We start from the raw sequence: 57,077 nt of genomic DNA, 5'->3' as shown, positions 1-57,077 counted from the left end.
TCTGCCAATCAAAAACATCCCTTACCTGCATCCACTTGCCTGGCTTTGCACCGCTCCAACCTCTCTTCCAGCTTTCTCCCCCCCACCCCTTGCCCTCACTACAATCAGTCTGCAGAAGGGCCCCAATCGGAAACATCCCCCATCCTTGGTCTCCAGAGATGCTGCCTTACCCACGGAGTTACTCCATCCAGCATTTTGCGTCGTCTACTTTTATTTTAATGTTTTTAATCAGAAATGTAATGTGTTTCTCAATGTTTTTATATGTCAAAGACTGTGGATGTAGTGCAGAGACCCACAGCCTCTCAAATCCTGCATTCCTTCAGTGTATGCCTGTCCCAGGCATGCGGAGTCTGCACGCTCACTTTCTAGACTGGGAAGAAGGAAGTTGCAGGTGTTTGGGTGACCTCAGGCAACAGTAGGATGTTCACTGCGTATAGATCTGCCTCCGTCCCAGATTGAAATCACATTTGTGGTTTGTAAAGTTGCTTCAAATTATGCTATTACTAAGTAGAAGGTGCTTGGGAAGCTGAAAGGTCAAAAGCTGATACATCACCTGGACCACACCCTAGGGTTCTGAAAGAGGTGGCTTTAGAGATTGTGGAGGCATTAATAGTGATCTTTCAAGAATCACTAGAGTCAGAAGTGGTTCCAGAGGATTGGAAAATTGCAAATGTTACTCTGCTGCTCAAGAAGGGAGCAAAGCAAAAGAGAGGAAACTATAGGCCAGTTAGCCTGACTTCAGTGGTTGGTAATATTTTGGAGTTCATTATAAAGGATAAGGTTTCCGAGATATTATAAGCACACAAGTAGGCCTGAAGTCAGCATGGTTTTGTGAAGGTTTGATCTTGCCTAACAAATCTGTTGGAATTGTTTGAGGAACTAAGTAGCAGGATAGACAAACGAGTCAGTGGACATTGTTTGCCTGGAATTTCAGAAGGCCTTTGATAAGGGCCTGGTTAACTTCATCAACTTCACCGCCAATTTCTATCCTGCACTCAAATTCACTTGTTCCAAGTCCGATACCTCCCTCCCCTTTCTTAATCTCACCGTCTCCATCACAGGAGATAGCCTATTGACTGACGTCTATTGTAAACCTACTGACTCCCACTACAAACTGGACTACACTTCTTCCCACCCTGCCTCCTGCAAAGACTCTATCCCCTACTCCCAATTCCTCCACCTACACCGCATCTGCACTCAAGATGAGGTGTTCCATACCAGTGAAAGAGTTAATCACTATTATATAATTTGCAGCCATATTTAACCATTTTCTGTAATGAAAGAGTTAATTGCTATTGCATTGCTTGCTGGCTTTGACTTTGGGAGAAGAATGGAGAGCAGGGGAGAGACAAGACTTTGCCTTCCATCATAGTGAGGAGGAGATTCACTGTGATGGATGTTTGTGTAAATTGTGTTGGTGTGTGTCTTGGTTCTTTTCTTTTATGACTGCAGAAACCAAATTTCGTTTGAACTTCATGTGAGGTTCAAATGACAAATAAATGGTATTGTATTGGGATACTTGACCAGATCTGGTGGATTTGTATTTCTTCTCTCAAGCAGGCTTTCTCTAGTGGAAAAGTACTAGCAGGTAAAAGGGGCCAGTTAGAGACGCCAGTACTGATAAAGGGACAGACAAACTGGCACAGAAAAACAACTCCATGTTAGGACTGGACTGTTGCATCTTGGGACTATGACCAATGTCTTCGGAATGCTTGGTTTTGAGTAAAAGGTGAAAACCAACTCCATATTAGGACTTGGCTGAACCTTCTTGGGACATTACTTAATGCCATTGGTATTCTGCGTACGTGACTTTTGCTGTATAAAAGACCCCGGGATACTTTGTTAAGGTGAGTGGTATCTTGGGATAACCAGAAGTATTACTGAATTACAGAAGTATTACTGAATACTTCTGGACTGTAATATCTCCGGCCACTCCTGTCTTGACATAAAAGTAAAGCTTGTTTACCTTAACCCATTGTATTTTGTCTGTTTTTAAGATGCAAACTTTAACACCAGAACATCCGAGATGTCCGTACAGTTAACTGAACCACACATCATCCCACCTTGTCTCTTCCAAAGATGCTATCCCTAACTCTCATTTTCCTCAGTCTCTGCCCCAAGGATGAGGCTTTCCATTTGAGAACATCCGAGATGTCCTTTTTTTAAAGCAAACTGAGTTGTCCCCTTGCTGTCGTAGATGGATCCTTCAATCATGTCTCTCCTAAGTCCTGAAGTTCTACTTTCATCCCCCACCACCCATGGCAGAGCATGGATAGAGTTCCCTGGTCTTTACCGTTCATGCCACTACATTCCACATCCAGAGCATCATTCAGACATTTCTGCCACCTTCAACATGATCCCACTATCAGTCACATCTTCTCATCCCTATCCCATCCTGCTTTTTACACAGACCATTCCCTCTGGTACTCCTTGGTTCACTCATCCTTTCCCACCCAAACCACACCCTCTCCAAGTACTGTCCCCTGTAACCACAGGAGGTGTAATATTTGTCCCTGTACCTTCATTCAGGGGACCCAGCTGTCCTTCCAGGTGAGATAGAGGTTGACGTTCACCTCCGTTAACCTCATCTACGGCATCTGGTGCTCCCGATGTGGCCGTCCTTACATCAGTGTGACCAAGCATAGACCAGGCAACTGTTTCACCAAACACTTGCATCGGTCTGCTAAGGCCCGCTAGATCTCCTGGTTACTACCCATTTTAACTTCCCAACCCATTCGCAAACAGACCTTTTTGTCCTGGTCCTCCTCCATTGCCAGACTGAGGCAACGTACCAGCTGGATAGCCTATAACTCAACACCACCAATATTGAATTCCTCTCCCCCTACCAACCCTCACGGTCCCTCAGATCCACATCAGCCGGTCTCCTCTCCATCCACGTCCAACCTCCGCAGTTTTGGGGACAGAGCCTTCTCCAGGGCAGCTCCCAGGCTCTGGAACTCCCTCCCCCAACTGATCCGCAATTCCGTGTCCCTCACCATCTTCCAGTCCCGCCTCAAGACCCATCTCTTCACCTCTGCCTATTCTTAGCCCCACGTCCCCCTCCCTTTTCATCTGTGCATTAATTGCCTCATATTGTGTTTTGAATTGTATTCTGTCTTTACTTTGTGTACTAGTCATGTCTCTACTATTTATTTCATTCCCCTTACATGTTTTTCCTCTACCTGCTAAATTTTTGTACGGTGTCCTTGAGACTCTTGAAAGGCGCCCATAAATAAAATTTATTATTATTATTATTATTATTCAATTGTAGCTAACCAGCCTACAACCAACCTCCCCCTTTTTCTCCCCTTTCTTCCATGTGCCCCACCTGGATGTGCAACCATTTCTCCATTTCCCCTTCCCTTGTCCCCTTCCACTTTCATTCCTTCCTCTGGCTCACATTTCACACCTCTTCTATTCTTATTTCACACTTTTTGTCTTTACATCTCTGTCTTCATCCAACCAACTGCCAATGAACTCAACCCCCCACCCTAACCTGTATTCATCTATGTCTTGCCAGAGATAGACACAAAATGCTGGAGTAACTGGGGTCAGGCAGCATCTCTGGAGAAAAGGAGTAGGTGAAGTTTCGGGTCAAAAGCGTTCCTCAGACTGAAAGTCAGGGGAGAGGGAAACGAGAGATATAGAAGGTACATAGACCAAGTGAATGAAAGATATGCACAAAGCAATGATGATCAAGGAAAGATGGAGTCCACAATGGTCCATTGTTGGCTGTGGGGAAGGCCAGGCTTGGTCCCACCCCCACCTCTCTTCCAGTTTGCTCCACTCCCTACTCCCCCACCACAATTAGTCTGAAGATTCCAAAGACGTGCGGGTTTATAGGTGAATTGGTCTCTGTAAATTGTCCCTGGTGTAGAGGATAGAACTAGTGTGCTGGTGATTGCTGGTTGGCGTGCATCTGTTGGACTGAAGGGCCCGTTACCAAACTGTATCTCTAACTAGGGACTCTATTCCCTGGACCACAGGAGGATGAGGGATGATTATTTCCAGGTGTATAAAATCATGAGAGGAATAGATCGGGTAGATGCACACTCTTTTGCCCAGAGTAGTGGAATCAAGAACCAGACGACATAGGTTTAAGGTGAAGGGGAAAAGATTTTATAGGAATTTGAGGAGGTAACTTTTTCATATAAATGGTGGTGGGTGTATGGAACGACCTGCTGGAAGTAGTTGAGGCAGGGGCTATCTCAATGTTTAAGAAGCAATTAGGCAGGTACATGGATAAGATATGGGCCATATGCAGGCAAGGATATGGGCCATATGCAGGCAAGTGCGACAGGTGTAAATGTCGGTGTGGACAAGTTGGGCCGAAGGGCCTGTTTCCACTCTGTAAGGGTCCTGATCTAAATTGTCGACTATCCATGTTTTTCAGACATGCTCCAGTGGTGACGTTTCCAGTAGGGACCCTTCTTCACAATCCTTTCATCTTCTGCAGACATGCAGCCAGTGGCATTTGGTCACTCCAGCGCTTTGTGTTTTAACTTCTGATCTGCACTCAGTGTTGCTGTCAGAGTGTGTAGGAAGGAACCGCAGATGCTGGTTTAAACCGAAGATAGACACACAAAAAGCTGTAGTAACTCAGTGGGTCAGGCAGCATCTCTGGAGAGAAGAAGGGTGAGGTTTGGGGTCGAGACCCTTCTTCAGACTGAGAGTCAGGCGAGGCTGAGACTAGAGGCATCTTTCCTGGAGACACTGTCAGGGTGTTGTGGCAGTAACCGGCTGTAGAGGGCGCGCTGGAGTCTCTTCCTCCGCTACCCCCCCCCCCCCCATCCAAGCGCGCTCCCGCCCCGTGCGCGCGTTACCCAGAATGCGGGGCGTGTGTGCGTGCGCGGGGGCGCGCGGAGTTATTTACAGCGCGGCCGGCCCAAGATGGCGGAGCATGAGGAGCAGGTCTCGGAGGAGGAGAAGGTGAGGGCAGCTCAGCCCAGCGTCCCCACCCCCCACCCCCGCTCCCTCCTTCTCCACCACCGACACCCATGGGCCGGGCTGGGCCGGTCCACCCGCCTGCCCGCCCGGGCCGCTGTCCTCTCCGCTCGGCTCCTCTCTCTACCCGCCCGACCGCGGCCCGGGAAGGTTTTTGGGCCGGCGCCGCTTTTATTTTTAGCTCGGCGCAGCGGCCCGCAGTCCTTGTAGGGTCGGCGACCCAAATAAAGCCGCGAGTGAGTGGGGGCAGGGCGCTGGCCGGGGGCTGGGGCTGGTCTAGGCCGGGGTTGGGGGCGCTGGCCGGGGTCTGGGCGTGTGGACGTGGGTGGGGACGGGGCTGGTCTAGGCCGGGGTTGGGGGCGCTGGCTGGGTGTGTGGACGGAGACTGGGACGAGCACCGGGACTAGGACCAGGACTGGGGCGGGGCCAAGCTGGGGTGGGGTCCCCTCCCCTCCCCTCTCTCTCCCATTGCTCCGGGCCGGGCTGCCTTCCCGCTTCGGCCTCAGCCCCACAATCTGTCACTGACCCCACGGCGCTGTCCAGAGTCCGGGCCGGGACGTGGGGCTGAGTAATGGCCCGTGTCCGCCCTCCCGGTCCCGCCGTTGCCCTTCCCGATGCGGCAGCGACCAGCTGTAATCTTGGCAGAGACTGTATGTTCAAACACCTCCCCCAATCTCTCGGCCAGCCACCTAAAACACCTTCATGCTAGTTGAAGCGAATATCCAGCCTTCCAATCGTATGTTTTAAAGCATTTCCTGCTGGCATAAAGATTGCAAAGTTATGATTAGGTCCGACACACTATGTGTTCCACGTCTTTTGTTCCTAGTTGCTAGAAATAAGCTGCTTAAAATTGTTTCCCAGTACGCAGCCTGCAGTCTGAATCATGATGGCTTTTTAAGGAATGCTGTGTTAATTAACCTGTAATCACACAATTTATTCTTCCTTGAAAATAACTTTGTAATTTTGTTTGGACTTGACATAAATTAACATGTTCTTACAAGTTTTAAAGTGACTAGGAGTACAAGGCAATTCTTGCAGATTTTTCCTGTTTACTGGGTTATAGCCATACTGTGTGGAAACGGGCCCTTCAGTCCAACTTGCCCATGCTGATCGAGATGCCCCATTTGTGCAAGTCCCACCTCCATGCGTCTGACACATCCCTCTAAACCTTTCCTATCTATGTACCTGTACAACTGTCTTTTATATGTTATAATAACTGCCTCTGGCAGCTTGTTCAGTATGCCCACCCTCTTTGTGGACAAATAAATAAGGTGAGAAGGGAAACATTTTATGCCCAGAGTGAGGGTGGGTATGTGGAATGAGCTGTCAAAGCTTTCCCATATCATCTTTCTCCTCTCAGTTAGCCAGTTTACATGATTTGATACATTTTAAATAGTTTGAGATTTCTTTGCTGGATTTTAACATTACCAGACACTTCATTTTTCTTTCCATCAAAAATTGACTTCAGCATTGACCACAGCAGTAACATTTTCTTGCAATTTGTTGCCTTTTATTTAAGGCCTCCAAAAATATTACCAATGCAGCTAATACAGTTTTTCTGAACAACTGTTCTTGTCACTTACAATTTTCATCAGTCTTGTACACTTGTTCCTCGTGCATGATGTAAAGAGAATGATGATTTGCACAGCTGTCAAAACTTCCATTTTGTTCAAAGTATACTGAAGTTATTTTGCTTTACATTTAGTTTGGTGAGGCAAATGTACTGCAAAATGTACATTTTTCATTACAAGTTACATGCAAAGCAGAGTGGTAGAAAATCTAATTGACAGTTTTCCATGATAGTTTGGGAGGGGAAAAGAACAAAACATGGATCAAGAAGTTTAAAAGGACGTGATGAAATGGTTGACTGAGACTGATATTTGATTACTTTCTATATATTTTTTTTAAATCTGAATTATTCAAACATTGATTAGTTGTGTTACTTTGTTAGATAAACGGGGACACTAAATTAACAGGCAGGTACAGTGAGTGATTTGGATGGCTATTATTGGAGTGCAAGAGTAAGGAAGTTGTTGCAATTAACTTTGAAAATACATCAGGAATGCTGTTTTAATTTTCATTCTGTGTACTCTTAAGAAATATTCATGCTTTAGAGGCAGTATAACAAAGATTTAAATGGTTTCTGCAATGGTTTGACCTATGGACAGAGATTGAATAGGATGGATTATGTTTGGTTTAAACTGCATTGAATTTAAAGTGATCTTATTGAAATATGAATACATTTGAGGGCTTGAAAAAGTAAATGTTGAAAGTCTGTTGTCTCGAGCTGTTCATAGTCTGGAATTAGTTGGGTAAAAGGGTGAGCTATTTATAGAGTAGAAGTTTGAGTTCTAAAGTTTTTAGTTTTCCTCCCTAGCGAACCACGGCTATCCTGCCATTGAGTGTATTCGAAGTTGGGAGGGATTGATTTTTAAGAAAATAAATTGGATATGGTGTCATGAAACAACATTCTGGAAATACCCAGCAAGTTAGGCAACATCTTTGGAAGGAGGACCGTCAAAGTCATAGCAGTTACACAGAATGCAATTGAGATGTGAGGAGGCATGTTAGCCACGATCAACACTAGAACAGCATCAAGGAACCATAGCAAATTCTTTCTTTTGTTCTTATTAGATGACTGTTTATAACTAAATTGAAGATTTTGCTCATAACACCTGAAAATTTGTGACTGTGCAGTAACTTCACTCCAAAGATCTAAAGAATGTTTGTTTTAATAAACGTATTCATTAAGTTTACAGTATTTGTTTTGTGGTAGGAAAGAAAGGTTGTGAAATGTTCTAATAAAGTTATAATCTATGGGTATAATTAGCACTCACGTGACTATTTAGATTGAATTTTGGATAGAGTGGGATGTCCTGGAATTTGATGAACTTTGTTTGCTGCTTGGCACATTGCATTGATGCCACATGTTTTCTTTCTTGTTTTAGTTTGAAATATACTTGTGCACTCAAAGTGACTTTATTTGCATTCTTTAGCTATAAACATATTTTAGTCGTCAGTTACTACTTTGTGTTGCTGAGTGAAACTGGTAATTCCTCTTCTGAATTTTCAAGAAAATCACTCTACACCCTTAATATACTATTTTTTTATTTTATTTGTCTGAGCATTATACTTTTATAGTATACTAAAACCATGTTTAATGTACAAAATGATCTACGCAGTCTTAATGAGGTATTTGGTGATGTGCTGGTTTGAAGGTTTATGGAGTCTCCAAGTGTTGTTTCAAAATGTAGGTCTTTGGGTTTAAAATTATAACCTGAATGAATTGTAATCAAATCTGATGTTGGAATTGAATGCTGCCAAAGGTTATAGACTTCATTTATGAACTATTGCTTGCCATTTTCTCAAGAATAAAAATAGTTTTGATAAATTACGTTTTCTTTTTCTTATCACATAGAACAATCATAGGTTTAAGGTGAAGGGGAAAATATAGGAATCTGAAGGATAACTTTTTCACACAAAGCGTGGTGGGGGTATGGAACACACTGCCAGAGGAGGTAGTTGAGGCAGGGACTATCCCAACATTTAAGAAACTGTTAGACAGGTACATGGATAGGACAGGTTTGGAGGGATATGGACCAAACGTGAGCAGGTGGGACTAGTGTCGCTGGGACATATTGGGCAGTGTGCGCAAGTTGGACCGAAGGGCCTATTTCCACACTCTTAGCACTCAGACTATAACAATCATATTGAGAGGCCTGTTGGATTTATGCTGCTTTGTTTCCTTGTATGTCTTCCTCCTAACTTATTTCCGGGTAACCCATTGATCCTCGTGCCCTTCAACTCTCCTGATATTTCCCAATGTTTGCCAGCCTACCCCCCCCTCCCCACACCCAAAGGATATTTACTATTCCCAATGAATCTGCCAACGCATCTGTGGGATATGGGAGGAAACCGGAGCACCCAAAGAAAATCTATGTGGTTGTACGGAGAATGTGCAAACTCTATGAAGATTACATCCAAGGTCACTAGCTGTGGAGAACTGCTTTTGGTTGCCACAAATAATACTTCCCTTTTACATTCATATCAGCTTAATGCTATCGGCCAAAATGGTTTGTCAGAGATGCTCTTTTTACAGTTGTAGGCAAAGTACATTGAAAGAGACTTTATAATTCTATTTAGCCCCAGGCACAAAATGCCAAAGGAACCCAAGATGCATTGAAATGAACGGATTAAGAAAAATCATCGAGGGTTACCCCTTCCTTGGCGTCATGGTGTGTTTTTGGCTCATTTTTCCCTTTCATCTCATTCCTACCCATATTTTCAAAAGCAAGATGTTTTTGTCTCTGAGCATTTGGGGGGGGGGGGGGGGGGAGAGAAGGTTGGGCAATTTTGCAGTGCTTCTCCCCCCCCCCCCCCCCCCCAACCGCTGTTTTCAATGGGATCATTTTTTGTTTTACACGAGGTCTGAAGAAGGGTCTCGCCCAAAACCATCACCCACTTCTTTTCTCCAGAGATGCTGACTGTCCCACTGGGTTAATCCAACATTTGGATTATAGACTAAATACATCTTGACTAGATTGAAGTTGGCTTACTCCACCATAATGAGCAAGTGGGGTCATCTTTCATCCCTCTGAATTTAGGTAGTTGGTTACACTACAAATATATCCCTTCACTTCTTAAACTGAAATAGAAGGTAAATGGAATATTTGTTTTTTACTCAAACTGTTTTGTACTTTTAATGTATATTAATTAAAACTACCAACTGTAATTAATTTGAAGATTGCTATCAGATTTGCAGTAATGGAGCTGTATTTTCAGTCTGGAATGTGTCATGTGACATTTATAGTCCTGAGCATAGTTGACCCAGTTCCTGGGAAAAACATGCTTTTTATTGTGAGTACTAGGTGGCATATTTTATTATGGATATTTTTTATAATGCGTATGTTTATAAATTTATATTCAAATTTTCTTTTTCATATTATTTAAAATGACACAAAAAAATAAGCATGAGGATAAAAGATTAGCAATGGGTCAAGAAATGCATTCATTATGGAGGACTGGTAGTGTTTTCAGTACAGCCTGACCTGGATGCTTTATGTCCCAAGTGCTAGGGAAGGGGCTGTATTTGAATAGACTGGAAAAAATATGGAGCTGCAAGTTACTTAATGTGAAGATTTTTTTAAAGGGCTGTGGTTCTGGAAGATTATTTAAGATTAGTTTCAGTTTTGTTTTTAAGTTTAGAGATACAGCGCGGAAAAGGGCCTTTTGGCCCTTTGAGTCCGCACCAACCAGCGATGCCCGCACATTAACACTATCCTACACACACTAGGGACAATTTATACATCCAAGCCAATTTACCTATAAACCTGTACGTCTTTGGACTGTTGGAGGAAACTGAAGATCTCTGAGATGCGGTCAAGCGAGAACCAATGCGGTCACGGGGGGAACGTACAAACTGTACAGACAGCACTTGTAGTCAGGATCGAACCCAGGACTCTGGTGCTGTAAGGCAGCAACTCTACCGCTGCTCCATCATGCCGTCCCTTGATTAAGAATTAAGGTAGCTAGCACTTGGGCTACATCTAAAGTACTTGTCCTAACCATTAAGTAGAGTAGGGTAGCCTATAGAGATTATAGTTGATATGTGTTGGAGAACGGATTTCACATTGGGTAGTGGCTTCATTATGTATGCAAGTAGCTGGTCTTTGAACAGGAAGGGTGTCATGGTATTGCACATCTGGTGTAAGACAACAGTTGACTGTATTTAAACTAGGTGGGACGGGATGGCTAACTAATCAAACCAATTCAGTAGCGAAGAGAGAAACATTTAGGGATAATCATCCGTGGTGTAGAAATAAAGGCAATGAAGTTGTATATGAGGAATAGTCACTAGTAAAGATAGCTTAGTAAAGAATTTGGAAAGTAATCCTTATAAAAATAAAAGGTTATGATTTGTCTTGCAGCCGTTGAAGTATGGCAAATAAACGGAGAATTGGAAACAATTTTGCAGAAACATTTAGATATTGACATTATCACAAACCTGTGTTTTATCATTAATGTTCTATTATTATTAATGTTTAGTGTTTTCGGAGTCATTCGAAACTGTCACTATGCCATGTTGTTACTTGTGGGCGGAGCACTAAGGCAAATTCCTTGTATGTGAATACTTGGCCAAAAAACTTACTTACTTACCTCGGTTGTTGTAGTTAAAGCTCAAGAATTTTAAGTGTTAGACAGGTACGTTGATAGGACAGGTTTGGAGGGCTCAAGACATTTTACTGTACAATAACCTATTTGAGAAAATGAACAGGGTTCAGTGGAGGTTGGTAAACTAATTTTGAAAATTGGTTAGAAAGTACATTAAATGGAAAATTGTGTATTTTCTTTAAAAAAAATACCTATTGTACAAAACTTTGCATTTGCACCAAAAATAAAATGGCCAGGCAAAGCAGGAAATACAGCTCAAATTAGAGGTTTAATTTGAAACCAGTTTGTGGTACACCACCTTATTATATCCACAAATCATTTGATTAAAAAAACGAATGGTATGTTGTAAGGTTATTAAGTGTTGATTTTAGATAACAATTGTTATAGCTTATCAAAATACATTAAAGGACACCTCTTTCACTATCCTGCTCATCCAGTTTTCCTTTTCATTTTTGGTTACACTCAATTGATAGATATCTTAATTCCAACTCTTATAGACAATAGGTGCAGGAGTAGGCCATCCGGCCCTTCAAGCCAGCATTGCCATTCAATATGATCATGGCTGACCATCCACAATCAGTACCCCGTTCCTGCTTCTCCCCATATCCCCTGACTCCACTATCTTCAAGAACCCTATCGAGCTCTCTCTTGAAAGTTTCCAGAGAACCGGCCTCCACCGCCCTGTGAGGCTGAGGATTCCGCAGACTCACAACTCGGTGTGAAAATGTGTTTCCTCATCTCTGTTCTAAATGGCTTACCCCTTATTCTTAAACTGTGGCCCCTGGTTCTGGACTCCACCAGCATCGGAAACATGTTTCATGCCTCTAGTGTGTACAAACACTTAATAATCTTATATGCTTCAATAAGATCCCTTCTCATCCTTCTAAATTCCAGAGTATACAAGCCCAGCCGCTCCATTCTCTCACCAGATGACAGTCCCGCCATCCTGGGAATTAACCTTGTGAACCTATGCTGCACTCCCTCAATAGCAAGAATGTCCTTCCTCAAATTTGGAGACCAAAACTGCACACAATACTCCAGGTGTGGTCTCACAACTGCAGAAGGACCTATTTTCTCCTCTACTCAACTCCTCTTATTATGAAGGCCAACATACTATTCACTTTCTTCACTGCCTGCTGTACCTGCATGCTTACTTTCATTGACTGATGAGCGAGGACCCTCAGATCTCGTTGTACTTCCCCTTATCCTAACTTGACACCATTTAGTAGCAATGTTACAAAATTTTGAGATTAAAAAAATCAAGTCTGCAACTTATCCCATCAGATAAAGCATAAAAATAAGTTTAATTTGACACCTAATTCACTTTCATATCTCAAGTATTTAAAAAGTTATGGCCATTTTCATACTGGGAAATGAGCATCTTGTTCCCTATTGATTTTCTATGGACATAACAAAAAAGCTGTGATCGTGAACAGTCAAAAGCCCATAACTTTCTTAAAAATTAAGAGAACTGAATGAAATTTTCAGTTATCATAGATTGAAGCATTCTGAAACAAATATAAAATAATCTTACTTGGATGACCTGAAATTAAAGCATATAATGAGTTAGTTACCTAATTGTAGCTAATTTCAGACTTCAATTACTAGATCTAAACATCTATCCATTTCTTAATAAATGATTAACATTTTTAAATAGCCTAAATGTCCAAATAATATTCACAAATAATTCACAATAAAACATGATTTTTAAATCTCATTTACATTAATTTATAGACCAAATGGAAGGAATTTAGTGTTCAATTGCTGTAAATAAATGCCCATTTAAATCAGCTTTCCAGTGGGTCCCTGTGGAACGAGCTGGTTTAGAACGTTCACATTGCGGTAGATTTGTGCCCCAAATGCCGAGAAAAATACTGCGGGATATAATGGGCCCAAAATGAGCTACTCGCAATATTAAACTTTGTATAAAGGGATCTTTAGAAGCCCTTTTTAATGTAAAAATATACAGCCTACCTTCAGTTGCCTGCTTTATGAGACCCTGCGGTTGCTGGTGGTCGCGGGTTTAGAGATTGATTTTTAAACTACTATAACTATTATACGAGGCCTTTAAAACTAATAATAGCTTTTGCAACTGGGTCTTCCAGCGATTTTTCGTTAATAATTAACTAGGCTGAACATCTTCAATTTGAACAGCCTAGAGAAAATCGCGTTTTAAACCCGCCCCCCTCTAAACGGCGCCAAAATCGCGCACACCTGCAGCGGCAGATTTTCAGCGACGCTTCAGGTAGGCTTTGCAACATACCTACATTTAGATAATAATCTTCCTTCCTGTTTTTGCTACCAAAGTGGATAACCTCACATTTAACCACATTAAACTGCATCTGCCCACTCACCCAACCTGTCCAAGTCACCCTGCATTCTCATAACATCCTCCTCACAGTTCACACTGCCACCCAGCTTTGTGTTATCTGCAAATTTGTTAATGTTACTTGTAATCCCTTCATCTAAATCATTAATATATTTGGTAAATAGCTGGGGTACCCCACTAGTCACTGCTTGCCATTCTGAAAGGGACCTGTTAATCCGTACTGTTTCCTGTCTGCCAACCAATTTTCTATTCATGTCAGCAATCTAACCCCAATACCATGTGCCCTAATTTTGCCCACTAATCTCCTACCTTATCAAATGCCTTCTGGAAGTCCAGGTACACTACATCCACTAGCTCTCCCTTGTCCATTTTCCTAGTTACAGCCTCAAAAAAAATCCAGGATATTAGTCGAGCATGATTTCCCCTTCGTAAATCCATGCTGACTCGGACTGATCCTGTTACTGCTATCCAAATGTGCCGCTATTTCATCTTTTATGATTGACTCCAGCATCTACCCCACCACGGATGTCAGGCTAACTGATCTATAATTCCTTGTTTTTTCTCTCCCGCCGTTCCAAAAAAGTTGGATAACATTAGCTACTCTCCAATCCATAGCAACTGATCCTAAATCTATAGAACATTGGAAAATGATCACCAATGCGTCCACGATTTCTCGAGCCACCTGCTTGAGTACCCTGGGATGCAGACTATCAGGCCCTGGGGATTTTTAGCCTTCAGTCCTATCAGTCTACCCAACACCATTTTCTGCCTAATGTGGATTTCCTTCAGTTCCTCCGTCACCCCAGATCCTCTGACTAGTACATCAGTAAGATTGCTTGTGTCCTCCTTAGGGAAGACGGATCCAAACTACCTGTTCAACTCATCTGCCATTTCCTTGTTTCTCAAAATAAATTCACCATTTTCAGTCTTCAAGGTGTCCAACTTTGGTCTTAACTGATTTTTTTTCCTCTTCACATACCTAAAGAAGCTTTTACTATCCTCCTTTATATTCTTGGCTAGTTTACCTTCGTACCTCATCTTTTCTCCCCGTATTGCCTTTTTAGACAATAGGTGCAGGAGTAGGCCATTCGGCCCTTCGAGCCAGCACCGCCATTCAATGTGATCATGGCTGATCATCCCCAATCAGTACCCCGTTCCTGCCTTCTCCCCATATCCCCTGACTCCGCTTTTTTTAAGAGCCCTATCTAGCTCTCTTGAAAGCATCCAGAGAACCTGCCTCCACTGCCCTCTGAGGCAGAGAATTCCATAGACTCACTACTCTCTGAGAAAAAGTGTTTCCTCGTCTCCGTTCTAAATGGCTTAAGGGCCTGTCCCACTTACATGTCCTTGGCACGCAAATTACGCGACCTCGTCGTCGCGTTGTGCACGGGCATCGTATGGCCGCGCGGGGCAGGTCCCACTGAGAAGCGCGGATGGGTATGTAGTTGTGCGCGACATCGCGCGGTGCTCTGGGATTTTTGTAGCGAACAAAATCTTCGCGCGCCAACGGCCTGTCGCGTAACTGATGACCAAAGTGGGACAGGCTCAAGACCCTGGCGCGACGCAATGTCTCATCTCCAACAGCAGCAGAAGCGGGCAAAAGATCGCCGAACTCGGCCTGTGGCTCACGGCTATTGCGGTCCGGATCCGCCCCCACTTCTACTCCCAGAGCGGGGCCCAGAAAGTTGAAGATAGACACAAAATGCTGGAGTAATTCAGCGGGACCGGCAGCATCTCTGAAGAGAAGGAATGGATGATGTTTCGGGTCAAGGCCCTTCTTTCAGACTGAAAAAGAGTCTCAACACGAAAGGTCACCCATTGCTTCACTCCAGAGATGCTGCCGGTTACTCCAGTATTTTGTGTCTATCTTCAAATGACGTCAAGCGCTCCAGACGGCTGTGCGGGCACATGAAATCGCGCGCGACCTTCGCGGGACTATCGCGGCTCAACGTGACCACGAGGTCGCGTAATTAGCGTGCCAAGGACACGTAAGTGGGACAGGGGCTTTACTCCTTATTCTTAAACTGTGGCCCCTGGTTCTGGACTCCCGCAACATCGGGAACATGTTTCCTGCCTCTAGCGTGTCCAAACCCTTAACAATCTTATATGTTTCAATGAGACCCCATCTCATCCTTCTAAACACCAGAGTGTACAAGCCCAGCTGCTCCATTCTCTCAGAATATGACAGTCCTGCCATCCCAGGAATTAACCTTGTAAACTTACGCTGCACTCCTTCAATAGCAAGAATGTCCTTCCTCAAATTAATGGACCAAAACTGCACACAATACTCCAGGTGTGGTCTCACTAGGGCTCTGTACAACTGCAGAAGGACGTCTTTGCTCCAATATTCGATTCTTCTTGTTATAAAGGCCAACATGCCTTTCGCTTTCTTCACTGCCTGTTGTACCTGCATGCTTACTTTCATAAACTGATGTACAAGGATCCCCAGATCCCGTTGTACTTCCCCTTTTCCCAACTTGACGCAATTTAGATAGTATTCTGCCTTCCTGTTTTTGGCACCAAAGTGGTAACCTCACATTTATCCACATTAAACTTCATCTGCCCATTCCCCCGACCTGTCCAAGTCGCCCTGCATTCTCATAGCATCCTCCTCACAGTTCACACTGCCACCCAGCTTTGTCATCTGCAAATTTGCTAATGTTACTTTGAATCCCTTCATCCAAATCATTGATGTATATTGTAAATAGCTGCGGTCCCAGCACCGAGCCTTGCGGTACCCCACTAGTCACTGCCTGCCATTCTGAAAGGGACCTGTTAATCCCTACTCTTTGTTTCCTGCCTGCCAACCACTTCTCTATCCATGTGAGCACTCTACCCCCGATACCATGTGCCCTAATTTTGCCCACTAATCTCCTATGTGGGACCTTATCAAATGCTTTCTGAAAGTCCAGGTACACTACATCCACTGGCTCACCCTTGTCCATTTTCCTAGTTACATCTTCAAAAAATTCCAGAAGATTAGTGAAGCATGATTTCCCCTTCGTAAATCCAAGCTGACTCGGACCGATCCTGTTACTGCTATCCAAATGTGCGGCTATCTCATGTTTTATAATTGACTCCAGCATCTTCCCCGCCACCAATGTCAGGCTAACTGGTCTATAATTCCCTGTTTTCTCTCTCCTGCCTTTCTTAAAAAGTGGGATAACATTAGCTACCCTCCAATCCACAGGAACTGATCCGGAGTCTATGGAACATTGGAAAATTATCACCAATGCATCCACGATTGCTAGAGGCACTTCCTTAGGTACCCTGGGATACAGACCATCAGGCCGTGGGGATTTATCAGCCTTCAGTCCCATCAGTCTATCCTACACCCTGCCTAATGTGGATTTCCTTCAGTTCCTCCGTCACCCCAGATCCTCTGGCCACTCCTATATCAGGAAGATTGTTTGTGTCCTCCTTAGTGAAGACAGATCCAAAGCACCTGTTCAACTCGTCTGCCATTTCCTTATTCCCCATAATAAATTCACCTTTTTCGGTCTTCAAGGGTCCAACTTTGGTCTTAACTAATTTTTTCCTCTTCAAATACCTAAAGAAGCTTTTATTATCCTCCTTTATATTCTGGCTAACTTACCTTCGTACCTCATCTTTTCTCCTCGTATTGTCTTTTTGGTTATCTTTTGTTGTTCTTTAAACATTACCCAATCCTCTTGCTTCCCGCTCATCTTTGCTACGTTGTACTTTTATTTTATTTTTATATTGTCCTTGACTTCCCTTGTCAGCCATGGTCACCCCCTACTCCCCTTGGAATCTTTCTTCCTCTTTGGAATGAACTGATCCTGCATCTTCTGTATTATTCCCAGAAATACCTGCCATTGTTGTTCCTCTGTCATCCCTGCTAGGGTATCTTTCCAGTCAACTTTGGCCAGCTCCTTCAATTAAGAAATCATGGCAATGTGGAGATCAATGATTTGATCATCGGACCGGAGGTCATAGTTTCATTTCAAGAGTCATTCAGCTATGCAACACAGGAATAGGCTCTTCGGCCCACTTTGTCCATGTCGACCAAGGGCAGCACAATGCTACAGCGGTAGAGTTGCTGCCTTGGCGTGCCAAAGATCAGGGTTCAATCCTGACTATGGGTGCTGTCCGTACGTTCTCCCGGGTGCTGTAGTTTCTTCCCAAGCTCCAAAACGTGCAGGTTTGTACGTTAGTTAATTGGCTTCTGTAAATTGCCCTAGTGTTAAGGATAGTACAAGTGTACGGTGTGATCGCTAGTGAGTGCAAAGGGCCTGTTCCCATGCTGCATGCCTAAAGGAATGTAAAATTGGTATTGTCCCAATTGCCTGCATTTGGGACAATAGGATACTCGGCCCATCAAGTCTACTCCGCCATTCAATCTTGGTTGGTTTATCTTTCCCTCTCAACCCCATTCTCCTGCCTTCTCCCCATAACTCCAGACACCTGTACTAATCAAGAATCTATCAATCTCTGCCTTAAAAATATCCTTTAACTTGGCCCCTGCAGCCTTCTGTGGCAATGTATTCCACAAATTTGCCACCCTCTGGGTAAAGAAATTCTTGCTCGTCTCCTTTCTAAAGGTACATCCTTTTATTGAGGCTGTGGCCTCTGTTCCTAAGCTCTCCCACTAGTGGAAACATCCTCGCCTCATTCACTCCATCCAGGCCTTTCACTATTCGCTAAGTTTCAGTGTGGTGTCCCCTCATCCTTCTAAACTTCAGTGAATGCGAGTCCAATGCTGTCAAGCGTTCATCATATGTTAACCCAATCATTCCTGGGATCATTCTCGTAAATCTCTTCTGGACCCAATCCAATGCTAGCACATCCTGTTAAATATCTTCCCTCTCATCTTGTAAGCCTATCCACTACCCTGGGGGAAAAAATGACCATTCACGTTATTCGCGATGTTGTGCACCACAGAATATCATCCCTTGGCCTCCTACGCTCCAAAGAAAACAAGTGTCAGCCTATCCAACTTCTCAATATAGCTCAAGCTTGGGATGTGGAAGGAAATCAAAGCATCTGGATGAAACTCATGCGGTTACAGGGAGAATATACAAGCTCTTCAGTCCAACTTGCCCATGTTGACCAATAGGTTTAATCTAGGCTAATCCCATCTACCTATGTTTGACCTTTATCCCTCAATCTTTCCTATCCATGTACCTGTCCACATGGTTTTAAAATATTGTTATACTACCTGCCACAACTACCTCCTCGGGCAGCTCGTTCTATATACCCACCAACCTCTGGGGGGAAAAAATGCCCTTTGGGTTCCTATAAATCAGTCCCCTCTCACTGAAACCTATGTCCTCTGGTTCTTGATTACCTTACCCTGGATAAAAGACTCTGTATCAACCTATCTATTCCCCTCGTGATCTTGTACACCTCTATAAGATCACCCCTCGGCCTCCTATGCTCCAAGGAATAAAGTCCCAGCTTTCCCAACCTCTCTCTATAGCTCAGGCCCTCGAGTCCTGGCAACATCCTTGTAAATCTCCTCTTTACCCTTTCCAGCTTAACAACATCCTTCCTATGAACAGAATGACCAACACTGAACAAATATGGCCTCACCAATGTCATGTACAACTGTAACATAATATCACAAACTGAATACCCTGACTGATGAAGGCTAATGTAACAAAAGCCTTCTTGACCTCCCTATCTACTTGTGGTGCCAATTTCAGAGAACGACGTACCTGCACTGTACCCGCATAGTCTGCCTGTCCTGTCTGCTATTGTCACCATTGTCGGAGTAAGGCCCAGCTCTAATTGGAGGAACAGCACCTCATATTTCGCTTGGGCAGTGTACACCTCAGTAGTATGAATATTGACTTCGCTAACTTCAAGTAGCCCTTGCTTTCCCTCTCTCTCACTCCATCCCTCCCCAGTTCTCCGACAAGACCTACTGTCTCCAACTACATTTTATCTCTGTTTACTTTGTTGTTGTTATCTTCTCCTAGCTAATGATGATCTATTCTACATTTTCCTTGATCTCTAATTCCCTTTGACCTACTTTCACACCTTACATATCCTTATCTATATCTTCCTCTCTCCTGGCATTAGTCTGAAGAAGGGCCTCGACCAGAAACGTCACCCATTCCTATCCAGAGATGCTGCCGGTCCTGCTGAGTGACTCCAGCATTTTGGGTCTATCCGGTTTAAACCAGCATCTGCAGTTCCTTCCTACACATTTTGTCGTGTCTGCCAGCCTTTGTTTCTATGACTATAGTATTTGTCCCAATCTCTCATCTGCCTCCTTACTGCTCTAGAATTCCCCCACCACCTGCCAGTCTGGTTTATACCCTTCCCTGTAGCACTAGCAAAATCAAAGTCAATTTTATTCATCACATGCACCCAACGGTGCAGTGAAATGAATTTGCCAGCAGCGATACACTTAAAACGAGCACACAATACACAATAAAATTTAACACAAACATCCACCACAGCATTCTTCACTGTGGTAGAAGGCAACAAAGTTCAGCCAGTCCTCCTTCCCAGGATATTAGTCAGTCAGTCTCCCTCCCAGGATATTAGTTCCCTCCAGTTTACAGACAACCTGTCCCTGTTGTGCAGGTCTCCGCTCGCCCAGAAAAGATTCCAATGATCCAAAAACCCAAACTTCTGCGTACTGTACTAGTTCCTCAACCACATTCTGCATGCCCTTCTCAATGACTTCTTCACCGCACGTGGATTGGACGTCCTACTGATCACAGAAACCTGGCTGAATCCTCGTGAGCTTGCTCCACTTGTGGAACTCTGCCCTGATACCTGTAACGTTTTCAGCTCGCCTAGGCTCTCAGGTCGTGGTGGGGGCCTAGCCACTGTGTTTAAGAAGAATTTCAACTGCCGCCTTCTGAACACTGATCACGTCTCCAGTTTTGAACATCAACTAATCACAGTTGGTCTAATCTGTCCGCTTTTAATTGTTCTTTTGTATCGCCCATCAAAAATGAATAAGGACTTTCTCTCACAATTTGGTGATCTTATCGCTAGCTTGTTGCCCAAATTTGACCGGGTCCTGATTCTTGGTGACTTTAACATTCATGTCTGCTGTCCCACGAAGCCTCTTGTGAGTGAATTTATGAACCTGGTTGAGTCCTTCAATCTGTCTTTACTCACCACTGGACCCACGCACAAGCTTGGCCATACACTAGACCTAGTGCTTTCGTCTGGTCTCCCAATTTGTAACACAGATATTATTGATGCCTGCCTGTCTGATCATAGTGCTATTATATTCGATATATCTCTGCCATTCTCTCCCTCAAAATCCCATCTCCCTGCTCGCTACTCCCGCTACGTTAACTCCACGAAGGCCAGTAAGTTCTCTGAGACTCTCATAGCCGCCCCCGACATCTGCACTATTGACTCGTCCACCCCCCATCTCAGTACCGATGACCTCATTTCGCTATTCAATACTACCTGCTCTTCCATCCTGGATTCTGTTGCTCCTCTTAAAATGAAAAAGCCTAAGCCTAAAGGCAAGCCGTGGCTCAATGACACCACCAGAGCCCTAAGAAGAGAATGCAGAAAATCAGAACGGAAGTACAAATCTGATAAGCTTCAAATTTCCTTTGAACTCCTGAAAAACAATCTTCACAATTACCAGGAAGCGGTTAAATACGCTAGAACTAAATACTTCTCCACCCTCATCTCCAAAACCGCTCATAATTCCAAGGTCCTTTTTAGCACCATCACCTCCATTTGTCCTGCCCCCAGCACCAGCTTAACTGGGTCCCCTGCTAAGTGTGAGGAATTTACTACATTTTTCACCAGCAGGGTAAAAAACATAAGAACAAATATTTCCCCTCCCACCTGTGACGTGGCTTTCTCATTGGTCTGCTCTTCAAAATTAGATTCCAACTCGTTACTCTACCCTCCCTTGTAAAACTGATCACCACCATGAAACCTACTACCTGCCCCCTCGACACTGTCCCCTCTGCCCTCCTAAAGGACGTCATTACAACAGCTGGTCCCAGCATCCTCGCCATCTTCAACAGCTCTCTGGCCACTGGCACTGTACCTGCCTGCTTCAAGTATGCGGTGGTCCAGCCATTCCTGAAAAAACCTAACCTCGACCCCACCTTGCCAAGCAACTACAGACCCATTTCTAAACTGCCTTTCCTCAAAAGCCCTTGAAACGGTAATTTTAAGTCAACTTATGCCTTACCTTCACCAAAACACTATCCTGGAAACTTTCCAATCAGGTTTCAGGGCTCACCACAGCACAGTCTGCCTTGTTGAAGGTACACAATGACCTACTGCTCACCGTTGACTCCAGCGACTGTGCAATCCAGCTCCTTCTTGACCTCAGCGCAGCATTTGACACTGTTGACCATACCATTCTAATTGACCGTCTCCGGTACGGGGTTGGTATTGATGGCACTGCCCTGAGCTGGTTCATCTCTTACCTCAAAGGTAGGAGTTTCTCGACTAACATAGGCAACTCTTTCTCCTCCCCAGCTAATCTCTGCTGTGGGGTTCCACAAGGTTCCATCCTTGGCCCCATTCTCTTCTCCCTGTATATGCTCCCCTAAGGCCAAGTCATTGAAAGGCACGGCATTTCCTTCCATTGCTACGCAAACGATACACAACTCTATCTCCCCCTGAAGCCCAAAAAACAATCAAATCTGCTTAACATTACCCGCTGCCTCGAGGATATAAAGTGCTGGATGGCCCAGAACTTCCTCCAACAAAATGAGAGTAAGTCTGAGGTCATCCTTCTCGGCCCCTCGGACTCAATCAAAATGATAGCAGGCAGTCTTGGAAGTCTTACCCCACTACTCAAACCTCACGTCAAAAACCTCGGCGTGATATTTGACTCGGCACTGAAATTTGACAAACAAGTCAATGCCGTGGTAAAAGCTAGCTTCTTTCAGCTTCGGACGATTGCTAAAATAAAACAATTCCTCCACTTTGATGACCTCGAAAAGATCATCCACACATTTATCTCCTCCTGCCTAGATTACTGCAACTCTCTTTACACTGGCATCAGCCAATCTTCCCTGTCCCGCCTGCAACTGGTCCAAAACGCCGCAGCGAGGCTCCTGATGGGCACCCGAAAAAGGGACCACATCACCCCGATCCTGGCCTCTCTCCACTGGCTCCCTGTGCGCTTCCGTACACATTTCAAGACCCTCCTCTGTCTACAAAGCCCTCAATGGGCTTGCCCCCTCCTACATTAAAAGTCTTCTCACCCACCACTCCACCTCCAGGTCCTTCAGATCGGCCGACTTGGGGCTGCTGAATATCCCGCGGTCTAGGCATAAGCTTAGGGGCGACCGTGCCTTTGCGGTTGCAGCTCCTAGACTGTGGAACAACATCCCCCTTCCCATCAGAACTGCCACCTCCATCGACTCCTTTTAGACAAGACTAAAATCTTATCTATACTCCCAAGCCTTTCCTGACGTCCACTGAGCGAGGGCTATATGTATATATGTATGGACTTTGTATGTTTATACTATTCTTATAACAAATGTAAAGCACTTTGGCCAACGAGAGTTGTTTTTTTTAAATGTGCTATATAAATAAATGTGACTTGACTTGACTTCTATTCCTACCTTCACTCGCACATGGCACTGGGAGTAATCTGGAGATTACCACTCTTGAGTTCCTGCTGTTTAACCTCTTCACCATAGCCCACTCTGCCTCAAGTCAGACTAAATGCTGCAAACCTGGTTGTTGCTTTCTCCAGCACAATCATCTTCGTGCAGTCAGTTAGAAGCTGCAGCTGAGCGTCCTTCCCACAGATATAGTTCTGCCTTTCTATATCCTGTAGTAAGAGCATACCACTGTTATAACTGCCCTCCTGCCTACAGTTAGACGAAAGAAGAAAGTCACAAAAAAGATCTAATCTCATCCTTCTGTCACCTTCCACCTAGCATCCTCAACGAAGCCTCAAGTGAAAGTTTCAACATTGACCTTAAAACGCAATAATTGCATGTCAGGGCACAGCCTCAAATGGCCGCTCCACCGCACTTTTACACATTGGCTGTTGTGCCTCAATGAGCCGATCAAACAGTGCTTTTTCTAACCTTGCTGCTGCTCTACTCGGCCTCCTTTAAACATGCACAAGTTGCATCATTGTCCATGTATTTCTTTCTTCCCTAACATCCAAAAACCTGAAAAACATGTTCGATTAGGATTAGATTTTTTCAATAAAATTATTAAACGAAGTGAATCCTTGGATGGATTGCATATTAACAATGAAGAATTGGCAGAGTTGCTTATGCGTGCATATACTTAATGGAATTGTACATGAAAAATAGGAGATAACTAATGTGAATCTTGAACGTCAGAGGTCCTGCAGTGGTGCTAAAGATCTAGCGGAGGTTTTTTCAAATCATTTAGTAAATCATTCCAAAAGATGAGGACTGACCCAATCAACCTTAATGGATTATTTGAAAGAGTAATGGAGTTAAAGTTACATAGAAGACATAAAGATAGCGGTCGGGATAGGGTGAGAAGGCAGGAACGGGGTACTGAATGTGGATGATCAGCCATGATCACAGTGAATAGTGGTGCTGGCTCAAAGGGCCGAATGGCCTACTCCTACACCTATTGTCTATTATCTAGACAATATATATGTGGAGCCAGAGAACCAGTAGCGTAATGAATAACTAATTGGCTGCGTAACAATATAATTAAGGTGATAATATTATGATTTGACTGTTATTTTGAGTATATGTTATTCTCTATTCGTTTTCACAATTGAAAGGATAAATTCAATATTTACTTCAAATGGTGGATGTGATCAATGGGATAACAGACTTGTAGAATGAAAGTGTAATTGATGGACCTTCAATATCAAATGTGGAATGCATTTTGGATATAAGGAAGCTACACTGACCTCTCGGATTGCGAGGGATAGAAAAGCAAAGGGACTTCAGATTAGATACGCAGATCATTAAAAGTGACAATATAGCTTAATAAAGCCAATCTAAAAAAGAAACCGTTCTACTAAAGGATATGTACTGATGAACAATGAATAAATGAATGAATGCTTTATTGTCATGTGACAAGTCACTGTGAAATTATTTGCTTGCTTACCCAAGGTATGCAAAAGTCATCACAAAAGGGTTGAATCAAAATTGGTAGTTTTGTTGTTTGGTTTATGCTTTAAATATTGATCCGATCACTTGTTGCAAAACATAATGGACAAAAGATCTCATGGCACCATTGAGTGAAGAGAGATGAGGCAAGTTTGCGCATGGTCAGGTTGGCACACTGAATCATTATCTGATTGCTAATTCTGAAGTCTTATTGGGTGCAATTTATCATGTTTCTGAGTTAAGTACGTGGCTAAAAACAAAGGATGTTATTTCATGCAAAAAAAACCTTTAGTTTCAAGATAACATCTGGTTGTGTGATATTGTACGTTTGGACATCACTGCAATGTTATCCCCACGCAATAAAAATACTGGGTTTGGATAATCCTGTTTTTATTAAAAAGCATTTAATTTAAAAGTTGTGAATCCCCACCAACTAAGGCATGAGTGGACACATCCTGCAACATGTTTGGGCAACTAGTTTCAATTAAATTTTCTTCAGTATCATCTTACATTTTTTCTTTTAGCAGTGTAGCGGTCAGAATATTTTTCCTGCTTTGATGTTTGCTTCAGGAGACTTTTTTGAATTGTTTCACTGTTGTCATTTATGCACAAGCCATGCTGCCCTGGATTGACATTGCTAGTATTTGTTTCTAAAATTAACTAACCAATTTAATTTGGGTAATATTTATGTTTTGAATAATTTTGATAGTGATATGGTGTCTGGTTGGGAACGTATGTCAATTGTTTAAAGACTTGAAAGCAATGATCATAAGGTATTGTATACAACTTACAAATACTGAGACTTTATTGAAAGAACAGAATCCCATTGAATAGAATTAGTGGATGTTTAAGATAACTTGCTCCAGGTATGCTGTGTATCAGGCTTGCCTTGATCTAGAATTGTTGAAAAATGAGCTTTGGTAGTCTACCTGCAATTAGCCAAGATGGCAACTGTTCTGCCATTCCATCAAAATAATTTCTTAAATTGATGGAAAATTAATTCCTTTATAAAAGTTTTTAAAAAATGGACAAAAAATAGGATTACATGGATGATCTCTAGTAATAGCAAAAGATAGCTGAGTTTTCAAGAATGGGACAAGGGGCATAGTTACAAGATAACAGGCCAGTCATTTAAAGTAGACATGTATCAATTTATTTTTGCAGTTGATGGTTAATCTCTGGAATGTTCTAGTCCAGAGGGTCGTGGAGGAAAGATTATTAGTATTTAAATGAGTAAATTTCTGAAGGAGTGGGGAATTGAGAGCCACAAGGAGTTGAGGTCAGCAGAGATCAGCCATGATCATATTGAATGACAGGACAGGCTTGAGTAGCCGTATGGTCTACCCAGGCTTTTATTATTTTTTTGAGGCTTAGAGAACAGAATATAAAGGTACAAATTATTCAACTTTAATGGTCAAATGGTACTTTATTGTCACGTAACTAGGCACAGTGAAATTCCTTTTTGCGTACAATTCAGCAAATCTTACTGTACATAAGTACAATCATACCCAAGTACAAGTGTAAGAACAGTAGATTACACTGAGGCATAACACAAGAATCATCACGTTTCTGATGCAAGCACTGTTTTATGAGTGCTAAGGATAGAATTCACCTTTTAATCATTAGGATTGATTTAATAATGGTTTGATAACTAAAACTGCAAGCTTCAACAATATTTATTTCTGTAATGTAGGGGTCAGTTGTTTTAGTTGATCTGGAATGGGATCTAGACGGTATGCTATTACACCGCTTCCATCACAGTCAGCGCAGTACATCCGAGTGCTTTTATGCAAGGAATTGTGCAACAAGGGATTCTATGGGGCTCGTGCAACACCATTAATTTACGAGGTTCAAAAAAAGCCCATTGATGAAACTGCTTTGGAAACATTTAATAAATGCTAAAGCCACGCCTCCCAACAATGATGTCCGTCGAAACTAAAGAGTTTGGAATGCTTTTGAAATCTCCTGATATTTGGAAGCACTCCACCCACAACTGTGAAAATGTGTTACGTGGTGGTGGAGCATAGTTATAGATGCATCAGCTGAAATCCAAGGTTAGGACTTCTGCACTGAGTGTATGTACCTGTCCTGAGCTTGCTTGTAACCAGTAAGAATCAGCCCAAAATTAATGTGCAAATTCGTCAAGTTCTAGTCAAATCATACTGTACTTGTAACAAAAATCAAGTGTAGAGTGCTTTTCAAAATTTAATTGAAAAATTGATTTTAAATCTAAGAATTCACAAATGAGAATTTAAGTTTGTGCTCTTTTGTGTTTTTGTTTATTATGAAGTAGTGCTGATGTTGACCATAATTCAGTTGTAGAACTCTTGCTCAAACTTGCTGGTTCAAGTTAGCGCACAAATCTATTCAGTATTTGTGAGAGACTGCAATCTCTTTTGTCTCCATGTGATCCTATTTCCCCTCCCCCATTCACTGTATATCTATGTGTCTCTCTCAAAGCCTCCTAAATGATCCTGGTGTGTGCACTCACTACAACCCCTAGCAGTGCATTCCAGGCACCCAACACACTGGGAATAAAAACTTATCTGAAGAAGGGTCACGACCTGAAACATCACCCATTCCTCTCCATAGATGCTGCCTGTCCCGCTGAGTTACTCCAGCATTTTGTCTACCTATCTCCCTTAAACATTGTCCCTCTCACAAACCTTTGCCCTCTATTTCACTCGTGTGTGGTGGGGGGGGGGGGGGGGGGGATTCTACCATGTCTATACCTCTCATAATTTTTGTTTCTCAAATCTTCCGTCGGCTCTAGAAAAATATTCATATGTTCAATCTCCACCTAATGGGACTAGGGTAGCTGGGACATTGTTGGCCGGTGTGGGCAAGTTGGGCTGTAGGGCCTGTTTCCACACTAATATTTTGCGACTCTTTCTAGCTAATGCCCTCTAATCCAGACAACATTTTGGTAAACTTATTCTGTGCCCTCTCCAAAGCTTCCACATTGAACAAGAACCGATCCTTTTCCCTCCAATGGTGCTATGTTATTCCATTGCGCCACATGAACAAGAACTGGTAGATACCGATGCTTTGGCCAGTACTTGTCTCTCAAACAACTTCATCTGTAGTGATCGATCTAACTCTATGTAGAAATTGGCTGGCTGACTTTTACACAAAACTACACTTGTTGGCTGAAAGACATTGCTGGTTTTCTTCCCCTCTAAGCAGTGTGCCACAGACTGAAATCAGTACTAGCACTGAGGTAATAATGCGTTTTTATCATCTGGAGATGTCACATAGTTGTGCTGATCCACACTTGGCTAAATTGGCTAATTACTAATTTTAATTGCAACACATAATTGATTTTAATTTGACGAATAGAGAATTAAAATCATTAATGGGATGGGAGAACAAAAACAACAACGTTGTGAATTTCAACCAAGGCCAATTTGCTGATTACTGGTAATTAACAATATTTGATCTATATCAAAGTTCTATTTTTTTTTAAACAGAATTGTCATGGAACTTATAACAACATTAAATGCATCGCATTTGTGTTATGCCTTTTTCCTTAGTTCTTTTTGGAAACCAAAAAAAGGAAGATGCCTGCATTTAGTCCATATCCCACTAAAACATGCTTATCCATTAATCCACATATGTTTTGAACATTGTAATTGTACCTGCCTCTGGCCACTTGTTCCATAGACCACTATCTATGAAAAAGCGTGCCTCTCAGGTCACCTTTAAATCTTTCCCCTCTAGACTTAAACCTGTGTATTATCTAGTGCTGATATATCACAAATAAAGATAAGCAGTGGTTTTGGTTGTATTGGGAATACAACTGAAATCTGGTTCATTTTCATCTGGAGTTTTAATAGAATTGCCATTTCTACCCCAATTATATTTAAAAAAATCTTGTATATACATTTCTGGAGAGGTAAGAATTAAGCTATTTTAGACCTTGCCTAAGTTGAGGATGAAAATTAATTAGAAACACACTTTTAATTACAGGTACGCATAGCAGCAAACTTCATTATTCATGCTCCACCAGGAGAATTCAATGAAGTTTTTAATGGTAAGTCTTGTTAAATTGCTGATAATGTAACATTTTTTTTCTTTGGATCCCAATTTGAAAGTTTGATCATTTCCATTTAATTATAATCAAGTAAGGTCATAAGGAATAGGAGTTGAATTAGGCCATTCAGCCCCTCAAGTCTACTCCGACATTCAATCACGGCTGATCTATCTCTCCCTCCTAACTCCATTCTCCTGCCTTCTCCCTATAACCTCTGATACCCGTACTATTCAAGTAAAAATCAATAATCGAGAAATAGTGACTGCTCAACATGATTATTCAACATTTACACCAAAGATCACAATTTTGAGGGGGGGGGGGGGGGGGGGGAGAGGTGTGTGGGTTGAGCTGGAGAAATCAGCATGCTGCTTACTTTCTTGCATTGCAACATATACTGATGAGGTCCAAGATCCCGAAATGCCACTGGAAAGAGGACATAGGTTGTGTTCTCATCTGACCAGTAGTTTATTAATGCTACACCTTTCACAATGGGTGTTCTGTTGCTTTAATCCAAAGATGTTATTTTTGAATTAATTTTAGTTCATGTGCTTAAGTATTCATCCTACTCATGCAACAATTGATACCTCTGTTTTTGTTGGTAAATTGTCATGATAAAAAATAGCACATGCATGTATGCCATTATTTGAGCGTTTATTTCCAGTGAGTCGCTATTTTTTTCTATTGGCCCTGCAGAAGGAAAGTAATAATTGCCCATGTAGTACATCTATAACTATGACTATTATTGAGATTTTATCTATGGCTCCTCAAATGTCATTTGCTTCTTTCATATGTTTTTACCTTGCTCTGTATTCACATTTCACCCAGTCTCTCCTTCATCTCACTTCCTCACTTCTATCACTAGATTATGTCCCTGGTGAGATTGCTATGCTAAAAAACAGCCTTGATTCTAGAGTTTCAGGGCCATGTAAAGTGCATTTATTTTTAGGATACTTTGAAAATGCAATTTCAGGTAATGTATTTAAATAATGAAATTATATTTTGCTATGTATAATTGTATGGTACTAATTTGAATGCTTATTACTGCTATAAATGCAGTTAGCGGAACTTGTCTATATTAATCCTTGAATGAATGTTTTTGTCTATTAATGACTATCACATCTATTAAATTTTCTTCCAGATGTGCGGTTGCTTCTCAATGAGGACAATCTTCTCAGGGAGGGTACAGCGCAGTAAGTAGAAATATGGCTTAGTATAAGTGAACCTGCAGTAATTGTAGCAATTTTAGTAGGATTTTTGACAAACTGATCATCAATGCAAACTGTATTTTGAATTTGGGGAATTTTCTTTTTCAAATTTTCTTTTTTTTAATGATTACACTGGAAAGTTTATAAAATGATGTGCCTGTAAGCCTTTGCTGGGTTTCGGCCAGTTGATCTACAAATTTGCTTGGAGCTCCAGGACACTGCAGTATTTTCATTGCATAAAACTGACCTAGCAAAAAGATCGGAATACTCCAATGATTTTTGCAGATTTAATGTATTAGATACATATTGCCTGCCACCGTACATGAAAAGTAGCAAAAATGAGACTTGTTTGTGGATATTTTGCACCTGTCAATGCAATGCCTTATCACTCTTTACATATAATTTTGTATAAGGCACATCAAACTCAGTCTATTCTACCCCTCATGATTTTACACTTGATCATTGTTTCTCTGTCTTCTGAATTTGAGATTAAAGTTTTCTACCTCTCTGTAATCCTGATGACTGTTTTAATGTTTTTAATGAATTTTAGTGCTTTTTATCAGATTTTTTTCCCATCAGAGATCTTTAAAAAAAAATGAAATTAACTGTATTTAGGGATTTGGACTTTCTGTAACCTTTTCTTTTATTCATAATCTGATTCCAGTGCCTTTGCACAGTATAATGTGGACCAGTTTACTCCAGCAAAAATTGATGGTTATGATGATCAGGTATGAAATAATTTGTGGTCTTGCAACTGATGTTGAAATAACATGAACTGTAATTGGTAATGTAAATGTCATAGATTCATACAGCACAAATGGCACTTTCGGCCAACTGTACATGCCAACCATTAAGTACTGTTAATCGCAACCTATTTAGCTATCCTTTGGTCTGTTGCCTTCTATGAACTGGCATTTCAGGAGCTTATCTAGAGACTTGGATGTTGTGAGTGCCCATTCAGGCAACTAATTTCTGATTACAATCGCTCTCTGGATGAAACGGTTCTTCTTCAGAATCCATTGCTTTAACCCATGTCTTTTAGTTTGAGAAACCTTTGGTAAGGGGATAGGTTTCCTCTTATCTACCTAATCCATGCTATTCAGAAATTTGTATTACTGAGGTGCCACCATAGTGCCATCGCTGCTCCAAGCGAAACAAATTTGACGCACTCCAGCTTGGTGTAATTTCCTAAATAAGTATTCCCGATCAAGAACTGAATTTGTTGGTCACCAATGGCTTTTATTTTTAGGTAGCATCTGAGAGAGCAGCTCCCTCGTCATCTGACTTACCTAGGATATTTATGATCATTTCCATTTGTTTTTGCTATTAATATTTATCCTCTAGGGGGTAATTTGAATGCTGTATATTTTTGTGACAATTTAAACATTTAAAAAATTGTTTACTATTCTGTTACCCACTTGGTTGAAACTCAATGATGATGAGAATAAATAATATTGTGAAACTCTGCTCTAATTAGAATTTATGATTCTACAGATAAACTTTGATTAATTTATTGAATATAAAAGCAGTTAATTTTGCAGGATATTCCTAACCAACACTGTAGTTTGAACTTGTAAATTCGTTTTTTCTGGTACCATTTATTATCTGTAAAGTGCCAACACTTTGAAAAAAAGTAACATCAGTTGTAAAGTGATATGCCAGATTTAATATTCACTCTTGAGGCATTGTTAAGATAGCATCCAATGTATTCCTATAATGCTCGTGGAGAAGGTACCAGACAACTGCTGTCTTAAACAGTTGCAGACCCAGTGGTGCAAGAGCTCCATGCTGTTAATTGATACAGCATTTCCAGAGTCTGTTCCAGAGATAATGGAAGAATGATATAATTCCAAATCAGAACAAAGTATGACTTGGCAGTGTTATTGCAAGTGTAGGTTCCACATATCTGTTGCAATTTCACTTATCAAGCTCAAGTTTGGTTTGAAGTCGACTTAGCAAGTTCCTTTGGTAGACAAAAATGCTGGAGAAACTCAGTGGGTGAGGCAGCATCTATGAAGAGAAGGAATGTGTGAATTGTTTCGGGTTTCTTTAATGTCAATATTGACCTTCGGTGGTTCTTCCTGTTTTTATTATATTTGTTATTGTGCGATGATGCACCTGAGTAATTTGCATATTTTCAAAAGGAGACAGAGCTAAGCTCCTTGCTTGCTATGGATTAGCAATGACAGGTCGGCTGGATCGCTTAGGATTTAATATTCCTGGCCTTTAATATTCAATGCAGTAATTTTTTTTAATGGATAAACTTTAAACAAATGGATCACTAGGTTTATTTCACAGTAAATATCACTTGCACTCTTTAAAATCTCAATTAATTTATATTCCCAAATATAATGGTGGAATTTGACATTAATCCAGGACTGATATTCTAATTATTCGATATATTTTAATGCATGATCTAACTGATCACTTCATGATGAAATTTAATTTACACGTTAAGAAAATCAGCCCCTTGTTGTTTTCTTGCTCTTAATATGGTGCTGTTAATACTTCATTATAGGTGTTAATAACGGAGCACGGTGATCTTGGCAATGGTAGATTTTTGGATCCCAGGAACAAGATCTCATTCAAATTTGACCATTTACGAAAAGAAGCAAGTGATCCTAAGCCCCATGATGTTGAGAATGCATTGGAATCCTGGCGAAGTGCCGTGGATACTGCAATGAGAGCATATGTAAAAGAACATTATGCAATTGGTGTCTGCACTGTAAGTATTTCATTTAGTAGTTGCTCTGAATTAGTAGTATTGAATCCGTGTTATTTATTACACCTATTTACGTTTGTGTTCAGTTTTTCAGTTGAAGATGAGATGACTTATTGTCATCAAAGTATATCTCAAAATAATGTGTTCTGGATAAGATCATTTCCTTTCAATATTCTTCATCCAAGAGCAGTTTCCATTCCTAGATAATCCATGTTATCACCTTAATCATGTTGCAAAAATGCTTTATTTCCTGTGCTGATCATTTTTATCTCTGCAATTCCACTGTGCTGTTACCTTTTTCATATTTAATCAGTACCTTGTATTCATTTTCTTTTGAAGAATGCATCTCTATTCAGATTTTCTAATTAAATTCCATGACATTGTCCAATTGATATTTACAACTTGTAGCATTCCATTCACAAAGTACATGCCACAACATTATGATTAAATCTGCCTAAAGGGTCAATGATATTTTATGGAGAAAGTGGCATCTACCTTGTAGAGGCTGATTGCCATCTTTCTTGAAACCATTTCATACCTCCTTCTGGACAATGAGCCAACTTTTGAATAGCAGGCCATGGCTTTCCGTACATTTCCATTTAACTTCATCTTTCTACCATCGCTTCTAACTTCAAGAGTCTATGCTACCATCCACAGCCTCCCTGCACCTTCTCTCCAAGATCAGAAAGCAGGCCTGTCCTCATAGACCCAATGCTCTAAAATGTCCTTTTCCTGTAGAGCTCATTTATTCTCTACTTTCCTGTCCAAGTCCAGTGTGTGGCCCATTTCTGACATCCTTTGCTCTTTGTGTTTCATATCTGCAAGTTTCTCATTTTTGTCTAAGATGGCCAATCCTACTGCAGCTTTACATCCCCTATTCAGACATCTGGAAGGAGTTTGTCAGAGGCCTAACCTGCTTCCCCATGCTTCCCACTGCCACTTGTTCTGATATTGTGTAACATATCTTAATTCCAGTCACTGTCCTCGAAATAAACTATTACTATGAGAACCATATGATGAGAATCATACAATGTTTAAGAAGGAACTGCAGATGCTGGAAAATCAAAGATAGACAAAAATGCTGGAGAAACTCAGTGGGTGAGGCAGCATCTATGGAGAGAAGGAAATGGGCGATGCTTTGGGTCAAAACTCTTCTTCAGACTCTGAAGAAGGGTTTCGACCCGAAACGTTGCCCATTTCCTCCGTCCATAGATGCTGCCTCACCTGCTGAGTTTCTCCAACATTTTTGTCTACCTTCATTTCATACCATGCTTGTTTCTTTGTTGGATATTTAACCTACTTGGGTTCCTATCATGTGTGGTACATTGATTCATCCTTAACTAAAATATTTGGATGGTTTTGCTGCCAGTCTCCATCCTTGGTTTTTGTAAAGTCTGTCCAGCTTTTATTTCCTGTAACTTTATCTCCTTTTCAGTGATAAAAGAGCGAGCATTATCAATCAAATGCATGTTGGCTCTCTTCCTCTCTGAACTACCTTGATTGCACTTCCTACCTCTGCAAGGTTTCTTTCTATTTTTGAAAGCTTCTGCATCTGTTATGATTCCATTTCTATACCTGTGCTTCTGGCTTGTCTTTATCTTCAACTGATGTTGACATAGCCTTCAACTATTTCTTGCTCTTCTTTTCTTAATCTGTTGTCCATTTGAGAAGCAGGATAAGATTGCCTTTCGCCTTGCCAGATAGCAAATTTAATGTATCTTCCTTGCCACAATTTCCTGCATGCCTTGCCAAATAACATCACTGGTCTCATCTCCCCTTCTGTGTTCTCAAGGAACTATTTATCTTGTGAACTGCTCATCACTCCATTTGTGTCAACACCATCTCCTTCTCCTTATTCCATCAATTCAACTGCAGGAGATACAATCTCTACCATTTTCCCTCTGTCCACCCCACTGTCCAGGGCTTCAACATTTACTAGTGGCAGTGTGGTTTATTTGGACAACTTTTCAAACTTCATTTGAAATTTCTAGCATCTAATTATTTTCTTTGGGTCATTTCAGATTAGGGTTCTGCTTTACCTACTTTGACATCCCAGTCACAAGGAACTGCAGATACTGGAATCTTGAGGAAAACACAAGGCTGGAATAAATCAGCAGGTCTGGCAACTTCTTTGGGGGACATGGATAACCAATGTTTCGAGTCGGGACATGAAACATTGCCTTTCCATGTCCGCCAGAGATGCTGCTGACCCATTGAGTTACTCAACCACTCGTTATTTTGACATCCCAGATATTTTTTTCTTGTCCTTTCTCTTTATGCCACATTTATTTGTTATTTAATCTCCCTGCTTTTCATTTTATCATATTTTCTTTTTGTTCTCTATGGTCCTATCTGATTTTCTTGATCTTAGAACCTGTATCTCTAATGTTTCTATAATTGACATGAAACATTAGCTCATTTTCTCAGAGTACATCACCATTTTCTGGATTTTCTTCTTATTCCTAACACATTATAAATTTCATATCTACAACATTTATGGTACTTGGTTTAAACTAAATTTCTTGTTTATCATGGGTTTGTTCAAACATAATCAGCAGCTGAAATGCATCCAGTGGAAAATCTTATTTCTTCATAGAATGTGGTGCATTTGCTGCTTTCCTCATCACCAAAGCACATTTTGGTTGGAGTGCATCAATTTGTATTTTCATCCAAAAAAAATCATTCCAGGCAATCCAGCAGATTTGAATTTAACACCTGATCACCAAACAAATGTAATCATGAGAGAAACTTTTGGTTTTAGTGCATTTGCTTAGTGTGTTAGTCACTTAATTTAACTTGGAATGTCCTAAATAATGTTCTCTTTCCAGGTATATGGGAAAACCATTGGTGGCCATCAAACTATCATAGTATGCATTGAGAGCCATCAGTTCCAACCCAAAAATTTCTGGTATGTTGATCTCATCGTGCTGCAGTAATACCAGATAAGTTTTATCACTTTTATAAGAAAGGCATTAAGGCAGAGAAAGAATAGAAAATTAATGAAAGCTCCAGAAAAGGGAATTTATCAGCTAATCTGACTGCCTGACTATGAATGTTCAAATTATGCTATATCTTGCATTTCATTTTAATACGTTTATTACTGGTGCATAAAGCAGTCCTTTTTTGGTTTTATTTAGATTCCTTGGAAGCAATATACATGTCAGGGATTTTATAGCATTTATATACTGAATACCTTTCACATCTATTTGGGGGAGTAAGTACGTCGTATAATGAATATTTGACAATGAAGGACCGTATTCCCTTCAGCCGCACACAAGATTGAAAATTTAAAAGTATTGCTTATGCCACATTTTATATTAGTTTCCTGGTTTTAATATTAATTATACGGTAAACTGAATTTTTTTTGTTGTTGATACAATCCAAGTGTTCAATATTTTTTTACAATAAATACGCTGACTTTCCAAATATCCTAACTGCATTTTTCTTTTGAGAAATGATTGCAGTTTGCACATTTGAAATACTAATGTTATCTTCATTTCTGTTAATTTATTAAGGAATGGACGTTGGAGATCAGAGTGGAAGTTTACTATCACTTCTTCATCAACTCAGGTGGAAGGCATTTTGAAGATTCAGGTTGGTAATGTTAAATGGTTATGGATCATTCATAACCTATATTTAACTCCAAGTATTGTTCTTGAAGACAAAACGAGCTTGCTGTAATGAGGAAAAGGCTCTTGGCATCCAAATCATGGGATCACCCAAATATAGAATAATTCAGTGGTGTTGATTTATAAATCCTGAAAATGTAAAAAAAAAAAAGCTTGTGAAATGTCTCTGTTAAAGCTATTGTTTTAAAAAATAATGCTTTTTTAATAATTTTTCACATCTTGCATTTGTCTCAGACCGATTTGCCTTTCCTGGATCTTTCATGGGCATGAAGATCCAGATCAAACATTATGGCATTCTGATACTTTTAATATTAACTGTGTTACAACTAGACACTCGTCCAACTTTTTATGCTTTATTACTTGTTACTTTAGTATTTAGTATTTGAATATGTCCTATTGAATATTTGAATATTTTATGAGATCATTTTCTTTATGTGACTTCACTGACCTTCCAATGGAAACTAATCTAATTGATGTCATGAGTATTAAAGTATTACATGTAAAGTTCCAGCAAGCTGAAGTGAAGTAGGGAGAAATCTACAAGTTGATTTGGTGAACGGGGATTATCCCTTTAAATGGCCAGGTGATCATTGGTGGGATGGGATTAGGTAGTGAGGGTGGAGTCAATGTGGACTCAGTACTGGGCATGTAGATTTTTGTAACTCTCTTACTTGCCTAACAAATCATACTTAAGTATTTTTGCAGAAACCTCCTATTAGGGTCATATTTTAATGTTGCTTTTCATTTAATCTCATTGATGCACAAATTGCATTGGGGCTCTATCTACAGTCATTTTCAAAACCAAATTAAGCTGCTGCATGTTCTGAATCTCTTTACCCCAGCTTGCTCCCAAATGATGGGCTGCACAAAGGTGTAGTATTAATTTTGGTCTCCTCTCCTGTATATTCCAGAGTATCTTTATGCAGAAATTGATTTTTTTTTTTTAAACTTGATCTTAACAAAAATCAACGCCAATATTTGGTCTCTGGGGTTATTTAAAAAAAAGGGGAAATAGCAAGATAGATTCTAGCTTCAGGGTGGGACAATGTTCAGTTGAGTTATAATAACACCATTTATGCTTGCTCCGCTTATAAATGACCAAGAGGTCCTTCTGTAGTTGTACAGGGCCCTCGTGTGACCACACCTGGAGTGTGCAGTTTTGGTCTCCAAATTTGAGGAAGGACATTCTTGCTATCGAGGGAGTGCAGCGTAGGTTCACAAGGTTAATTTCCAGGATGGCCGGACTGTCATATGTTGATAGAATGGAGCTGCTGGGCTTGTATACTCTGGAATTTAGAAGGATGAGAGGGATTCTTATTGAAACACAAGATTATTAAGGGATCGGACACGCTAGAGGCAGGAAACATGTTCCCGACGTTGGGAGTCCAAAACCAGGGGCCATAGTTTAAGAATAAGGGGTAGGCCATTTGGATTGGAGATGAGGAAAAACTTTTTCACCCAGAGAATTGTGAACCTGTGGAATTCCTCTGCCTCGGAAGGCAGTGGAGGCCAATTCTCTGGATGCTTCTAAGAGAGAGTTAGATAGTGCTCTGAAAGATAGCGGAGTCAAGGATATGGTGGGAAGGCACGAACGGGGTACTGATTGTGGATGATCAGCCATGATCACAGTGAATGGCGGTGCTGGCTCGAAGGGCAGAATGTCCTACTCCTGCACCTATTGTCTATTGTAAGAGGTGTTACTGTCTTAGATGAACCTTAAAATCAAGTGCTTTTAATCTATGATTATTGAATCACCAACGATGGATGTTTTAGTTTATTAAATCTGTTGTACTTTAATTAGAAGATAATGACCTGTTAACACATTGCACCACATTTTAACGTGAAATGAGGACCCATCTATATTATTTAGCTCCAAGGTCAGTTTGTGGTACTGTGGTCAGGATATAATCACAGAAATCTCTATCATAGAAAATTTGATAATGAAGATTATTATGCTTGAAATTGTCCCTTTAAAAAGCAGATTTACAAAAGTAAAACGCTGTAGATGTTGGAAAACTAAAATAACAAAAAAAGTTGAAGGTACCTGGACCAAGCATTGTCTGGCTAACAAAATCGAGTTCAGATTGATGCCCTTTCATCAGAATTTAGGCCATTGACCTGAAACACTCCTCAATGTTATTTAACCTGGGTGTTTTCCTTTTCATTAAATTTGGTTTTAAGTTTTTGGTTCTCAAGTTTTGCTGGAGCTAAATTTAAAGTGGTTTCCCTTTTTATTTGTAAGGGTGTATAGGGTGGGGGTAGGTTGGGAGAAGGAATGTGTTTCTTCTTTGGTCAAATTTTGGTGTATCTAATAAGAATTTCAAATTTGAATGTGATATCCAAACCTTATGTTTTTTCAGGTTCATTATTATGAAGATGGCAATGTTCAACTGGTCAGTCATAAAGATGTACAGGAAACTTTGTCTGTCACTGTAAGTAAGACCATGGTTTGCTATACTGCTTTTTCTTCTTTGTATCTTTGATACTTAACATGCATAAATCTTGGGTTTGAGAATTTCTCTTGCATATATATTTATTTGTGTATTACATGTATATTTTTGCATAAAGAGAGATATAGACTGGTAATTTACCTGCCACACACAACTGTGCCATACACCTTTTACCGCTGCCTTTTCTCTTCCACAATACTATTTTATTGAATGCATAATCTTGTGATCAGCTGTTAAGGAGTGCCAGCAGATCTCTGAAACCTTGCCCTAAGGCTGATTCATCACCCAAGTAAACATAGATGATATATTGCCTGAAAACTCTGCTGGGAAAAGCATCAATCCTTACCCAATGCTATCCCTATGTAAGTAATCCAATAGGATTTTGAAATAGCAAATGGAAATTGTAGCTGTTGCTGATCTTATCCTTTCCCCATGCCTTTAGATCAAGAACAGACTACATAATGTTTGGGACAAAAAAACGATAATTTATTTATTTGCCTCTGTACTCCACAATTTAAGATTTGTAATATTAAAAAATCACGTGGTTAAAGTGCACATTGTCAGATTTTAATAAAGGCCATTTTTATACATTTTGGTTTCACCATGTAGAAATTACAGCAGTGTTTATAGGGCTCTCGCTTAACTTTTTTTCCCTGTTGCCAGCCGGGCAACCTTTTTAGGTTGCCAAATGACAGTTTAGGTGGTCATTTAAGATGGCTTGCATGACACGTGCGATAATGTGCTCGGACGAAGTGCGTAGTTACCAGTCTGAATTATGCTCAAATGAAGCACTCGCATATTATTTCTGCTTTAAATAAAGTCACAAACTAAACATATTCATCAATCAAGACATGATATATCCCACAATAACATGCGGCAAAATTATAAGACAGTATCTCAACTCTTTTTACACATTGCAATTAATGCAATTACTATTAGTTCTTTCCACTTCCAAACAAAAATGTGGTTGGATTATTCAGCGTATGATCAACCTGTGTCAATAAATCCTGGACCATGGTAACATATATGCTTACGTATAGTTGCGAATGTTTCTCATTAAATAACTACAGTACTGATATTCCATATTAAGAGCATTGATTTGCCATAAAATGAATTCTGTAATAACGTGTCAACGGTAGCAGTGACAATCGAGCACTGCGGTTTTAATGTTCCACGTGTTCACAATTTAATTAATCCATCTTTATGGATTAAAACAAATAATGGGAATTAAAACACATTCGATTGCATTCCTTTATCAAACATAGTCAATGTTCGCTCTGAAGACATTTCCAGGATAATAAGGTCAGGGAGGGGGTTGTGTGTGAATCAGTGCGGGGTGGATAGATGGCGGGGGGTGAGAAGGCAGTCGGTGCAGAATGGATGGATTGAGGCAGGTGAATTAGTACGTGTTGGTTGGAGTAGGTAAATTTGTGAGGGGAGAGCACGGGGGATGTCAGTGGTGTTGAATGGGGGGGGTTCAACCGGGATGGATGGGGTAGACAAAAGTGCTGGAGAAACTCAGCGGGTGAAGCAGCATCTATGGAGCGAAGGAAATAGGCAACGTTTCGGGTCGAGACCCTTCTTCAGACTGTTCCCCCCCCCCCCCATTCTTCTTGAATAGGAGGATCAGTACAGGATGGATGGGGGGGGGGGGGGGAGATCAGCGCAGGATGAATAGAGGGGGGGGGGGTGTCAGTACAGTGTGGATCGGAGGGTCTGTGCAGGATGAATGGGAGATCACTACAGGATGAATGAGGGGAAGGTGCAGGGTAAATGGAGGGTGGGTCAGTACGGGATGAATGCATGGATTAGTACAGGATGGATGGAGGATCAGTACAGGATGGATGGAGGAGAAGTGCAGGATGGATGGGAAAGGGGTAAGTACAGGATGAATTGGGGGACCAGTGTAGGATGGATGGGGTGGGGGGGGGGGGAAGGAGAATCAATGCGAGGTGGATGGGGTGATCAGCGCAGGAAGAATAGATTGGGGGGGGAGATGGGGAGGGGAGAACAGCGGATGTCTGTAGGACTGAATAGAGGCGGGAACGGGGATCAGTGCGGAATGGAGAGGAGGAGCCCCAGGATAGGGGGGTGGAGGGGGCGTACAAGAGAGAGAGAGAGGGAGAGAGAGAGAAGGGGGGCGAGGTGGGGAGGAGGGAAGGTCAGCGCTCCTCGGACAACATCGCCCCGCTGCCTTGGCCGTTGGGAACTCCTCGCCACCGCCTCCCTCCTCCGCCAGCCAACAGCAAGGTGCGGGGCCGAGCGGTGCAGCTCAAAGATCCTATAGCTATAGGATCTATGGTGTAGCTGCTTCAGAAGGGTCGGAGCGAATGACGGGTCCCGCACAGCGGCAGCAGCAGCCGCGATAGCGGCTCCATCTCCTCCACCTCCCGCAACCTGCCCGCCCTGATAAGGACTGCTGCTTGCAAATAGGCTAACGGCGCTTTCAATACAAACCCTCCTGCACGCCGAGGCCTCCCCCTCCCTCCCTCCTCCCGGCCTCGGCGTGCGGGAGGGTTTGTATTGAAAGCGCCGTTAGCGTATTTGCAAACGGCGGCCGCTATCAGGGCGGGTGCGGGAGGAGGAGGTGATGGGGCTGCTGTGCAGGGCCCGTCATTCGCTCCGACCTTCCTCATCCCGCATCTAGTATCTTTCCCATGCAATACAGCCGTCACCGCCGACACAAAACATTGCGTTCCTTTTCTCCAGAGATGCTGCCTGACCCGCGGAGTTACACCAGTTTTTTGTGTCTGTCTTCAGTACAAACCAGTATCTGGTTGCCAAGCCAGGCAAAATGACTCGGTGTTTAGGTTGCCCGGCGGCGCTTTGAGTGGTCAGTGGCTCCCGGGCAACCGTTAATTTTGAGCCCTGGTTTATACATAGTCCCCCCATTTCAGGGCACCATAATGTTTGGGCCACAGCAATGTCATGTAAATGAAAGTAGTCATGTTTAGTATTTTGTTGCATATCCTTTGCATGCAATGACTGCTTGAAGTCTGTGATTCATGGACATCACCAATTGCTGGGTGTCTTCTCTGGTGATGCTCTGCCAGGCCTGTATTGCAGCCATCTTTAACTTATGCTTGTTTTGGGGGCAAGTCCCTTTCAGTTTTGTCTTCAGCATATAAAAGGCATGCTCATTTGAGTTCAGATCGGGAGATTGACTTGGTCACTCAAGAATTTACCATTTTTTAGCTTCGAAAAACTCCTTTGTTGCTTTAGCAATATGTTTGGGATCATTGGCTTGCTGTAAAATGAACCGCCGGTCAATGAGTTTTGAGACATTTGTTTGAACTTAAGCAGATGGGATGCGTCTATACAGAATTCATTATGCTACTACCATCAGCAGTTGTATCATCAATGAAGATAAGTGAGCCAGTACCTTCAGCAGCCATACATGCCCAGGCCATAACCCCAGATGAAGTGGTATGCTTTGGATCTTGGGCAGTTCCTTCTCTCCTCTGTACTTTGCTCTTGCCATCACTCTAATATAATTTAATCTTTGTCACATCTGTTCACAAGACCTTTTCCAGAACTGTGGTTGCTCTTTTAAGTATATTTGTGGCAAACTGTAACCCGGCCATCCTATTTTTGCGGCTAACCAGTGGTTTGCATCTTACAGTGTTGCCTCTGTTCATGAAGTCTTCTGCGGACAGTGGTCATTGACTCCTGAAGAGTGTTTCTGATCTGTCAGACAGGTGTTTGGGGATTTTTCCTTATTATAGAGGGAATTCTTCTGTCATCAGCTGTGGAGGTCTTCCTTGGCCAGCCAGTCCCTTAATGATGTTCCAAACAGTTGATGTTCCAAACAGTTGTCCCCACGTGCCTTAAATCCACCTCCATCGTGCCAGTGCCAAAACACTCCACTGCGGCAAGCCTCAACGACTTCCGCCCAGTTGCACTTACCCCCATCATCACCAAGTGCTTCGAGAGGCTGGTCCTGGCACACCTCAAAAGCTGCCTACCCCCCACACTGGATCCCTATCAGTTTGCCTACCGCAAGAACAGGAGTACGGAGGATGCCATCTCAACGGCACTTCACTCCGCCCTCTCCCACCTCGACAACAGAGACACTTACGTAAGAATGCTGTTCATCGATTACAGCTCAGCATTCAACACCATTATACCATCAAAACTGATCACCAAACTCGGTAACCTGGGCATCGACCCCTCCCTCTGCAACTGGATACTGGACTTTCTAACCAACAGACCCCAGTCTGTTAGGTTAGACAAGCACACCTCTTCAACCCTCACCCTGAACACCGGCGTTCCACAGGGCTGTGTGCTGAGCCCCCTCCTCTACTCCCTCTTCACCTATGACTGCACACCTGTACATGGTACTAACACCATCATCAAGTATGCAGATGATACAACGGTGATTGGCCTCATCAGCAACAACGATGAGTCGGCCTACAGGGAGGAGGTCCAGCACTTAGCAGCATGGTGCGCTGACAACAACCTGGCCCTTAACTCCAAGAAGACCAAGGAGCTCATTGTAGACTTCAGGAAGTCCAGGGGCGGCACGCACACCCCCATCCACATTAACGGGACGGAGGTGGAACGTGTTTCTAGCTTCAGGTTCCTGGGAGTCAACATCTCCGATGACCTCTCTTGGACCCACAATACCTCAACTCTGATCAAGAAGGCTCACCAGCGTCTCTTCTTCCTGAGGAGACTGAAGAAGGTCCATCTGTCTCCTCAGATCCTGGTGAACTTCTACCGCTGCACCATCGAGAGCATCCTTACCAACTGCATCACAGTATGGTATGGCAACTGCTCTGTCTCCGACCGGAAGGCATTGCAGAGGGTGGTGAAAATTGCCCAACGCATCACCGGTTCCTCGCTCCCCTCCATTGAGTCTGTCCAAAGCAAGCGTTGTCTGCGGAGGGCGCTCAGCATCGCCAAGGACTGCTCTCACCCCAACCATTGACTGTTTACCCTCCTACCATCCGGGAGGCGCTACAGGTCTCTCCGTTGCCGAACCAGTAGGTCCAGGAACAGCTTCTTCCCGGCAGCTGTCACTCTACTCAACAATGTACCTCGGTGACTGCCAATCACCCCCCCCCCCCCCCCCCCCCCCCCCGGACACTTATTATTATTTATTCAAATCATTTGCTATGTCGCTCTTCCAGGGAGATGCTAAATGCATTTCGTTGTCTCTGTACTGTACACTGACAATGACAATTAAAATTGAATCTGAATCTGAATCTGAATTTTGGAAAGCCTAAGGTTTGGCTGATGTCTCTAACAGTTTTATTCTTGTTTCTCGGTCTCATAATGGCTTCTTTGACTTTCATTGGCACAACTTTGATCCTCATGTTGATAAACAGCAATTAAAGTTTCCAAAGGTGATGGAAAGACTGGAGGAAAAACTAGGTGCTGAGAGCTCTCTTATACCTGCATTAAGGAGGCAATTAAACACACCGGAGCAATTACAAACGCCTGTGATGCCATGTGTCCCAAACATTATGGTGCCCTGAAATGGGGGGACTATGTATAAAAACAGCTGTAATTTCCACATGGTGAAACCAAAATGTATAAAAATGGCAATGTGCACTTTAACTACATGTGATTTTTTATTTGTTTTATTCAAAATCTCAAATTGTGGAGTACAGAGGCAAATAAATAAATGATGGGTCTTTGTCCCAATCATTATGGAGGGCACTGTATGTTTAAACCAGCTAACTGAGTATCGATCTGGGTAGTACGTACAACTTGGATTATCAGGAATGTCTCTGAACCTAATTAAGATCTTTTTATTTAACATTTCCAGGATGTGCCTTTGGTCAACGTAATTTTATATTTTTTTGACATAGGAATGAAAATAGATCATTTAACCTATTGAAACCAGTTACCCATTTAATGAAATTATGAATGTGCTAATTTTATTTCTAATTTTTCTATTTTCTGTAAATGTTGTTGTCAATAATATACTGCACCATAAAATTAAAAATCAACTTTGTATCAGTTACTACTTTGTTTCGTGGAAGTGCTTTAACTTTTATCCTGATGTGCACGGCTATGCCTTGCACTTGGAGGAAGTGGGAGGAGTTGAGGGAGAAGTTGTTGAGGGTGAGGACCAGCAGAGTAGAGTGTTAGTAGAGGGAAATTGTCTGCCAACCAGTTCTCTATCCGTGTCAATACCCTACCCCCAATACCATGTGCACTAATTTTGCACACTAATCCCTTGTGTGGGACTTGTCAAAGGCTTTTTGAAAGTCCAGATACACCACATCCACTGGCTCTCTCTTATCCATTCGAATTGTTACATCCTCAAAAAATTCCAAAAGATTAGTCAAGCATGGTTTCCCCTTCATAAATCCATGCTGACTTTGACTGATCCCGTCACAGCGAGACCCTTCTTCAGACTGGTCAGGTGGGAGATAGCTAGATAAGGAAGTGTGAAGGTATGAAAACAGGGCAAAGGAATGGAGATCAAGGGAAATGTAGAATAGATCATTGTTAGCTGGGCGAAGGTGACAAGAAAGCAAACAGAGATAATGTAGAGACAGAAAGATGTTGGAGAACTGAAGGGAGAGGGATAGAGAGAGGGGGAAAGCAAGGGTTACTTGATGTTAGAGAAGTCAATGTTCATACTGCTGGGTCTTGGTCCTGGTCCTGATTTAATTTTAGTAAATCTGCAGTGGATTCTTCCAAGGGCAACATCTGCTGACAATGTGGTGCCCAGCTACTTGCAATATTCCTGGTGTAGTCTAAGCTGGCCTTTGGTTGTGATGTACAAGGGGACAAACGTTGCCTAGTAGTATAAGCAAGTGTTCCATTGCCTTTTTTCTAATATTACATGGTATCCAGTTACACAAATCAGGACATTTCTTTGGACCTCCATTGTTCACTAGCATTTCAGCCACTACATAGAAAGCACTATGATCCAAAGATAATTATATCTTCATGATCTTCTCGGAAATCCATTTGGCATAGTTTTGTTCACTTCAATCTATTAACATTTCTTTGAAAGTGCAGGTAGTTCTGCTGTAATGTGTGTTTCCGCAACCAAATTGGATAAAACATGAGTGAATTAGGATAACTATTTACAATATGTTGGTTAAATTGATTGTAACAGTGAAGAGAAGAACATGTTGTTCATCCTTTGCAGTCGAAGAAGACCATGACTTCAGTGCTTCTGTTTGTGGGACCTGAGGTGACTGGTGAGACCGATCCGGGCCCGGAAGGCTCGCCCGCATATGGTGGGTGCTGCAGCAGAAGTTGAAGTGGCTCGAGCCTTGCGCACGGTTCTGAGCTTCTGCTGTGCGCTTCTTCTCGGCTGCACGTGCTCCTGTGGTGATCTTGCTTCGCCCAGTTGGACGGTACGGGTCCTGAAGTTATGACGTGCGCTTGACTTGGATTAAAGTGAGGGAGAGTTGCACAAATCGTCAGCCTCACTCTCTCGTCCCGGCCTATCTGGATCCAGTGGCAAGACATAGTCAAGGCGGCTGGCGACAGGTCAGGATGCAGTGGACGGCCACCAGTGTTCTGCGTGATCATTGTGCCCTAATTGCGCTCTGCGACGCTTTGCTGGGTCCACCATCCTACCCAAATGGTGGTCTCCTCTGCCTATTCCAGATCCAGTCTTCACCTTTCCTGAATAAGGTAATAGCCACAAGGCAGTGGAGGTTTGCATTTGGTGTTTACCTTCACCCCTCCAGGGTGCTATATGGAGGACGCCTGTGCGTGACTTTGTTTAACGTGGGGAGACTGGTGCACAGGCAGCCACCCCACGGTCCTTGACAGATCTGGGTCAGGATCTGGTGGAATGTAGTACAAGACGACCGGAGACCCTTTTCTGCTGCAGCCTTCATCCGCCTTCCCAGCCATTGTGACGCTCCACTAAGGTCAGCCATCGTCCTCCGCCTGTTCCACCGTTGAGGTCTTGGTTGGATTGCTCTTTGTCAGAGACCTCCCCCTCGACCTTACTGCCATGGGTGGCCCTACCAGGAGCATAGCTCCACCACGACAAGGTGACAATCCACGGAGAATATATAGACTGAATGAATTGTACTTTATCACACGTGAAGTGTCTCATCATGGCTATTTTAGATGACTGAGAAACCAGGAAATTATAAACAAATTAACGTAATGTCTGTCGGGATAATACCTATATATTCGTTATTGCAAATCTGAAACTGAAGCCTCTAAGCCCTGGTTTTTCTATTGACACGTATTTGTAACATGATTTTCATCTTTGTAACATTATTTTCCATACAAAAGGTTTCTAAGAAATGAAACTTTTTGTCTTGCTCACAAACTTTTATAATTTGATTTCATTCACAGCTGCTATTATTTATTAAATCGTAAACATTGACATCCTGTAAATTCATTATCTGCTTGGCTCTACTGTCACCTGCTTGACCATTGTTCTAACTGGGTCAAAAATCTGTTTTTTCCCTCGGGTTCAATATTGGTTACAATCTCGATTTAAAAATTATATATTTTCTGCATATTCTTATAAATTACAACCATAAGCATTCTCCTGTCTGCTTTTTCAAAGACTTAAGATCAAAAATTCAATGTGGTTAGCCAGTTTTGCCCTACCATTTACAAATAAAGGCTGACATAATGTGATCAACTGAAAACTTTCAAAGCGTTCAATAACTAACATTTGATGCATGTAATACCCTGAAAATAGACGTTAATTTGTCTAGAATTTCATAGTTTCTTGATAGCAAACACGAGCTAGCCTTCCTCATCCAGTCTGTAATTTGGTCTTCTCCCCACTGTATCCCCTTCCCCAAACCCCAAATAATAATAGCATCCTGGCTGTACATGTTTTTACACTCTGCTTAGTCACCACAATTACTACGTGACCTATACTTACCATTTTATCTCTTCCAAGATCCTCTTCTGTTGTAATCCATATCACTGCCTCTTGCTCTATTTGTGGGTGCCTGCTCTCTTTGGGGGCACCTGCCAAAATCATGACTTTATCTACTGGCTGCTTCTAGTAAACATCTAAATTGTTTTGCTCTCTTTTACAGAATGAAGCCCAGATGGCTAAAGAATTCACAAAACTTGTAGAAGCTGTAGAAAATGAATACCAGGTATGAATGATTAAATGAATATTTGGTCATCCCAATAGATATTTGAACTGATTTCTTATTGTTGCAGATCTGTTTGGCATCAATTTCTGGCTGACATTCTGTCCAGACAGTCAAAACAAAAATTTTGCAGTTGTCAAGCTTTTACTTGTTTGGAACTTGCCTCTGTATTTTTAAATCTGGGGCAATAATGAGTAATGTTTAAGAAGGGACTGCAGATGCTGGAAAATCGAAGGTAGACAATGCTGGAGAAACTAAGCTGGTGAGGCAGCATCTATGGAGCGAACGTTGCCTATTTCCTTCGCTCCATAGATACTGCCTCACCCGCTGAGTTTCTCCAGCATTTTTGTCTACCAGTAATGAGTGGAAATAAGTAGTGCTTATGAACATTTTTAACTGATTTTCTAATTATTTATTCTTTCTATTTGCATGATTAACTTTTAGAATTTTCATGATAAACTGAAAATGAAAAGACAGCAGATGCTGGAAATCTAAAATTTAAAAAGTACAGCTGCAGGAAGAGGTTAATGTTTCAGGTTGAAGCCACTTCAATCAGAAGTGGGCCAGTGAGAAAATGTTCATTTAAAGCCGTGGAGTAGGAATAGATACAACCTAATAGGAGCAGGCCATGGTTGTCAAAGTGATCCCTCTCTGAAATCAGATGGTGAGGGAAGCTTGAGAAAACGAACTGGCTATCATGTTAAAGCTGTGAAATGGGGTCAGAGCTGTTAATACCTGAAACCCAAAGGGAATGCTGGAAATTCCCAGCAAGTCGGGCAATGTTTGTCCTGTAACTACTTTGCAGACCATCACTGGTCAGTCCAAAGAGCAACCCTGAACGTCTGGTAGCCTGTCGCTTTAATTCTCCATCACACACCCACATTAACCTGTCAGTCTGTGGCCTCCTGTGCTATCCCAATGAACAACATCTCATCTTTCATCTGGACATGTTGCAGCTTTGAGACCAAATATCAAATTCAAACATTTCAAACGGCTTGCTTTTTCAATTTCTATCAGAATTAGGACTGTATCCATCTGGAATATAAACCCAGTTTTTCTCTCCACTGTTTGATTTGTTGCACATTTCCAGTATTCTTCTCTTTGTTTTGTTTCACCTGTGTTTCACTGCCTTAACCTCCCCTTAATTTCTCTCTAATCGTCTAGATAGCTCTATAGACAATAGGATCACCTCAGCCATCCAGGCTTCACCTGATCGGAGAGATTCAAAGTCTCCAATTTAAAGCTAGTTTATTTTCTCACTTTTCCAGTTGTGATAAAAGTTCTTTAAACTAAAATGTTAACTCAGTTTTTCTCCCCAACAACTCTCAAATCTCCATCCTAGATCACAAGAAATTGCAGAGAATTGTGGACGCAGCCCAGACAACCACACGAACGAACATTCTTTCCATTGAATCCAATTATGCCTCACGCTGCCTCGGCCCGGCCAGCAGCATAAGTTTGCTAATGACACACATTGACGGAGTGCAGACAGTGAGGAAGGTTGTTGGAAGATGCAGTGGGATATAATCAGCTGCACAAATAGGCGAAGAAATGGCAGATGGAGTTTAACCCGTGTAGGTGTGAGGTCTTGCACTTTGGGAGGTTGAATATAAGGAGAGTATGCAATTAATGGCAAAGCCCTTAATAGCATCAAGGTTCAGAGGGAGCATGGAGTCCAAGTTCATAGCTCACTAAAGGTGGCAGCACAAGGGGATAGAGTGGTAATGAAGTGTACAGTCTGCGCATCTTCATTACTAGGGACATTGAATAGGAAATCATGATGCAGCTCTATAAGACTTTGCTTAGGGCGCGTTTGGAATATTGCATGCGGTTCTGGTTACCCCATTACAGAAAAGATGTTGCGGCTTTGGAGAGGTGCAGAGGTTTACCAGAATGCTGCCTGGATTAGAGGGTTTTGGCTACAAGGAGAGGTCTGACAGATTTGGATTGTTTTCTTTAGAATGTTGGAGGTTGAGGGGAGACTTGATAAAAGTATATAAAATTATGAGAGGCATAGATAGGATAGACTGTCAGAACCTTTTTCCTTGGTGGAAATGTTAACTATAGCTATAAGGTGAGGGGGAAAATTTAATGGAGTTATGCGGGACAAGTTGGGGCCTGGAACACATTGGCAGGGGTGGTGGTGAAAGCACAAATGATAGTGGCTTTTAAGAGGCTGGATGGGCACATGGAAGTTCAAGGAATTGAGGGAAATGGACCATGTACAGGCAGATGAGATATGTCATCTTGGGATCATGTTCGGCACAATCCTTATGGATTGAAGGGCCATTTCTGTGCTGCTCTGCTCTATATTCTATTGGGCATGAAGACAAAATAAAATAAAAATGTATTTAACTTTCCAATTAAGGTCAGCAACCTCTTTCAAATGAATAAGCTTTTCATGCATTGGCCATGGTCATCAGGATGTTTGTGATTCACCCTTGGATTCAATGCTGAGTTGAGTGGCTGAACAAATATTGAGATGTACCAATATCTGACATCTGGAACATTCCTGACCTCTGCACCTGTACATTTCAACCCATGTCAGAAGGCCACTGGCTGGCACACTGCTATTAGTTGGTGGTTCTCTATAGGACATTGGCTTGTAGATTGGTCCATTTTGACCCATCATTCATACTTTATTTGTAAATTACCTGGCAAATTATTCTTGTGGACTACTTTCATTTGTGGAACCTTAAATTTTTTTATTTTTTTTCCAGACTGCCATCAATGAAAACTATCAGACCATGTCAGACACTACATTTAAAGCCTTGCGCCGACAACTCCCAGTCACCCGCACCAAAATCGACTGGAACAAGATCCTGAGCTACAAGATTGGCAAAGAGATGCAAAATCTTTAAGAGGCAGTTTCGCATGACTGGATAATTTTCGTGTCTGTTTTAAAAAGGTCTGGTCTCACGTGTGAAATTGTTGAATTACATTTATAAATAATTTGGGAAATTGCCTCATAACCTTTTTTTAATACACTTTCAGTTGAACACCATTAGCGCTCATGACAGATTTACTGTGCACAAAGCTCATGGCTTTCAAAGCAGCATTTTCCTTTCTAACAATGTTAAAATACTTATGGTTTACTCAATGTGACTCTTTTCATTTTTAATGTTTGTTCCTTTCTTAAGCATCACAATTAGTTGCCATATTTGTTTACAGTACCATGGTGAGACCATGCCTTTTTTTTGATCCTGCTTTACATTATGTTGCTGAGGATTGAAGCAAATTTTAATTTGAACAGATTTGGTCGACTTCTTCCCAGGGACTTTATTTAGGTGAACGGTTACTGATCATTTATATCTAAGATGTATCCCATCATAGATTGCAGTTACTTCCACGTTAATTTCTGAACTTGCCTTTATTCTCCATAGAGATATTCTGTTCAAGGGGTAAATGACATGGGGCAGAAAATACTGAATTAATGGGCAAATAATTCAAGATGGTTAGTAATGTTTACGCTTTACTGACATGAACTGTCTCAGATGTAGTTAATATTTCTTGCAAAAATATACATAATGCAGTTACTGCTTTGTACCCACATAAACTTCTCCTTCAATGAGCTGTGTATTAAAAGTTACCCATGAGTTATTTTTTATGAAACAGACACAACTGTACCAGAACAAGACACATTGTAATATAAACCTGTATTCATTAATTTGTGTGCCAGCCTGTTTTATTTCATCGCAATGACATTCAATTACCCTTAAATGTGCTTTGTATATAATACATTTGTAAATGACAATTAAAATTGTCATTTGATAAATCTAGAATACATTTCTGAAAGAAATGCATGGACATGGTAACAATTGCAGTGCCAAGTACCCTTTCCCAAGTTTGCTGTAGTTTGATGTAAATATTATTTTAGCAATCTAGAAATCAAGGCTGAATTTGTACTGTTAATGAAAGACTTTAGGATGCACCTTGACTGTTTTAATAAAATCGGGAAACTTGTCCCAATATTACTGGAGTAATTTTCAACTAAGAGATAACAAAACCTCCTTGAAGAGGTTGCAACGAAGAACTTGGTTTACACTCTATCACTCTGGTCTAGAATGAAGCGGTATGTATAAAGGTAGTCCATGAGTCTGTTATACTGGAATATGATTCGGAATAGTGTTATAGTTGTAAATAAGTTACACTTATTTGCCATTATGTGAAAATGTGCTGGCATTGTGATTTTACACAGTAGCCGTGTGCTGACTGCTTTGGTGAATGTAAAAGGAAGCATGGCTAATAGTATATCTTTGATTTTGGCTGTTAAAATAGTATACAAGCAGCTTGACAATTGCAAATGGCGCTACATTAACCCTGACTATTAGCACCAAATAATACCGCAGCAAAATAACTAAACCATTATAAATTAACTGCCACTTAAATCCTTATTGACCTTTAACCTTCTAGTTTGCACTTTTATTAAATCTTGCATTTTTATTATAAATGGGCAAAAAAGGCCAGCATGAGCATGTTGGCTGAAGGGCCCACTTCTCTCCTACATTACTTAAAAATTGCCAATCCTTAAAAAAATGACGACAAACAAGGGTCACTGAAAACAAAGTACATTTGAAAAACACAAACTATGTGCAACATTCAATTTAAATAAAAGCAGACAATTAAATAGCAAAGTAATGTATTAAGTGGGGAATAACATTGCCTAATGTGAAACTGATCTCTGTCCCAGGGTTGTTTAAGAAAGAACTGCAGATGCTGGAAAAATCGGAGTTAGGCAAAAATGCTGGAGGAACTCAGCGGGTGAGGCAGCATCTATGGATAGAAGGAATAGGCGACGTTTCGGCTCGAGACGCTTCTTCAGACTTGATCTATACTGCTGGGTCTCGACCCGAAACGTCGCCTATTCCTTCTCTCCATAGATGCTGCCTCACCCGCTGAGTTCTGTCCCAGGGTTAGTGTTTCTCTAGTCCACAAAACTAATAGTAGCCTGTAGAATCGCATTCTAGTTTCCCAAAATTGGGTTTAACAAACTATAGAGTTGACGCCGCCATGGTTGGGTAGTACAAGTTTCCTACCACAGTATCCCCACAAAGACAAACCATGTGTGCATATGATGGCAGTGTGGGGAGAGAGGTTTTCAAGGATGAGGAGGGAAGATGACTTTGGAACCGAGGGGAAGTGAGTAGGAGGAAAAACTACAGCAATACAGATTGAGTCGTCTTCTTGCGAATGGTGTGTGCAGCCCAAAGTTATAGGATAACTTGTTCTATTTGATTGTGCACGCCGGGTTGATTGCATTTGTAGAAACAGTGTGGACCACGAAGGCTGCAATCTCCCACCCCACAGATTGAGTGATGTTATTCAAAATAAATCTGAGTACTGTGTACTCTAGAAAGACATTACAATTATTTCATGCTTTTTTCTGGAGGATGGGGAAGCTTTACAGAAAAATATCTTATAAAATTGACACAGTTGATTGTGTTCTCTGCTACAAGGTTTCTTTTCTAGTGATCAGATTCAAGATTGGATCTGGGTGGTAAACGCAAAGTTTAAATTGTATAAATGCTGGAGAAACTCAGCGGGTGAGGCAGCATCTATGGAGAGAAGAATAGGTGACATTTAGGGTCGAGACCCTTCTTCAGACTGTATAAATGGTCATTTTCAAAATGGGTTTGGCATGATTTAAAATGGTCTCTAAAAATACTGACAAGCTAATTAAATAGCCCTTTCCTGTTCCTTGAAATAAAGTCCTCTGACTGCATATCTGAGCTCTAGACTAGTTTTTATATAGTGTGGCCAACTTATGCTTTGCTTACAGAATGTGCCAGATGTGTATTTTGACTTTTTCTGTCTGTTTTTGCTGCCATTGACAAAATAATCAGGTTGGCTCTATGACAGAATTCACAGGGGACCTTTTCCAGAATATAAGTACATAAACTAGACCACTGGCTTTGTCCCTTCTAACATGTACTCAAATGATATCCTGATATCTTTGAAAGAACAGGGAAAGCCTGGATAAGGTATATCGCTCAACAAATGAACAGTTTAGTTTCGAGGTACAATGTTTTTGTTGTATGCTATCCAGCCAGCGGCAAGACAATACATGATTACAATCGAGCCATTTACAGTGTATAGATACATGATAAAGGAATAACATTTAGTGCAAGGTAAAGTCGGCAGTCCGAACAAGGATAGTCTGAGGGTCTCCAATGAGGTAGATAGTAGTTCAAGACTGCTCTCTGGTTGGGATAAGATAATTCAGTTGCCTGATAACAGCTGGGAAGAAACTGTCCCTGAATCTGGAAATGTGCATTTTCACACCTATAATTTTTGCCTGATGGTAGAGGGGAGAATGAATGGCCAGGGTGCGACTCGTCCTTGATTATGCTATTGGTCTTGCCGAGGCAGCGTGAAGTATAAATGGAGTCTGTAAAAGGGAGGTTGGTTTGTGTGATGGTCTGGGCTGTGTCCACGATTCACTGCAATTCCTTGCGGTCCTGGATGGAGCTGTTTCCGAGCCAAGCTGTGATAAAATATTTTCTATGGTGTATCTAGAAGTTGGTGAGAGTTGTCGGGGACACGCTGAGCTTCCTAACAATGTCCAATTACATCAGCAATCTGAAGGGTCCTGAACCAAAGCAGCATCTCCATATCTCTCCACAGATGCAGGCTGACCTGACCTGCAGCAACATGTTCAAGATTCCAGCAGCTGCTGTTCCTGGATTCTCATTCTCTTTTAATGAATTATTAAACCTTCATTTGTACCTGTTATTTGTGGGATTTGGTTTTTAAAGTTAGCTGTTTTACCACTGGAACTTGTGAAATCGTAATCATTCACTGACTTGAAGCATTTTGAAAACTCCTGATGTATTGGAGGTTGTATGATTACAAATGATATTCTATACTGACGTTGAATTGCCTCTACCACCCATTGTACAATTTGTTTAAAAAATTGCGAGCTGATCTGCTCTCTTCATTTTGAATGAGCAGATCATTCATTAATTAGTAATTGAAGGGTCTTAAAACTAAAACTTGGGTGTCCCAATTATAGCTTTTACTGTACCCTATCATTGCTCTTATTAGCTTTCAAAACAGTAATATTCTCCCCTATTGTGTGGCTTTACTGTCAGCAATTTTATTTTATTCATGATTTTTTGGAAAATTGGTTGTTTACAAAGATCATGAAATGGATAACATGTACCCGTAACAAGAACATCTCCCAGAAGCATACTTGGTAATAAGTGTTGAAGAGTTTTTTACAGTACATATTGCCAAAAAACATGCTGTTCCATTCTAAATACAACGTTCCAGAGTGCAGGAGTGTGATTGCAGTCCAGTGTGGCCAACTTTGGCCCAATATGGGCAAAATGATCACACGTTGACAGAAACCTTGGCTCTATGAAAGGTTAAATGTGGTTGTAAATGGCTGCATGCAACAGTTGCAATCAACGTACCAATTTAATGAAGAAACCATCTGCTCATAGGAGATCCTTCATCTTCCGGTCAGGTGAACAACAGTTCAACTAATGCTTAGTCCCAGGATCACCATCCTCATGTTGCTGGCCTTTTACAGATGTTAACCTCTAAATCCACCACCCAAGCATCAGCATTCAAATGCTCATTGTAATTTGTGCTATCTTTTAACTCGTGAATATGAAGTTACACTGAGAGGCATTGGTGCAGTATGTTTAGAAGCACATAGGTTGCTGGATAAAGAGGACCCTGGGTCCATCTGTTTCATATTCTGCCATCTGCCATCTGGCATGATGTAATAAGTCGGTGACTATTCATGACCATCGTAGTTTACAACAGGTCCAAAGTCATCTGATAGCACTCTATGAGGGATGACATTTAAATATGCTCTCAAATTTAGTGTATCCAGTATTATTACATCCAATGTTCACACTGTATATCCATATTCAATTTCTATTTGCAGATACCACTTTTTTAGGTATTCTTAACACACGATGTTAAAACTTTCTTGGTCTTAAGTACGTTTATGTGATTTTTAAATACTTTAAGTAAATGCAAAAACATGAGCTACTGTAAAAGGGGCAAAAGCCACCACTACAAATTCAAGATCTTTGTATTATAGAATAATTTGCCTAGAAGAGTCCACCCTGGGCCAAAATAGTTATTTCAGCACTAATGGTCATATTTTGGCCGGTTATGTGTATCCTGTCAATTGTTTTTCTATTTTGTAACATGCATCCTGGTCATTGACCTCAAACATTGTTTTCTGCTGGAAATGGGACAGATTATTTTAATATTCTAATATCATTAGTTACTTAAACATGATTTATTCCAAATGAATGTTGATCAAAGAATAATAAATAATTTAACAGGCGTCTCAATATTTAAAATCTCAGTCAATAATTAAATGGTTATTCTGATAAATTGCAAATCAGATTTTTCTCGGGATTGATCCAAAACAAAACATACCAGCAAGACTCGCCAAGGTCAGATCTGGTGTTTTAGCATTGATGTGTGGGAGGAAATGTGTAGTTATTGGACTCCCACCATTTTTTTGCCAAGTGTTGCAGTACAGGGCCAGTAGTCTTGAGTTCATAAGGGATAGCAGCAGAGTTAGGCCATTCAGTCCATCAAGTCTACACCATTCAATCATGGCTGATCTATCTCCCTCCTTACCCCATTCTCCTGCCTTCACCCCATAACCCCTGACACCCGTATTAATCAAGAATCAATCTATCTATCTCCACCTTACAAATATACATTGACGGCCTCCACAGCCTTCTGTGGCAATGTTGTATTTCCAACATGGCAAGGTCAGAAATGGAAATCAAATTGCACGAAAATAGGATATTTGAATGAAGTGAAATTATGAATTCACACAAATGTCTTGGAACTATTTTTCTATAAGAAACTTTAAATGCTTCAAGATTGCTAACATTTTCCTCATTAAAGGTATTGATGGATATGGATGTACAATGCAACAAATCACAATTGATGTTGAGGAATGGTGTCTTTTTCTACAATACTGAAACTGCAGCTCCACCATGTGGTGCAAAATTGTACAAATGAACTGAACCTGTCCTTGTAGAAACCAGCCATTTTCCAATGATCGTGTTATTTTAAAGTTCACTCCTCATACCTGTCCACTCAGCCCCTACTGAATCTTTACTAAATAGTGATAAAATGTCACAAACAAATCTTTGGAAGATCCTGAGGTAGGATTTCAACCAGAAATGTTGACAATTCCTTTTCCTCCACAAATGCTCAACTGCTGAATTCTTCCAGTTCAGTTCAGTTCAGTTTTATTTATCATATGTTGGTTAACACAGGGTCAACGGTACAATGAAATGTGTTTGACAAGACAACAGGTCACCTCAGCAATGATGTTACAAGGATAAGGGAGGGGGGCGCGGTAGGGGGGAGAGGGGGAAGAGTGTGGAGGGAGGGGAGAGTGGGGATGGGGGGAGAGATAAGTGGAAGAGTGGGGCGGGAGGGGTAGGGGGGGTGGTGGAAGAGGGACGGGTTGGGGGAAGGGTGCGGGGAGAGAGGGAAGGGGGTGGGGTAGAGAGGTAAGGGG

General features: G+C 41.5%; 1 protein-coding gene across 1 annotated transcript; it reads left to right on the top strand.

The window, feature by feature from the left end:
* Positions 1 to 4,826: 4,826 nt before the first annotated feature.
* capza2 (capping actin protein of muscle Z-line subunit alpha 2) lies at positions 4,827 to 51,233 on the top strand. Its single transcript, XM_033038322.1, has 10 exons — positions 4,827 to 4,929; positions 28,444 to 28,507; positions 29,646 to 29,697; positions 30,377 to 30,440; positions 32,231 to 32,437; positions 35,263 to 35,342; positions 35,950 to 36,028; positions 38,424 to 38,495; positions 47,507 to 47,569; positions 50,287 to 51,233. The coding sequence occupies exons 1-10, from the start codon at positions 4,891 to 4,893 to the stop codon at positions 50,425 to 50,427; spliced, it is 861 nt and encodes a 286-aa protein (XP_032894213.1). The 5' UTR covers positions 4,827 to 4,890; the 3' UTR covers positions 50,428 to 51,233.
* The last annotated feature ends 5,844 nt before the right edge of the window (positions 51,234 to 57,077 follow it).

Source organism: Amblyraja radiata, chromosome 19 (assembly GCF_010909765.2).
Source record: "Amblyraja radiata isolate CabotCenter1 chromosome 19, sAmbRad1.1.pri, whole genome shotgun sequence".
In the NCBI taxonomy this organism is placed as follows: domain Eukaryota; kingdom Metazoa; phylum Chordata; class Chondrichthyes; order Rajiformes; family Rajidae; genus Amblyraja; species Amblyraja radiata.
The sequence above is the reverse complement of the archived record's forward strand: the minus strand, read 5'-3'. Positions and strand labels throughout refer to the sequence as shown.

Coding starts and splice junctions, on each gene's coding strand:
- capza2 (XM_033038322.1), top strand. CDS start 4,891: ATGGCGGAGCATGAGGAGCAGGTCTCGGAGGAGGAGAAG. Junction 30,441..32,230: donor TTGATGGTTATGATGATCAG/GTATGAAATAAT, acceptor ACTTCATTATAG/GTGTTAATAACGGAGCACGG. Junction 32,438..35,262: donor ATGCAATTGGTGTCTGCACT/GTAAGTATTTCA, acceptor TTCTCTTTCCAG/GTATATGGGAAAACCATTGG.